This window comes from Teleopsis dalmanni, chromosome 1 (genome assembly GCF_002237135.1).
Source record: "Teleopsis dalmanni isolate 2A chromosome 1, ASM223713v2, whole genome shotgun sequence".
Lineage (NCBI taxonomy): Eukaryota > Metazoa > Arthropoda > Insecta > Diptera > Diopsidae > Teleopsis > Teleopsis dalmanni.
Window position 1 is genome coordinate 170,769,688 of NC_051846.1, and position 55,260 is coordinate 170,824,947.

General features: G+C 27.6%; 2 protein-coding genes across 2 annotated transcripts; both read left to right on the forward strand.

The window, feature by feature from the left end:
* Window positions 1-6,077: 6,077 nt before the first annotated feature.
* LOC119670108 lies at window positions 6,078-13,920 on the forward strand. Its single transcript, XM_038080226.1, has 4 exons — window positions 6,078-7,048; window positions 9,383-9,661; window positions 9,738-9,906; window positions 10,889-13,920. Exons 1-4 carry the CDS (start codon window positions 6,565-6,567, stop codon window positions 13,446-13,448), a joined length of 3,492 nt encoding a protein of 1,163 aa, XP_037936154.1. The 5' UTR covers window positions 6,078-6,564; the 3' UTR covers window positions 13,449-13,920.
* Window positions 13,921-27,037: 13,117 nt separating this feature from the next.
* LOC119670109 (putative metabolite transport protein HI_1104) lies at window positions 27,038-51,969 on the forward strand. Its single transcript, XM_038080227.1, has 5 exons — window positions 27,038-27,077; window positions 49,911-50,150; window positions 50,224-50,487; window positions 50,557-51,401; window positions 51,462-51,969. Exons 2-5 carry the CDS (start codon window positions 49,924-49,926, stop codon window positions 51,707-51,709), a joined length of 1,584 nt encoding a protein of 527 aa, XP_037936155.1. The 5' UTR covers window positions 27,038-27,077; window positions 49,911-49,923; the 3' UTR covers window positions 51,710-51,969.
* The last annotated feature ends 3,291 nt before the right edge of the window (window positions 51,970-55,260 follow it).

The following is a 55,260-nucleotide window of genomic DNA, read 5'->3' on the forward strand; positions in this document are numbered from 1 at the left end:
ACATAAGCAGAGATATTTCTGTCGTAGCAAAACGAAATTATATACAAATACATCCAAAGCATTTCACAACTACAACGGCGAGTAGCATTTTAAAATACATTTGCCCGAAGTATTTGAACGCTACAACGTTTTGCTCTTCCCCTTCGGTACAAATTTTCAACTTTACTTTACTTGTGCTTTGTGCAACGTTCTTCATTATATTTTTAGTCATACGAACGCTGCTGCTATGTACTGCCTGCCTGCCTGCTTGCCAGCCTGGTTTCACATTTACACAATGAATGCCAATCGTTCGTTCGTGTCGCTTGTTTTCTGTTGGTATCTGTTGTATTTGTTGCTGTTGTTGCTTTTGTTTTTGCCTTAACTCACCACCATATAAAAAGTATCTGACAAATACGAGTGTGTACGAACGAACGTGAGCAGAAAAACGAAATATTTCAGGTTTTTATATGTTCGCTTTTGTATTCATTAGCCACTCTCTGTTGTGTTAATGCTGTGATGTGTTGCGTTGCGTTGTTTTTGCTTTGCCTTGCCTTGCCTTGCCTCGTCGTTACGTTTCGTTTCGTTTCGCTTGTGTAGGTCGCCGAATGTTTTTAGGTTTCTTCTTCGATGCGAGAAATATCACAAATTTCTATGAAAAACAAAATTTATATTGCAAGCAGGCAGGCAGCTGTACACAATACACAATGAGTTGAAAAAATGTTAAAACAACTTGCCAGCCAAGCCAAGTGGTTTTAGTTAGGTTCACCACTCAAATTATTTGCTTTTCTTATGAAAGGTGCGAAATCGTGTACAAAAACCCTCACTTTGCATTTGTGCATACGCTAAATTGTAGGTGGTGTAATCGTCGTATGTTTTTATTGCCTCTGCCTCGTACGTACGGACTTTAATCAACGTACGTCGTCCCACATACGACCGACCACTGTACGTTCAAAGCGAGGCACATATGCATGTGTATACATGTTTGAACTCTGGCAAGCAAGTATACTACATACCATATCTAAAACGAATCATCATCCACTCAAGGCTTTATAATTTCAATAAGTAAATCAATACTTTGAATTTTTATATACTACACCACTTTAGCTGGTGTTTAGCTGCTGGTGTGGAACTTGTACGCTTTTATTGCTGCTTATAGAGTGGATTTTGTTATTTTATATTATAATTTTTCTATATACGCTGTTTTCTCGTTACATGGCAATACCTACCGGATATGAAGTGATAATTGTTAATTTCCTACGATCAAATATTATTTTTATTTATGTATGTCTATATATATTTGTTAATTTCCCATGATCAAATATTAATTTTATGTATGTATGTTTGTATATTTGATAATTCGCTATAAGCAAATATTATTCTTATATACATAATATGTTTATATGTACATATGTATATTTATTAATTTTCTATGAGCAAATATTATTTTTATATATGTATTTACATATATGTATATATTTATTAATTTTCTATGACCAAAGTAATGTATATATGTATGTATATTTAGATTTTCATATAGGTACATACATATGTATTTTTTTAAAAAAAAATTATTTTAAAAATATTTTTTAATATTTTGGATTATTAAATTTATTGTATAAACCAAGTTTATAGTCAACCAAAAATTTAATCAATTAAAAATAATAAAATTTTGTTGTTTAGGCCGTGTGGGAGTTAGAGTAAATTGAGGTAAAGTAAATTCAAATTTCTTAGGGATTTTATGCACTGCACTTATGTAAATATTTATTTATTTATTTATTGCACTTATTTTTCATTTTTGATTAAAAGTTTTCAAATTTATTTATTAAACGCCTTATAAAATTTTCAGAATGGTAACAACTTATTTAGCTAATATTTACCTAATTTACCCTACTCAAATTTCTGGTAAATACCAACATTCGCTGCCATACCAACATAATTTACTACTTCCCTCAAGTTACCGTCAATCTACTCGAACTCGCACACGGCCTTAATTAATTACTAGTCTACAGCCTCTCTATTAAAACAATAGTTTCTATTAGGAAAATAGTTTCTACCATCAAAATTAACTCTAAAATTAAATTTAGTATAAATATTTACATTTATTTATATATATTTTAATTTAATTATATATTTAATTATATATTTATTTTAATTTATATTTATATTGATTTGTTCACATTTGTTTATATTTATTTTTATTTATTTCCATTCATTTATATTTATTTATTTGTAAACATATGTTTAACAAACAAGCTCTAAAAGGATTCAAAACAAAGATTTCGAATAGAAGCAATGACTGTTCACCGATTTTTTCTAAAGATATGTTTTATATATATCTATTCTAATTTACAATTATTTCTCCAAAAAATGATAACTAGAATAACTTAAATATCAATTTTAAAGCACTTCAAAATAAAAATATACACAATCCAAAGAATCGTAAATTCGGGAGTCTAGAAACAATGGTTTCAGTATGCTAAACCTAGATCTGAAATTTCTATTAACAAAAAAGTTAAACAAAATCAAATAATCAGGCAGCCATTAAAGCTCATTGAAATTTCTTGGCAAATTATTGTGCCATAAATAAAGGTGTTAACGATTCATTATGCCAAAAAAAGAAATATTTATCAAACTTAAACTAAACATTTTATAATCTGTATCCTAATTTTAAGAAGGATGACATAAATATGTCATGTCCAAACTGTCGGCTAACTTGCCTGTGTCTATAACAGTTTGTTATATAGGATCATATTTCTCAATTCCTTCTCTATGATTTCATATACTCGTTTTCTCTAATTATAAAGTTTTATTAAATAATCGAAACTTCCTATCCTGCGATATGCAGATAGATAGATTTCTGTAAAGCCTAAGTTCTTGCGATCTAAACCTATAATAGATGTCTATAATGCGTAGAATTTGGCAAGAATCTTGTATTCAAATGCTGATACATAGCTATTATTTAAAAAATTTTTGGGGAATAAAAGTTTTGTGTATGTAGAGTGTAAAAGTTAGAATGCAAAGATCTAGTTAAAGTTTAGTCAGTGTAGACGCACGGTGATAGATAATATATAAACAGTTATAGTATAATATAGCATTATCATTTATAATTTATATTCATGTTTCACATTTTCTACTTCAGCTGGACTTTACCTATGCAGGATATATCAAATACCAAATGTAATAGATTTTTTTTTGACATCCACATCAAGAAATGCTAGAAATACAATTGTATCTAATGAAGCATAGGATGGTAATGGTTTTAATCACGGTAATATATGTTTAGGTAGTTTGTATTTTTTTAAAAATTGTTTTTAAAGTAAAAATAATAAAAATACTTAATGTAAGCCCTTTTTAAAAATGAATGATCCATGTATTCATTTCAATTACTATAAAATTTTAAAATGATGTATGTTAGAAGCCTAGAAATGGAGTCTACTAATTGCAAATTCAAAATGTAAATGTCTTTGTTAAAAGAACTCGTTAAAAAAGCTATTATTCTCCAATAAAAATAATTAGCAACAAATATTTTTTTTCCTAACTAATAGAGTTCACAAAAAAATATTTTATAATTAAAATATAACATGTTTGAATATTATATATATTAACGAATGTTCACTAAAGAGTTTACTGAGGACTTACTGTAGGGCATTTTGCTATGTTATAAATGCAGAAGAGTTGTAAGTGCGGTTTGTTATATGATAAATCTTTGACAATTGGTAGCACTACTTCTGGTAGTAAAATTTTACTAAAGCAATTTATTGTGGAATTTTAATAAAATTAGTATAAAAATTATTTTATTATTCATTTAATAGTAAAATAATTTAAATATACACTAAAAAATAATCATGTATGAAGTTAAAAGTGGAACTGTAGGATAGAAAAATACAGTTTGTTAGAATAAAAAGGCATTCTTAAGATAATCACTTGTCAAGAACTGTTGGTTATTCAAAACCTTGTTAATGGCCATTATAACAAGCAAAATAATAAAGAATAAACTAGCTTTCGATATTCAAAGAAGCAATAGAGATAATGGTTATATAAAGCATATGGTCTAGTTTTTCTATATTGAAGAAATATTTGAAGAAATAATAGAGATAATGGTTATATGAAACATATGGTAATATAGGAAATATAGAAAAACAAGTCTATAATAAAAAATTTAAAAGAAGAATTGATTCAATTCATATAAAATTAGTGTATTTCAAACATATCTTAATTTCAATATTTAATAAAAATTTTATATATTGTATATAAAATATAACTTTAAAATATGTAGATTAAAAACATAGTACACAATTTCAAATTAAAACAATACAATAGTGTCCCGTATTATTAAGACATACATAAATGTGAGATGTCTGCTTGACCAAAGACACTAAATAAACCTCATGTGATACTTAAACTAATTGATGCTTATAGTATTTAAAATACAAGTAGTCATCGAAATCTCTTCGCTACAAAACCTTTAGTGATGAAAACCCAGTATTTTAATAAAAATGGGCTTAACTGATATAACAGTTGTTAGTCTGTTATACCTCTTATAATGACAAAAAACTGTCGTTTGAGCTACGTACTCTGGACGGCCTCTTGACAAAATACCAAATCGATGATTCCAAGAGGGCTAACCGTTGGATATTGGAGTGATTTTAGTGGATTGAAGTGTCACACTGGCTTGCCTTTCGATTGTTTTACACCTCGTTACAAAAACACCCAAAAAAAGGTGTGTTATGGCTCTTAAACATATATGGTTGGACTTTATTTTTAGCATTCTAAAAAGAATGAATGAAACCCGACATCAGAAGACAGATACATACATATACATATACAGATACAACATGAAACCAACTGAAAAGCACCATTAATCCATTGACTATTCTTTAATTTCAAATCTCTAATCTTTAATTTGTTATATGGCAATGTAAACCCTCGCTAAAAGCAGAAGTGCTTTCCACTTTTAAGAAATTGTGTTATAGTGAATATGCATTATCAAACCTATTAGTACAAACTCAAATATGTTTTCAAATTTTTAATTTTCTTTGCGTTATATGCAATCTCGTTATAAGAGAGAGAGGTTGCGTATCTACTGTACACCATATTATAAGTACAGTAATCCATCCACACATTTATTTTCTTTGCTTATGACTACTTAAATTTATAATACATTTATGAGTGAAAACACACTTAAGTGTGAAGCATTTATAAGGGAAATATAAACCATTAGGACTATGAAATACTCTACAAAAGCCTGTTAAAACGACATTTGTTGTGTCGTGATTGACCTGTTATAGGTTTCTGGGTATTGATTAAGGAAATTGTATTCATTCTCACTAAAATTACCACTGTGCAGTTTTACCCGCTTAGCGATACAAAACATGGGAAAACTCGAACTCGTAGTCGCACATACAAAGAAACGAGTAAATAAGAGAAAAAGTAGAATATAAATAAAAACCAATTTCGAAATACAGGGGTTTACTCTGTGTGTGTGTGTGTGGTGTGGTGTGTGAAAATACGTGCAATGAAAGAGGGCCAAAACGCAAAATGAACTGAACGTTGTATGTTGATGGCATACGTCAAAAGATTGTCAGTGAAGGAGGACGTAAAAATATTTTCATAGGTGAAGAAAAATGATTAACGCGCCAAAAAAAGACAAATGTCACTATAAAAATACATCAGTGTAATTGTCAAAATATTCAAAGCTTAAAAATCACTTTACTTTAACGGTGTAATAAAATTGACGGTACATCCGTTTGTTTTCTCTATAATGAAATGAAATTTAATGCTTGTGGTGATTAAAGCGAAAATAAAAAAATTCTCTATACAATAAAAGTATCGTACAAATACAACAAAAGTTAAATGCTGAAAGCAATATAAATATGAGTATATCTGTACGTGCCCAGACATAAAAGTGGAATGAAGTAAAACGATAATATGTAGTAGATAGCAGAATTGTTCAAATAAAAGCAACACTTCAAGTGAACAGAAAACATTGAATCCATGACTTAATGAAAATTTTATTTATAATTTAAATTGAATGTAAAAATTATTGATGTAATTTTCTGTGTAGTTGACAAAATACTAAGAATTTAAAGAAAAAAAAAATAAAATAAAATATTTAAAAATTAAAAAAAAAACTAATTTAAAATTTTTCGGTCCGTTAAATAATATGCTAAAAGGAAAAAACTGAATCGAGGTCGATGTGATATTTAAGTGAAATAGCCATCGATAATAACATTTGAAAAACCAGTCACCGTTTATTATGTCAAATAAAAGTAAATCAAATTTAAATTTTATTTTCTCATATTTTTCGGACAAAAACGGAGCAATATCAGATGTAAAATTTGCAGTAAAATAAAATATATCTGAAAAATAAAAGAAAATCAACGTTCGGGTTTCCATCTCTCTCGCACCATATCGTAAGTAAAACGTATGTGCGAGCGTAACAACTGTCTTATTATACCAGTATACCAGCAACGAACGGGTGCAAATGTCAAGAAAAAATTTATAGTAATCAACAAATACAATTTCAAGCATTGAATTCTCAAACCCACCAAAATAGAAGTGAAGAAGAGAATACAAAACACCAAAATGATGCAACTTCAAGAACAGCAATATCAATCCCATAATATGCCATTATATTACCCTAACAGCATGTGTCATACAAATTCTGTGAATTCTGTGAAAAGCACTGAATCCCAAACTTCAAGTTTTCTATCAGATAGTGCCTCAACCTCCAATTCATCAATTAGTACAACAAATTCATCTAAAAGTACACCCACTCTTGGCGTAAACCTGCGTGTTACCGGTCAGTGTAGCCAAGGTGGACGGAAGTATATGGAAGACTACTTTTCAGTTGCATACCAACAGTCCGATAATGCAAAAGACTTAGAGTATGCATTTATAGGAATTTATGATGGGCATGGTGGTGCCGAGGCAGCTGCATTTGCTAAACAACATTTGATGATGGAAATCATAAATCAAAAACTTTTTTGGTCGGATTCTGATCAAGATGTATTACGTGCTATCCGTGAGGGCTACGTTGCTACACATTATGCAATGTGGCGAGAACAAGGTTTGTTTAATAAAATTTCAAATATAAATTATTTGGGTTATTTAGTAAATGTTAATTATAAAAACAACACTACAATATGCTATGAAAGAATTAGTTTCTTCTTAAACCAACTAACTTCCTCTACAAACAATTTCACCACTAAACAAGTAAATAGCACAACCTTAATTTTTGAATTCTCTTTCACACCGTTCTGGTTTGTGTATTTACCGAATACATTTTGACGTATATACTCGTAATACGTTCAGTGCTCGTTTAGCTATGTAGTCAGTCTGCAGCAGTGTACTGAACGTAGAGTGGAATATTCCTACCACTACATCAAAATGCAGCACGGTTCCCTGTTGATAAACACATACAGAGGAGGCTACTACAATTGTGTGGCGTATATAAAGTTTTTTTCATGAGTCAGAGTGGTTGTAAAACGCAAACTTAGGTATAGAAATGGAAATTTTTAGATTTTAAGTACTTTTGTTGTTGAATTGAATGTATAAAATATGTATTTATGTAACTAAATTATATTTAATAATATAATATTGTTATAATATAATATTATATTACTTTAAGTTATAATTGATGCATATACGCATTACATTTATTAGATAAAATTAAAATGAAATATGCAATTTTTACGTAATTACTAAATTACTAACAGCTTGCAAGAAAATGCATAGTTGCAGTTTACGTTTTAACCGCTAAATAATATGAAATGCCTCTACTCTACTCTACTGTCTATCAAATATATTGAACAACCAACAATTACCTTGGGGGAAACAACTCTGGCTGACTTAATTTTATATATTCACCTTTTACCCCATACCAACTTGACAACATTATTATTACCCCATACTTGTTTTTGTATTTTTGTTATTTTCTTTTTTTTCACAATAATCATTTGATTTTTGACAGAATTCATCCCACCTAAATTATTTGCTAATTTTTGTTTTCCGTCCTATTCTACCTTCTTATTTTTTTTCTTTTGTTGTTATCGAACTATTTGTTGTGATTACCAAATCCGCCAAATTTATATGTGCCGATTAGTGTAGTATGCGGGTGCGAAGAGAAATCAGAGGCTGTGTAAAAAGTAAACAAAAATAAGCGAATCTAAAAATTAATCATAGGCTTTTTTTATTAGCATAAATAATATTCAGCTAAAAAGTATTAGTTTATAATTTATTTTTATTATAATGATTATTAGTTAATTTTTGAACTGAGAGTGACGTGTCATACATCATAATTTAAAGTAGTTCTATAAAAAAATAAAAAAGTATTGATGTTAAATAATTATGACCACATATATCTCTACTTAATATCATATATTTATCTCCACATGATATCACAATGGATTGTACAATTATATGCATTACTTATTTATGACTGAGATATAGTATTTTTATATGCACCGATGAAAGTTTATGCAAAAAATTATAAAACATAATTGAAATGGAGCGGATTATTTTAAAAGAAAAGGTTAGCTGAGAGTGATGGCCTTGTGACCAAACCCCACTTGTGCTCAAATAATGGGCCGTTGTCATATCACAATATCGTTTTTACGCAGACTATAGGTCAGCGTACGAAAAATACCGAAAGTCACAACTCCCTCATTAAAGTTAAAGTAAACTAACCTGACACGTCTTTAAGATTGACCAAGTCTCTAATTGTGCATGATGACAGCTCTGCCAGGTTAGTAAGAAAAGCGGCCCGATTATATTTATTTCATAAGGAAGATATTCACGCAATTGGGAAAAGTCAATTATACAAATCTAATAAAAGTTAATGGAAAAATAACTATATAATATAGTTATTATATATATTATAAATTAATTATATTATATTTTATTGTGATGAGTATATTATTATTTATTATTATTATGACATGCTCCAAAAGTACAAATAATTAGAAATTGATTGCATATCTAAGAACTTATGCATTCTACAAAAAGTTTCCAGTTGTCTCTATTCCGTGTCATATATTTAAGTTCGTTAAACGATTTGAATATTTCGGTGAATACTGTTCGTCTCCGTGTTGTCTTTGGACGTCCTCTTGTTCTTGATCCACCCGGTTTCCATTCTTAGGCTGAAGAAGCTATACTGTGCGTATCTTTTCTTAGCATATACCGAATCGTATTTTCACTTTCTGATATCATTTATTATACCAATTTTTTAGACGTGGCCATTATTACATATATTAATATATAATTCACATAACCCTTAATCAATATAAAAAAAATATGTTATAGAGGGAAGTTCAAAAAAATCCAATAAATGTATTATAAGCAGTACCTACACAATATACATAATATTAAATCAATTATAATACATTTAATTTTTTTTTTCTAGAAAAATGGCCAAAAACTGCAAACGGCTTACCCAGCACAGCTGGTACTACAGCTACAATTGCATTTATACGCCGAGAGAAAATATATATTGGTCATGTCGGCGATTCTGCAATTGTACTGGGGTACCAGAATGAAAATGAAAATTTTTGGAGAGCCAAACAATTAACTACAGATCACAAACCAGAATCACAAGCGGAACGTACACGTATCAATCGATCTGGTGGTAAAGTCATTGTAAAATCTGGGGTACCTCGAGTTGTTTGGAATCGACCACGAAATGGTAAATATTACAATATAATTAATATACTGTATTTGAAAATTATTTATTTTAAATTTTTTCTTTTGTTTATATTTAGCAATGCATAAAGGACCGATACGTCGTAATACACCCGTTGATGAAATTCCATTTTTGGCAGTGGCTCGTAGTTTGGGTGACCTTTGGAGTTATAATTCAGCACGTAATGAGTTTATTGTAAGTCCAGATCCGGATGTGTCTGTAATTAGAATTGATCCAAAGTCTTTTAGGTAAGTGTACATATCTATATTTACGTTTAACAATTGTTGATATATTTTTGTATAGGACAAAGCACTAGATTCTTCTCCCCATATACCATAACTGTAGTATAATGTTATTAAATTTATTAAAATTATATAATTTATTATTGATTTATTTGTAAGTTAACACAAAAATTTATTTTAAAGTTAATTAAAGAATTAAACAACAATTTCAAACTTAAAGTGAAGTTCCGGAACGCATAACCGATTGTTGGCTTGGTTCAGTGCTAGTTAAGTTGGTATGACGATTTCACTTACGCCAAATAACCCATTGCTATAAATAATAGATATGCAGTTGTTTTGATAGCCGTGGGATATAATTAGTTGTTTTAGTTTTTATTAAAATTAGAAAATATTATAATTGGTACTAAGTATTCTGAGATCTTTGTATCGTTCAATATTACAACTATAGAAGACAATTCAAGTTTATCTTTCACTTTATTTAGTGTTAAATGGATAAACATAGCTAGATCAATTAGTATCATCAAGTTGGTCAAAAATATGTATAATATGATCTAAAAGTCAATTATGACGTAAGTAACGTCACCTAGACCCGGGCTGATTTCAATTAAATCCCACCCATCAACCATCATCCATCCACATCTCATCCAATGTATTCGTCTTATTAATTTATGTTAACTGCTTTTAGGTCCCGCGGGTTACAACAACAACAACAAAGGAAATCATTTCTCTTAATAGAAAGATCTTAATAGAAATATTTATACTTTAATGGTTTACTTATTTGTTTTATTCATTGCAGAATAATTTTTTTTTGTCATGTTTTATATGAATATCCCATGAAACTTTACCTTAAGGGTAAAAAATTCGAAATGCTATTATTTAAAGACTTATTTATTTTTGTACATGACTTCGGTATATATAATTTTATATATATTAATAATAAAAATTCGAGTTAATATATAATAACCATTTAATTTTGATTTTTTTTTAGATGTTTAATATTTGGTACTGATGGTCTGTGGAATGTCGTTACCGCAAAAGATGCAGTGGACACAGTTTATGCTAAAGAACGTATCAATCAAAAACTGAAATTACAAATGAATTCAGCCGAAGACGTACAATGGACAAATCCTAGTAAGAGTCTAGTGGAGAAAGCATTAAGAACTTGGTCTTCGAAGAAAATGCGTGCTGATAATACTTCAGTCGTAACAGTATTACTTTATCCTGCTAGTAATTCAGAAATTATTGAACCAAATAGTGTACCCAGTAGCTATGGCACAGAATATACTGAATTAGATGCAGAAATACCTTCCTTTGATGATACAACTACGTTCCATGAAATATCGGAGAAGTACTTACCTCCTGAAGAATATCGTAATTTCAATTATTACGATGATGAAGAGGATTTGAAATCAATTGAAGAAAACTTTAAGCCTGATCCAATGGTATTTAAATATAATCGCCCAGATTTAATAAATTGGCGAAACACTTATAATAAAATCGAAGAAACAAAATGTTATGCCGATGATAATAACTCATGGCAGTGGTATGCTGATTCTAATAAGAAATACGATAACCATGTTAAGAATTGTAATAATCCAAATAATGCATATGAGGATCACGAAGACATGAACAGTGATGATATGATTGAAAATGAAATTTCCGTTTCAGATTATCCAAGATATATTGCTGATACTTCAAATTCTATACGTTCAAATATTTCAGCAGAAGCACACGAAACAAATGGTTATATGAATAGTTTTGCCGAGTCTTACAATTCTCTTCTTTCAGATCAAATAACTGAAGATGCAAATACATCTAATTCAAATGCTTCATACCAAAGTGTAACAGGTACAAATATGAATGATATACTACAAGAACAACAGTTATATCAACAGCAATGTATGTCTGATGAAGATGGTTACAGTTTGACAAAATTGGAGACTCGTGGAGAACAGCAGCGTAGCGGTGATGTACAAACCTTCAAAATATTTCAACAGCATAATGCTGCTTTAAATTCAAATAATTATGAACAGCAGCCAGCACAGGAAACGAATGAAGAAACTAGTTATTGGGATATGCGATATCAATCGCTACCCAATAATGTCAACCGCTACAGTATGTATCCACAACAGACACAACAACAGAAGCTTTTAGAACTAAATTCTGTTTTGCAACAGGAGCGTGAAGAGGAGCAGCAAGTAGCTTTAGAACGTATGCAGCTCCAACGTAAAATGGATAACTCTTCATTGTCTTCAAATTCTAATAGTTATCACTGTTTACAGCCTGTTTCGCCGGAAGAAACTTTAGAAGATTCCCTGTTCGAGGAATATCTAGAGGACGATCATGAGGATAGTGTGCAAATTAATGAAATAACTTCCAGTATAGACATTTCAGACGATGAAGTAAACTCAAGGAAAGACGTAGAAGCGCTGTTAGAAATGTCAAATGAAAAAACATTTAATGCCGATTTAATGTATCCTATCTTCGAGAAGCTTGAAAAAATTGAAATACTGTGCAAAAAGCCTGATGTGATAACTGAAGCAACTTACAAACATATGACGCACAAAAATACTCACCTATCATCTAACAAACCACGCGATACTTACAACACAACTATTAAACCACTTTTACCAACACATTACAGAAATGTACCGAATGAAAATCAAAACTTGAGCATTACAGCATCCACACATCCACTTCATAAGACTAAAAGATATGTACATTCGGCGCCCGTAAAGCCTGAGCCAGTTTCGTCAACACCAGAAAAACGCCAATTACGCAGTAGTGGTATTCGAGATTATTGTAAACGTACCTTACGTACACGTAACTCACTCACAAAGGATATGAAAGCGAAGCCCACGGTATCAACATCTATAAAACGTAATTTAGGCAATACGACACCATATGTTCGTAGCACCGCAGCGAACATGCAAGAAAATGCCAAAAATTTAAATGACCGCCACCATCCTGTTAAGCCATCCACAAGCAAACCTTCAATTCATTACACTCACAGCCCACAATTTATAAACAATTGCAGTACAACTAAGGGAAGGAAACCAGATGCAAATAAGCACTCAATGCTAACAGCATCAGCAGTAAATGCAGCCATGTCACATGTGATAAACTTACGTTCCCGTGTCATCAACCAAATCGTTGGAAACACAATGATGTCGCCAAATGCTGGCTTTAGTTCAACACCATCGCCGCGACATGAGCAACGCAATTTGCGCAGCTTGAACACCAGAAATTCCACCCGAGAAAGCAGCAACTCAAGCACAACAAACTACAGCAAGTCCTCTCGTATGCAATCAACATTGAATGCCCTTGCTTCAACACCGCCAACACCCAAATTGATCAATGCAACTACTGTGGTATTAGCGGCGACTCGGGCGCGATCCATGCTCTCGCAGAAGAATGCCACGGTTTCAAATGTCTTCACGAAACGTTCCTCTTTGCGTAGCAGTACTGGAAGTTCTACCAGCTTGAATGGCGGTAATAACCAATACTTGGTGACGCGAAGCCGTGCAGCTAGAAAACTCAAACGTTGAACGCAATCCAAAATTCATATTATTATAACCAAATTAGTTCGCTTAAATAGTCTTTAACTTTTTTGTAAAAGCAACAACAAATAAACGTAATGCTGCATGCAACAACAATGCTGTGATTGCACACAATATTACGTTTATTCGTATTGTTTCGTTTAAAATTTATTTAAAGATATATTTTAAAGAAAATTATAAATAGACAAATATGAACTCATTAGTACAAAATTGCCTAAAATATGAAATAAATTTTAATAAGTATAATATATTTTAAATTTTTCTTTAGAAGCAACTGTTACATAAACTACATGCATACATGAAGAATAGGTGTATAGAGATGATCCATAGATACATGTGATCACGTGCAATGTATAAAATATATAGAAATATATGTATTTAAGAACTTAGTTGTAAGTACATGTTAGTAAATAGTTTGTACAATATATTAAGTAATTAGTTATAGGTTTAGTATATGCTAAATTTCTTCCAAAAAAAAAAAACAAAATATAAAAAGTAATTGTAAATTTTTCAAAATTAAGATATTAAGATGTCCTGTTAAAATTTAAATTTAAATTTTTAGCTGCATTAATAACAAAAACGGAAATTAATATGTAAGATTTATCCGCTAAAGTATTAAATTTTACTATATATTAGAGTTAACTGTCTGCATTATGTATTTATAATATATAAGATATATGTCACTTAAACAAGATGCTATTAATTTTAATAATAAAAAAAAAAGATATAGTTCGCTAGCTTTAGTAACGAAAATGTAAATATATAACGATTAATTCAAAATGTCGATTAAAATGCTAATTACTTCGAATAATATTTTTAAACTGAATTTATTATTATGTGAAAATCAATTTATTTAATTGTAAAAATTTAGATTTAATTATGTAAAATTTTGTATATTAGGCTAAGTTTTTGTTAAATTTTAAAAATTTATTCATGCCTTTGTGTTTTATGATTTGAGTTAATACTCTTAAGACATCAAGATAATATATAAATATATATTTTTCAAAGAATACACGTAATTGTAGTATATTATTTATTATTATATTGAGCACTTTTACTCTCTATTAACTGCGAGGTTTCTTCATAAGCCCTCTCTACCCCTTGACTGGGTTATAATTTATCACTTCATCAGACTAAGCAATAATTGACCTTAAATCTGCATACCTCCCCAAAGAACCTGTAACCGTAACCATTCTGAGATTCGATAACGCGCTGTTGGTAAGCCTGTCAGTTTTCGTAAATAATTTCAAGTCTTTATCCGTTATGTATTTTTTGATCGTATCAATCTTGAGGTCCCTGAGGATGTCATTCATCCTTATGTACCATGGTACCTTGAAAAGTCTTCTCAGAGCCTGTCTTTGTGCAATTTCTAGCTGGCGAATAGTAGTGTTTGAGGCTTTACTAAACGCTACACATCCATATAGAAGTGACGTTCGAAATGTTTGGTTATATAACAGCTGCTTGTTTTTAGCATTGAGATTTTCATTTTTGAATAGCGATTGAAGGTGATGAAGAATTTTGGCACAGCTAATACTTTTCAGTTGAATATGTTTAGGCCATGTGAATCATTTGTCCTCCGCGATGCCTAGATATTTAATGGTATCCTCCCAGTTTATTACCATATCTCCCACTCGCACTCTCGACGGGTTCTGTCTTTACTTACGCGTAATAAACAGAGCCTTAGTTTTTTCATTGTTGATTTTTATTATTTGTAGGTAACGTTAATATAACAAAATAAAATCTGTTCAAGTAACACTTACTACAATACGGTCTACCTGTCCGACTATTTTAATAAACAATACCCAATTATCGCAAGCTGTGGAAACAAAATACTTGGGAATACACGTGGATAGTAAACTAAACTGGAGTACGCATATATATTTAAAAAGCGTAAGGCCTACGGTCTTAGATTGCGAATCTTATTTTGGTTCCTCAGTCGAAATTCCCAACTGTCACTCGATAATAAGCTGCTAATATACAAAACTGTACTAAAATCTATATGGAGTTATGAAGTCCAATTTTATACCTAAACCTGGCAACTATCCAGCGGTTCCAATCTAAAATACTACGCATGATTACAAATGTACCTTGATACATAACATATGTACAGCTGCATAAACAACTACGTGTTCCGATAATTAAGGAAGAAATGTCCTGAATTATAAAGAACTATGTTCATCGCATATATATACACTTAAACCCACTGATTACACACCTGGTATCTCCTTCCAACACTTTTACAAGGCTGAGAAGAAAAATTTCGAGACACGTCTTAAATATTAATATGTAGGTCAAAAAATTTTTTTAAGTATATCGGATATGTTACTGGGCACATAATCCACACGCACCTTTTTTTTCTTAGCTCGTAGTAAATATTACTTATTGTCATTCATATTAGCAGAATGTAATAAAATAAATGAATTAAAAAAAAAAAGAAAAAATTTGTAGGTTACAACAGACGAGACGAAAGTTAAAATCAAAGTTTAAATGAAAAAATTAATTATAGGTAAAGCAATTAAATTTTTTGCAAAAGTAGATTAACTCAGAAATTCAATACTATGTATACTTGGAAATCTAGGACAAACCATAATAGATGATATGCAGATCAAAGGAGTCTTATAATAAAAAAAGACTTAAAAAGAGTATCTACTAAAATAAAACAACAGATATCAGTATTTATTCATATGAATACGCATAATCCATAACTTTTGAACGTGATATATGTTTGAATATAGTTTATTTCTTGGAAGGGAGCGAAGCACATCTAACAGTTCTGCTGTTCTTTGGGTCACAGTATCCGGTTGGAAAATGCAACTCGACATCGAATGAAAGAAAATAAATAGTCATTATACACGCGTAAGTTTGGATTATAACTACAATCACGATGCTCTTAGTGAGAGGCTAAATTCTGTTGGTCAGGAAAGACTGTGAGTTCTGACCCCCGTAATACAAACTTTCTATCTCCGGTAGGATGGTGAAAATGAAACTCACTCACTACAAGTTATACTCAAACAGTATCGGTAGGTGTCTACTGCATTTTAGTTGCCTCTTACAACAGGCATGTCTTACCTTGGAAAACCTAGCATGCGTGTCTTCCCTCCATCCCGAAGGGTGAGTAAGCCGACTCAGAGTCTAGAGTGATTAACGTGAGTACCTGCCGTTAAAGCTTACCACAACGGTGTTCTGAACACACTTATCAAGTTAAAACGCTCCATTGGTGTTCCAAGGAATTTCCGCTGGTATTAGTTGAACTTATGGTTTGGACATAACTTAACTCTTGGTAAGGAGAGAGGCGTATTTAACATCTCTGTTGAGGGTTGGGTGACAGCACCCGGTATGAATACGCAGCTTTATGCCGAAGGCATACAGAAAACAATATTAATATATGATTTTTCTGAGTAAGAAGTGTTGATAATACTTTAGTTAAAACTCAGTGCCATAAGTTAGATTCCGGATATGTGGTCATCATTCTTGCTTTTAACAATTCAAAGGCATATTTATATTGAATGTTGTGGTGTTATTTGATAAATTAAAAAATTTTTACTTTTTTAGAATATCTTCTTTGTAGGCTTATGTACATATATACATGTATATTACTTTTACTTGGGCAACAAAAAAAGAGGTGAATCTTCACAGTTACTATTGCCATAGTCATTATTATATGAATATTTACGAAGTTTTAGACGAATGCGAAACCACAAGTATCAGCAGGATACTCAAACTAGAAAACTAACCAGACAAGGTTAGTGTTGATAGTAATAGATTATATATATACATACTCTGGTGTCGCTGGGGCCTAATATGTTTATGCGACGTCTAGTCGGCTTAACCGGTACTATCAAAGCAATTTAAATTCAGTGTCAACAGTTATCTGAATATAAGTAATATAATATATATGTATAAAAATTTATACATATATGTATATACATATTTTTATATATATGTACACGCACGTAACTAAGTAAGGATAGGGGTGGTGCGTCTCTCTCTATATCCTAATGCGTTGCTATATTTTAACAAAAATTAAAGTTTAATTTTTAATTAATTTAATTATTAAACACTCCTTCCTAGTAGTCTATTATTTATTTTAAATTGCTGCTGTAGCAGTATGATTGTGACCAGAAGTTGATGTGGAGAATAAAAGAGCTCATACTAAAAATAACAACTTTTTCATTTCAGTATATTAACGCCCCCTTCAATTCGCTTCTGAGTACACACATTACGCCCATGCATATGTATATAGTTGGAATGTAAGAAATAATTAAAGTGATGTGTTACTACTCCAGAATTGCCCAATGACACATTTACGGAAGAAAGGCTGTCTGATTTAGATCTGCTAGGTTTTATTTTATTAAAAATATAAAAAAATAATAATGAAATATTTTTTGTATATAAACGAAAATTGTTTCTAACAAGTGATGATAATATTATTAACAAATTTAACGTGCTTAATTTTAACAAGCGTAAAATTTTTTTATTATTTTAATTTAATTATGTACTCGTAACTCGTATATAAAACGAGGCTCATATCATATCAGGCTCAGGTATAGGCACTCAAATATTAACATAAACAATTTATGGATAATTCAGATTAGTAATTATAATAACCAATTAAAACACATTATTTTGATCGCCATGCGATAACGTCTTGTGGAAAAAAAGGAGTGCGTTGCATTAAAAATTCAAAATTTTGGAGTTCATAGGACAAGTTCAATGTCAGTGCGAACGGCTTACGTTAAAGCAATTGGCTTATGTTTAATTACTGTTTTATTATCAAAAACAAAAACTCAAAACAAAAAACTGTTAAAATAATAATTTTATTTTATTTAATTATTTTCATTAAATTAACACTTAAAGCATTTAAGAGCATTTAAGAGCTTCCACTTCCTTACTTCAATTATAGGCATTTGTCATAGTTGCACATGTTGTTGTTGTTGTTCCCACTGCGACTTTAGTCGTATTCCTATATGATATATTGGCAGCTGTCAGTGTGAACGGTTAATCAACTGTTTATTGAAGTCGTTTTAATTTTTGACACTCGTCCGTTTTTGTTTGTTTTTATAATTGGGGTAAACCCGTTTCTTGAGAATTTAGCTTTAATGCTACGGAGTTTAACATATTAATTTCATCGGGGTAATTTTCGGAATGAATATGCGTATCTTGACTTGACTTAATTTTAATGAATCACTTCATTTAGAATAAATTAGCACAATTAATATTAATTTAAAGATTTTAATTTAAATATAGACGTTCATTTAGATATATGTATATAAACAAGTTCAAAGATAAAATAATGTTAATTTCTTTTTTTTCGTAATATTCATATAATATTTTTTAGGAAAATAATTTTAAAAATTCTAGCTATGAATAGATATTTATAAGTTAATAAATTTAAAATAATAGATAATGATAAACGTATAAACATAAACATGTGGAATGACGACAAAAAAATATGGGTAAGTAGAATATCTCGTAATAATGTTCTAAATACACATAATATATTAAACAAATAATAGCTAAAGATGTAAAGCTTGAACTGTAAACAATACACTAGAAACTAGCCTCGACATAGACGAGCGAAAAATTAAAAATGTTATATACAAAAGTAGAAGTAACTCTGAGTTACACTAATAAGTTAATTTAGATGTAAATACCGAATTTCTGAAACAATAATTTAAAATTATGATAGTCTCGAATGTTTCAAGTCCTGGGATATAGGCTTGTGGCCCTTTTATGTTATACCATTGGTGGATTTCCTCTTGAACAAATTTTATACTAAACTATTAAGCTCAAATAGCGAAATTAGTCTCGATATATGTATATACCGAATGCTTGAAACAGGAATTAAGTGGAAGGTCTTAAATCAAACCACAAAGAAATGAATGTCTGAAATATGAATTAAATGCATTGCTTTAAATCAAAACCCAAAGAAAGATGAGTTCTTAACATAATTTGATAATACATATTAGTCTACTGATATTATATTAATTACGAAATAAACTGATTCACTCCAGTTACCCAAACAGTCAGTACTTAAATTTACTTAACTATATATGTATTTAAATAAGTTAACAGCACTTAAAAGAAAAAAACTAAATCAGAAAATAATAAAAAGTAATTTATAAAAAATTTCTATAAAAAACATCGGTATAAATATTTTCAATGTTAAAAAATCTGTTAGAAAACCAAGCACCCCATTAAATAGATAATATTAAAGGAATAATTCTCAGTCTTATTTACTACAAATCTCATATCAATTACGAAAAAAAAACCATTTCCAGTAACTTACAAGCATATTTAAAACCATCGATTCTAGTATTAGGTTAGCTTAGGTGGGATTATCGCCCTAGTGTCCCGATCTCACTTGAGCTTAAATAATGGCCCGTTTTGATAGCATGGATTAGCGTTACTCAAGGGATTTTAAATCTTCTCCTAACCAATGTTAAACATAGATACATGAGGTGAAGTACAGCTGCCTGATCATCCGCAGAGCCATAACCAGGACAACCGAGATTTCAAATGAGTTTTTAACAGCTCAAGTTTGTGTTGCCATATTCATATATTTTTGTTTAAATATCGGTTGAGCCAATGCAGTTGGGATATCAATATTCAAGAAATGAATGCGAGAAAGTATAATGCCTGCTTCAGCAAGCTTGTCTGCCATACAGTTGATCGAGATGTTCCTCTGTATAGGTATGAGCGGAAAACTGAACTGAACACTGAAACACGTATCTAACTTGTTAAGAGAAGCCGTGTATTCTCGAACTGTTAAGAATGTAGCTGTAACGTATACCAGAGATTTGATAGTATTTTACCTATATGAGTAGATTAAGATATATATATCAGGAATTTTATTGCACACAATCCATTTCGCTGCCTGAAATCACCTTCTACCAGAAAGACACTGCATTGGTTCCGTAGTTAAAACGAAATGCTAAGAACCAATTTATACGTTTCGAGTCTTGAACTTATTAGCACAAATTGTCTAAGTGTAAATTATTCTCTGTCATTTTTATAAAAATATTTTTATCGTAACTAATTTTGAAATTGTGACTTTTAATACTTTCTAAGTCAAGAAAAAGTTTGTAAGCAGATAAGTGTGGTTTTGTGAGAAAATATACGCTACATAAATTTTAAATATTTAAATGTTTTCCAATACCTTGAATCTACTACAACTAAACAAGGTGTAGTTCATGACAATGGAACCATTTTTTGAATTAACAATGCTAATTTATTATGCAATTCTATTGCAAGTTAAGGCTCTCTCTACAACAGATCTATTGCAGCATACCATAATCACGTTGCAAAAAAATACAACCGTTTGGACAAGCGTGATTATTTTAAGGTGAACTCTTACTTCATTGTGACGTCACAGACAATCACGACTAAAGAAACCTATCAATAATGTTACAAATAAAAATGCATAAAATAGGAATAATTGTATGTGAAACTTAGATATTTAGATGCATATTTTATTTTTTTATAATAAAACCAGTTTTTTATGCATAATTAAATTTAAAGTTTTTAAAACTCCATTAAGAAATCAACATATAAACCGCTTTTAACACGATTTTACCCGAAAACCACAACGGAAAAATCCCCACATACCGCAAACGCATAAAGGTAGCAATTCAAAGAAAAATGTCGTAAAAGACGTCTGCAGTTTTGGCCAGCCACAACGTAAGAATCAATCCAGATCGAAAACAAACAATCGAAAAAAACCACCAATGATTTCGATGAAACCAAAAGCAATTACACTAACAAAATCAAAACAAACTTAATTGCTGAATCATCGCTGAATGCAAAGTTCGTTCGACTTCGAACATGTTTGAAGATGCTTGCATGCGACAAGTGTGATGTTATGCCGTTCTTCACATGGCTACGTACTAAGTACGTTGGCATAAAGTCGAATCTGGGTTGTTACGCAAATTAATCACTTCACTGCTGCTGCTGCGTGAATAATTTGGGATTTTTTTTAACTTTAAACGGAATTTTAATTAACTTTTTATTTTAAATATTTTGTTATTCATATTTATTTCTAAACACGATATGTATTTTGTTTTTATCCGAAATAAGCACGTGTTTACGTATTGATCTAGAGAATGTAATTAATAAAAATAATATTAGTTAGGAGTGGTTGACTAATATTTTAATTTCACTAAAAAATAAAATAAATAAATTAAATTTTTTTTTTAATTTAATGAATAATACTAAAGTAGAATTTAAAAAAAAGTTATAGGAGCAGTTGACAAATATTTTAATTTCACTAAAAAATAATATGAAATAGTAATAAAAACATATATGAAATAAATAAATGAAATAAATAAACAAATAATATGAAATAGTAATTAAAAAAAATTTTTAAATTTAATGAATAATACTAAAGTAGAATTCAAAAAAAATGTAACAATAAAAAATAAAAAGAAAATAAATAAAAAAATTGTGTTTTTAATTATAACAATTTTTCTTTTATTTTTATTAATAAATAATTTATTATTTTTTGAATATTTTTTCTTGTTTTTATGGAGATTGAGCTGTAGAAGATACAGCATACGCTATGTTCTTAAAGAAAATTTAAGAAGTGAAAAAATTAAAAAATGGGATTTCCGACAATTAAAGTATACCTATATTGTATCAAAAACAGTTAAAGATTAATGTATAAACTTATTTTAATAGCATATATGGTACATTACACATATATTTCTCTAATATAATCGCAAAAGTTTTTATAATTTCAGAATAATTGTTATACTACATTGATATATAAATTTATATAAAATTTACAAACTTAGAACTATAAATGACAAATATATGACCAAAAGAAGTATGAAATATATATTTAGAATTATGTGTATATTAATTACTGAAAATAAAGATATTCAAAAAAATAAAATTTTTGTTCTTGTTTTTTCTTTGCTATTCGACTCCTTCTAAGTTTTAAATAGTTTCTTTTCGTCATAAAAAGCGAAAAATTAAAATTATTATTCCAATATTTTGACTCAAGAAAAGTTTTATTCAAATTGAATTTATATCTTCTTCTTTGTTGCTTAACCAAATACGAAAAATCTAAAACACTTTTACTCAATAGAGTCTGTGATAATTTACATGATCCATTGTAATAAGAACTCTTCTGACAATAAATTACTCAGTTAATTTTATAGAAATATATTTTGAAGACCAACCTATCTTCCTGGAATATATATCTATAGAAATTAGTATCAATATTATTATTATTATTGCCACCTGGCAATCTTTTAGCTAGAGATGCAGCAGAAATAAAAGTAAATTTTAAAAACAGTGACATTCGAAGAATAAAGGAATTACATCAATAAATTTCTTAAAATAATCAAGCAATACGGCACAAAGACAAAAACTTAGGAACACTAAAGGATACATACAAGATTATTAGGTTTCAAATATTGAGAGATCGCTAAATGGATACCACTAGGTTTGTGAGGGAATTAGCACACATGAGTCTATATTTGATTGTACTTAATTTGGAAAATGTCAGAGCAATCCTTGTCGTCTTTCATTTTTCATGTATAGTTACCTGACACTGGATTAGTAAAGAGCTAATAGTGCGTACAGTGAGTTTTGTTCTCTGGACTTTAGGTTTGGGTTGTGTTTAGGGTTTGGCACCCGTCACGTAAAGTCAGCTGTCACTAAAGAATGTAAGAATGCCTCAGAATTGGAAGTCGAGATAATAGGTTGTTCTTAATATATTCTGACTATGTTCTGACTTATTTCTTCTTTGTATTGTATAGTTATGTAAGTTACGGTTCTATGGGTAAAACTAAAATCATCTGCTATTGTAGAATCTAGGAATGCCTCGGAATTGGAAACCGAGGTAGTATGTAGTTCTGACCGTCTATGCAATACATAAAAGCGATAAATTAATGTGAGTTACGGTTCTATGGGTAAAACTGACATCATCTGTCGTTGAAGAATGTAAAAATGCCTCGGAATTGGAAACTGAGATAGTAGTTAGTTTATAGTCTATGCAATACATATAAGCGATAAATTAATGTAAGAGCTACGATTCTATGGGTAAACCGAAATGATGTTAAAATACTGATATTACATACAGTTGAATGGAAAGTAATTTACTTATTATGGTGCTGTGTTCATTGTATAAATTTAAATGGTTCAATACAAATGATCGAAAATTTAAGACAATTATTTTTTGTTGTATACGTTGAGTATTTCTTAAAGTATTTAAGGTTAAACTTCTAAGGAATTAAATTTTTTTTTTTTTTTTATTATAAATTGTTTTATTATTATATATGATTTTAAAGAACAATAAATAAAACAAAACAAGACATAAAGCAACTAGTTATTAGATAACTAACAAGCAATTTAAATTTAAATAGATTAGGCGATTCCACGCAATAATAAATTAATTGTACTATATTTCAATGATTTAAGCCCAAAGATCGCACGGCTTTCGGCGCTTTAGACGGCGTATTGGCTCAGTTGTCGCTAGTAAATGCGCCTCAGCATTTATGTGACAACTAAGTCTATCTTGGTGTGATTTGGCTTTGGTATGAATTTCTTCCTGTACTGTTGTCACTCCAAGGTCACGATGTAAGTCAGAATTTCTCACGTACCATGGCGCGTTTGTTAGACTCCGTAGCATGAAATTTTGGAATCTTTGGATGATGGAAATTTGTGTTCTGCTTGCGCAACCCCATAGCTGTATTCCATATGTCCAGATTGGCTGGAGCATTTGTTTGTATAATACAAGTTTATTGAAAAGCGATAGTTTTGATTTTTTGCCGATTAACCATTTCAACGATTTGAATTTAAGATCTAATTCACTTCTTTTCTTTTTTATGTGCTCGCTCCATCTTAGTTTAGCGTCCAAAGTCATACCCAAGTATTTAGAAGTATTCGCGTGAGGGATTTGTGCTTCATCGATGTAGACAGGTATATGACTGATGTTTCGATTTGTGAAATTTACATGCACTGATTTTTCTTTATTCAGATTAATTTTCCATTTTTTTGTCCAAGCAATTATACTGTCCATACTATTTTGCAAATTATTAGCTGCTATTACTGCGCTTTCTCCAACTGCAAGGACTGCAGTATCATCAGCAAAAGTTGCTGTGAACGTTGTTGCACTCGTTGGCAAGTCGTGTGTATAAATCAGATATAAGAGAGGACCCAAGACACTACCTTGCGGAACTCCAGCGTTAATTTTATGCAGTTTACTATAAGTATCACCGTGCTTTACTCGAAAGTAACGATCAGATAAGTAAGAGGAGATTATGTCATAATACTCCGTTGGGAGAATATTTTTTACTTTGGTAAGCAATCCGGAGTGCCAGACTTTATCGAAAGCCTGCGACACATCTAAAAACACAGCTGAGCAGATTTTTTTTTCCTCAAGAGCTTTTTCTACTACATTGGTAATCCTATGGACTTGATCTATGGTGGAGTGATTGCACCTAAAACCAAACTGATGTAAAGGTATTATGTTTTGACTTTCAATCAGAGGAAGGATTCTTTTCAGTAAGACTTTTTCAAATATTTTTGAAAGTACAGGCAGAAGTGCTATTGGTCTGTAACCACTTACGTCATTAATATCCTTTCCTGGCTTATGTACCATGATAATTTCAGATACTTTCCACAGGGATGGAAGGGTTCGCATCTGTATTATAGCGTTAAATATATTCGTAATTTTAACTAGGCATTTTGGAGGAATTTCTTTTAAAACTTCAGCACTTATCAATTCATAACCTGGGGTTTTTTTTAGCTTAAGTTCATTTTTAATAATCATCATTACCTCAAGCTCGGTGGTTGGTGGAATACATGATGAATGTGCTGTCCTAGGAGGGCAGATTACTGCATTGTTAACGTTTTCGTCTATGGAAAACACTTTTGACAGGTGTTTGGAAAAGACCTCCACTTTTTCCTCATCGCTTTTAGCCCATTGATTAGCGTGATTTTTAATTGGAGCTTTGTGTACTAAAGGTCGCTTAAGGTTTCGTGTGCATTTCCAGAGAGAATAGTTGGTAGCACGATCATTACTTAAGTTAGATAGGTAGTAGTTGAATTGATTATTTTTAAATTGCTTGATTTTTAGGCTGAGTTCTTTTGCAAGTCTGTTAAGAATGGCTTTGTCTGCTGGAAATCTGGATTGCTGCCACTTTTTCCGCATCTTTCTTTTTTCCCGCATAAGATCCACAATGACTTTTGGGTATTTATGAGGATAGGTTGCATTCCTTAATGTGGGCGTGCTGCACCAAGCCGCATGTTGTAGTAAATTTGTAAGGTTCAAAATTTCGCTTTCAAGATCATTTTCTTCACAAATTTCTTTTGAAGCAATGGTGTTTTCATTAAGGATTCTTCTGAAGTAACTCCAATCTGTATATTTATTTTCAAGTTTTAGACATTTTTTATTTATTAAGGCAGATTCGAAGAGGGTTATGTAGAGAGGGGAATGGTCGGAGCTTAGTTCTACTCCATCTGTTATTTTTAAATTAAATGATGTTTTTTTTTATATTATATTTTGTAATTTTTTATTTAAAAATAATTTCGTGTATCTTGTCTTATCAATAAAAATACCTATTAAAAAAATTGAAAATATTGTTCCCTTCCAATTTTTTAATTTACAAAAGCAATTAAAAATTATTTTTAAATCCTTTTTCCTTCTTATCTTCCTAAGAACGTTTCATATTATTTTAAAAATAATTTCTTGTGACAAATACTTTCATTGGTTACAATCTGTGATTAAAAAAAAAAGGCATAAATTAATTATTTTCTTTCTTCTTTTTTTTTTGTTTGTCTTGCGGAACGAAAATAAAAATTCACATTTAATTATTTGCTTCATATAAATCAAATCTGTTTTCTTTGTCTGCTGCTGCGCTTAGGACGAGTTTGTGTCAAACAAGTTTGAAAGCAACTTTAAAATAAGTTCTATATTAATTTATGGTAAAAAGAATCACTTAGTTACAACAACAACACTAACAACAACAACATCGCTAACAACTACAACAACAACGAGAGCATTGATAACGTTTATTGTTACTTAACAAAAAAAATAAATAAAAAAATAAAAAACAACAACAAAAGGTTTCATCGTCTTACCAAGTTTCATTTAAAGCCAGCATACAAGAAGAAATAAATTTCAGTTCGCGAGTTGATCAACGTCGTACGTAGTTCAAGCTCGCCGCTGTTGACTTGAATGGTTGCCTACGTCACAGTCACAGTCACAGAACGCTTACGATATTTCTCTTTAAAATTTGAATTAATTCGCATAAAATTCAAGCTAACAATTTCATTGCTTACAATATAGAATATATAAATTCAATATTAAAAGAATTCAAATTAATTAAGCACAGTCAATTGAGTTGCACAAGTGAAGCTGAGTGGAAGTCGTTTGTGAAAGCTTAATAAAAAAATCTATATCAAATATTGATTCAATATAAATATTAAAAATATAAATAATATTGGAAAAATATTTCAAGTAAATAATTGTTATAAAATACTTTATTTAAAATAATTTTTTTATCTAAAAAAAACATTTATAATAAAAAAATAATATTTTTTATTAAATTTTAAAAAGTGTTACAAATAAATTAACGAAAATTTCTAAAAGGATATATAGTTTTAAAGGTGAGTTGAAAACTATGTTACTTTTTACGATATTTGCAGTAATTACGATAAAGAAAATTTTTTAAAAAGTTTTATTAATTAAAAGTTTAAAACAGAGCAAAAAGAAAAAATGTGTATTTTTAAATATTATAAAAAAAAACAAATGTGCTCAAAAACTTTATTGAGAATTATAGGCATTTATTGATAGCATATTGTGCTTTTCTGTTTATTAGAAAAATCTCTTATTATTATATTAAAATCGTTGTTATAAATTAAAAAAAAAAAATTAAAATTTGTTGTGTATTGCACAAAAAATGTTCAAAAAAAACATTTTTTATGCTGTAAAAATGTTTTTATTTTTTTTTTAACTAATAAAACTCGTACTATATGTTATTTACAATATATTAGTAATAGAAAGTTTTTGATGAGTTAAAAAAAATGTATACAGCTAAAATATTGACTGTAGTATTTAGTTGGGTGAAATTATATAGAATAATTTTAAAGCCAAAAAATTCAAAAATTATATAATACTGATATCAAAAAAAAATTAAAAAAAATATAAGAAAATAAATAAAAAAAAAATTTTGAAAATAAACAAAAAGTTAAAAAAAAATTAAAAGAATAATTAAAAAAAAATTTTTTTTCAAAAAAAAACTTTAACTCTATAATTAATTACTAAATCGTTGTACATATACGATATAAACGTAATCAATTCATATCCCTTTTAAATTGACAAGTTTTATAAAATTAAATTTGTTTTTTGTTATTATTTGGAACAACTTAATTCCTTCTGAGCAGACACCTACATGAACGAGCAACAATTGGCTAACTTCCAATGACCACTTTACTTACCCACTGCCGTCCTTCTCTTCTAGTGAAGCATAGGGCCTAAATCACTTTAGGTAGATTTTACTGTTCAGTAGTAAAAAGTTTTTTATATGAAAAAAGTAAAAGCTTTTACGGGTGTGAAACTGTCTATAATTTTATATACAGACAGTATATAAAATATATATTATATATTTTAAATTCAAATACAAAAAACATATTTTTTTATAGGAATTAATCGAACTGTAATAATTCGAAACAAAATAAAATTTATTTTTATTTGTTTAAATATTTCAATTACCCAAACAGCTTTTTAAGCATTGTTAAATACTTATTATTTGAAAATATTTGTTAGTTTTATTATTTCCTATATAATTGTTCGACTCCTAGTACCAAGACAAGAACTTCGAACTTTGTTCATTTCTATTTGTTTTAAACTATAATAAAGTTATTTGAAGCTTAAAAATTCATAAAGTATTATTTTAAATAATATAATAGTGATAAGTAATGTCTAATATTTCTAAAGAGAAATATTATAAATAAATATTAAGAATGATAAAATCTTCATCTTAATCTTTTTCGTTTAAAAAACTAATTTCTACAATTTTTAAAAAATAAGAGATAATAACTAGATTGCAAAAATAATAGAAAACTATTAGTGAATGTGTATAGAATTTTCCAAAATATCAGTGTACTCAGACGTTGATATAATCCGTTTTTTGTTTAAGAAAATTTAATTTTCAAATAATTAGGATTCAAAGACAGGTACTAATACAAGTATTCATATCACAGGTATGTTTTTTTTATCATTTTAAATTAACTAAATTATTTCTACAGAAAGGTCAACATATTACAATAAAATTTTCAGAAAGGAAAAATAATATCCAAAGATGTTTAATAAAGGTTAAAAAAAAGGTTATGCTTTGTTTAAGATTTATAAATTCCAGAAACTATTTTAAATAATATTTAATGCATTATACGTAAAGTATTTGTAATTTAAAAATTTTCTTAATTAGTTTAACTTAATTAGTTCAACTTAATTAATTTGTCACGTAAAGTCCCTATTTAAAGTAAAGCACCTAATAATTAATTAAGATTAATTTCACAATATTAGTGACAACATCATTTTATAATTAGTTGATTTTGTTGTATAATGTCATTATTACTAGTAAATAGATAATATATACAAATATTAATGTTATTCATCATTACATAGGAAAACAATATTCTTCATTAATTACTTTTTAGTAAACAAAATAAATTAGCGAGAATTAATGAAAGTAAAAGTAGTATTCAAATGGTCTATATAATAAATATTTGAGTTTTAACTAAACTACAAATAGAACGAAATTCAAAATTTAAACTTAATAAGGACGCAAGGACTCACATTACACACTTAACTTTGTTGAAGAATTTATTAATATTATTTAATTTAATTGAAAATAAATTATATACCTTTTTTTTAATTTGAAATCACTTGTTTGTTGATTGATCTAAGATCTGCGTACCGCCCCGTGCGGTTAGTGATTACTCTGAGATTAGATAGTGCTAGGTAGGGCATCCTGTCGGTTTATATTGTGGGATTTTTATTTTATTTATTTATTTAATCTATTATTATAATTAAAAATTTACATTTTGTACTTTTTATTTAGTTACATTCAAAGTTTTAAAATTTTGTTTTAATAGTTTTAAACTTCCTTGAGAAACTTAAAATTTTTTTTAATTAAGTTCTTTTATGTTAATTTCAATAATACATAAGTATACTGTAGGTGTATTATATATCAGCAATTATTTTTTATTAACTGCTCTATATGCAAAATAAAAATCTTCCTATTTAAGCTGTTTTAAAAAATATCTGTATATATAAAAATTATTTTATACAATATTTTCCATGCTTAATTACTAAATTCACCCAAACTATATGTACATAAGATAATTGAAATATACAGCATTGTTTATTTTTAACAATACTTGAAGCTTAACAATTTCTATAAGACCTCCTCCATTATTGTTAATTGTAAATAAATATACAAAAGTATGTTTAATATGTGAAGATACATAAATTGCATATGCATAGAACTTGAATTCGTGACTAAAGATATTAATCTAAAATAAATGTACATTTCCAATAAAAAATTTTTATGGCATAAAGAAATCGAATATTAAATACAATTAGAAGATAGTTAATAAAATGTGCAAAATGTTAAATAATTAAAAGAATATATAAATGTTAAAGTAATTGAAGTGAAATAAAACGTATATACTACATATGTAATTACATTTTGAGTAATTTACGTTTGTTATTAAAATCCATTAATGCTTACAAATTATTATAAATATAAGATACACTTATTGTATCTTAATGTGAACATCTGTAAAATATTGGATTCAAGAATTTGTATTTGCATTAGGGAAAGCATGAGGCAGGGTATGCATATTTTTAATGAATTAATTAATTTAGAAAATAAAATTTATTTTGTCTTTCTTTTCTTGAGGTGTTGATTAGTGATCAATATGCCAATTTTTATGCCTTTATTTTATTATATATAGTATTATATTATTATTATATGTTACAGTATTACTAAAATATATATTGTTGTATAATTGTTTTGTGTTGAAATTTTACAATGATGTATATTTTTAGACTTGTTTGTATATAATATGGTAATTTCATTAATTATAGTTTCTAGTTTCTTCTTTCCTACACTTTCATTAAGAACTGATTAATTGCTTATAACATGATATTATCTTATTAAGCAATAGTTTTTATACTTGTATTATATTATTATTAAAATTGTCTACTATTTTTGTTTTTTTTTTTTTGAGTAGAAAACATAGTTAAATATATGAGTAAAGTATTATATATAAGAAAATATTTTTCCACCATATTTAATCGATAATATTATATTTAAATTTTATGTAGCGATTCGATAAAGATTGTAATACGTGGTCCGTCACCAAACTTTTTGGGTGACATATTTCTATATTCTAATGATAGCATGCTGTGCATAACATAATTTTATTTAAAACCAATCCATTCTTTCAAAATAATATTTGGTGCTCTTCAAGGAACCTATTATCTCATTTTAATAAATATCAGTGATCTATATTTATTGCTTTAAGTTTATTTTTAATATTCCTAACACAGATATGTCCCTAATATTAGATATATAAAATATCTCTACATAGTTATTAATTTTTTATAGAGTGTTTTAGCTGGTAATGAAAGTCAAAGTCAAAACCAAAAATTACATGTCATTTACGATAAACACAATTTTGCTATTAATAAAAATCTTGACATTTTTTGGCGCTAAATGTATATACTTTTATATACTAAATACTTAATTACAGTTTATGATTGCTTTGAATTTGAACAATAAAATATGTATGTATATAAAAACTATAAATACAGTTTGGGTTTGGTTCTTTTACTTGCAACCTTGAGTGTAAAGTTGCCATACTAGTTAGCAAAAAGTTACTTTGGAATTCTTTATGCAAAACTAAAAATAAAATCGATATTTGTAGGTGTAAATTACTTAAATATTAAAATATATATAATAATAATGTATACCGGTTTTCAGCTCATCAAAGTTCAAATTTTATATTATTTCAATTATTGTTAAATAAAAATGATTTTAAAACTTTTTAAGCCGAACTACTTCATTTAGATAAAAAATTGTATTTATATATTGTATTCAAACAATCAGAGATTGTATATAAATTTTAAATTTTTTTTCAAATTTAAAATTTTCTTATTATAAAATATAATGATAAATCGCAACTTATGAGATCCATTGTACCCTTTCTGGAAAATGTCTTCTAAACTAACCCGAACTGTATTATAGCTATTAATAAACTTAAAATAAACCTTAATACAAGTTGGCAAGACACTTCCGGAGAACACTAAAGATTGGATTCGTTTTGTGACAATCGTCATCGTAGCTCACATTCTATTTTGATACTAAGCTTTATTAACAAAATCCGTCAATCCTTTTTCTTTGCTCTCCATTTGCTAATATTCAACTCTTTAAGATCTTGCCAAACACTGTCACCGCATAATATTTTTAGATATTCACGTTTTCTTTCTAAATTCGGCTTCCAATATTCGTGATATTACTCTCTCTTTCGTTATATATATAACATATAGGTATGTATATCTATCTACTCCAAGAGTTGTTGCTTTATATACCTGATAAATGTATCGCCTTATTATAGTTGATTAATTTATCTTTCAAATACTGCTAGCTTCTTCACTTATGTATCTAATAGACTCCAGTTTTTATATATATATCACATTTTATATGGGTCTCTTGACATATTTTTAGATAACATAAAATCCTTCACAATAGCAACACATAGCCAAAAAAATGATTAAATGTGTCACTTTTTGTTCTTACTTTTTTAGTGCGTTTACACTATCGCAATTAAATCGATAAGTGTGTACCAGCAAACACTATTTCTGTATAAATAACTTTCTATATTATGCTATTATCGATAATTATGAATGTAAATATATAGTAATAGTACTAACTTACAAATCCATCTAAGAATTTCATTAAGGTTTTATATATTTTATTTTGAATTCAAATATATTGGTAATTACTAATAATAACATTGAAATATTTAATTTATAAGTTGAAAAGCAAGTAACCCTTAGCTTAGAATAACCTAATCAAATGTAACAATATATAATATATAAAAACTTATAATATTTTAATAAATTAATAAAATTTTATTTAAAACCGATGCATTCTATAAAAATAATATTTCAAAAAATTTGTTTTTAATTACTAAAACATTAACTACATTTTATAAATCAATTAAATCCATGTTGCAACTATTAATTTCCCTGGATTTATTTATTTAATTTTTTCAATCAATTAAAAAAATGTTTGAACTGTTGAATCTGATATATATAGTTATTATATACATCATTTTTAAACAAAAACAATAGCAAAATATAAAATTATCTGCTTACTATTAACTATTAATGACTTTAATTGTTTTAAATAGTACAAATCGTTTTCTATTTTTAAAAATTTAACATTGCTATTTTTTATCACAATTTAATCATAATGAATTTAAACAATAGATTATTAGTTTATTAGAAAAAACCCTTTAATTTAAAATGATTAATTTATTGCTAATTTATTTTCGACTCGTGTGAAAAAATTGCACTGCCTAGAAAGTTGAATGACTTTTCAACTCAATCGTTTTCGGATCCAATGAATATTTAAGATAAATGAGATTAAATATTAATTTATCAATTTCAATTAAATGCTTACATTAACTATTAACTGAACATATATAATTAGTAATGATATATTAGAAAACAATTTAATCAATCATTACTAGAGAGGTTTCGAACGGTACTGAATTGTTACAACAAAAAATAAATAAAAAATTTTGTTGTTGCAATTCAATACTGTTCGAAACCTCTCTATTAGATACAATAGTTTTTATATGAAGTAAAATTGTCACTGCCTTATAACTGACGTTCAAAAGCAAATTAAATATTAAACATTACTGTAAATGTATTTTTGCTATAATTCTTTACATTAACTTTTACTAATGAGATACTTGTTCATAATAGTCCCTTTATTGACAACACAAATACTTCACTATTCATTTACAATAGTGCAAAACAGTTCAAACGTAACAGTTTTTACTAATACTATATACATTCATACATATTTACAATATATGTACTATATCTTTAGCAAATATTGACAAAACTTACGACCGACAAAACAAATCAGTTAAGTGAAAAATTTGCATTAATGAAAAAGTGTAAATATTATCTTTAAACATTTACTTACGTTAAAGTAGTTTTAAACTGAATATGACTTGAAGAAAAGATATCAATTAATATTGTTAGAAATGCGTTTGATTAAGATGTTACCAAAAAAGATATAAAGTTGAACATACTAGAAATTGTTCAAATATAGCTATTCCAGACGGTTTGTAAAATACAAGAGTATTTAATTATTTTGAGATTCGGAAGAGATATACCTTAAAATGTATTGTACCCGTTATTTAGAATAATAAAACTGCAAGTTGAATATCTTATTATTTAGAATATTTTTGAGTGTTTTTTATATGATATGGATAAAACAATGTTTTATATATACATATATTTAGAATATAACACTGCAACTTTAAAATATGTTGTGTCCATTATTTACAATAGTAAGTGTACCATATAAGCCATTGTTCAGTACAACAATCCTTAAACCCTACTTTTTGATGCCTTAAATTCATATGTAAACAAAATAAAATTTTATAAAATAAAATTTAATTTCAAATAAATTCTTAAATAAATAAATTCTTAAATAAAACATTATAAATTGAAGTGATATATTTATAGATCTGTTTTTTAAAGATCTCTCCTAGGTTTTGTTAGTTATAGGAGTCTTTCAAGAACAAATGATAATTTATTATTCAATTCGAATGGTTTTAAACCTTTGGAGTTTTACATGGTAACACAATAACCTTTAATGGATCCATAGAATCACAATTATAATCTCTTCAACTAAACCTATACAAGAAACAGTCTAATAAGTAAATACTTCTAGCTACTGAAAGTTCCTTAAATTTTTTATTGAAAGTGCTAGGCGGAAATATCCAAATATACATGGAAAAGCCTTCGATCGTATTTACTATTTCTCTTAATATTTACAACAATAAAATATTGATTTCTTTGATTTTTTGAATAGCTTACAGAAATATTAAAATATAAATTTGAGATAAATCAAATAAATTAAAAGTAGTTCATTAAAGAAATCAATATTCAATTTATATTCATTCATAAATTATTTTTAGTGGATGTTAGTGGCCCAAAGTTTGTATTTTAAGTGATAAAAACGTTATCTTCAAAAAATTTTAAATTTCTTAAGAAAATAATATATAGTTTAACAAACATTAAAAATTTTTCGAATGATTGTAAAAATGCTGTTTAATTAATTTCTTCGAATTGAAATGATGACATCTTAAAGTTAATTAATATAACCATTCAATAGAAATATGTGTAATAAAAAACGATAGATAGTTTAAGCTCCCATTTCTATATAATCATTGACTAATGGACTTTTAATTTTAATTTCGCTCTCCAATAAATTTTTGGTTCATTAATATATAGAAAGGGTCATGCCGATATATTGAGTTCTAACAGTAGGTGACGACTTTCAGTTGTGTCAAAGTGTATTTAATATAATAACTAGCGATTGTTGGTCTACACAGTGATACTGAAATATATATGATCCAATATATTTTTGACATTTCTAGTTAAAGTACTCAACGACTAAGGGTTTATAGTGCGTTGTGCATATATTACTTTCAATACCAGTGTTGTTAAATGATATTTAAAATATTGATTTGACAAAGGTGTCAGAAGTTTATTATTCGACACTGAAGTCTACATCATTCTTTGTTGAAAATCTATTTGTTCTTATTTAAAATATCGTTTAATAATCTCTTAAGTGACTTAATTACTTTGACTAACTAAATAATGTATTCTATTTAATAACCGCAAATTTGTTGCTTTTTTTAATGTTCGATCAGCGGTCAACTTTATAATTGCTTTTCACTACAGTCCATTAATAAAAATTTTATTTAGCTTTTAATTTTAACAACATTTACATTAAAATAAACAATTTACTACTTCAATATTTAGAAGCATATTCTCACTTAGCATTATATATCTTTAGGTTTGAAAAAATTAGACAAGGTAGAAAAAAATATGTCTTCTAAGTCATAAAATATTTAATAGTTTATTTTATTATATATAATAAATTTTATATTTTATGGTATAATTATACATAAATGTATAATTTCTAATGTAAAAAAAACAAATGTTAAACTATTGTAGTATTGAAAAATATATATTTGATTATACAAATTATTCATTGAAGTAGTTGAAAATAATTACGTGAATTAAAATACTTAAATGAAGAATATAATATTTGTTAATTAATGTACTCATTAATAAGTATTGAACTATATGATAATAGTTAAATAAATATATACGCCCTTTATTTTACTTTATTTCTCACAGCAGAACATTTCTGCTCTAAAGCAACTTCTTACAATACGACGGACAGATTCCAGAAATTAATAAATCAATTTAATTTTATTATTTTATTTTTAATAATAAACCCAAAAAATAAAACAAGTATCTATTCTTTCTCTTCAAAAAGTTTCGACAGTTTTTTTTATGAAAATACCTATATATAGTATGACACTTTTGTTTAGAAAGCAAATATCACTGATCGCCTTGGTCAGTAAGTTGAGTCACTTTATAAATATTATCTTTTCGTTGAAAATAAATTTTTCAGTAAAGAACTGAAGAAATCTTTAATAAATTCGATTTTGTTTTTAATTCTTAATTTTTTCGAAGAAAAAATTATTATACAAACTATTTTAAATTGTCGTTTTAATTTTTAAAAAAATAATTTCTTTCTTAATTATTATTTTATAATATGCTATAAAAGTACCTTGTACTCTTGTGTATACATTGTTTATTATATATGCAATTTTGTTATAATTAAAACAATTATTTATTTATTCTGCAGTAATTATTTTCATTACATAGTTATATTTTTATTATACAATATGTAGTCATAAGTGCTATGCAAAATCTGTAAGGTTAAATTGAAATTCTTGACTTTAATCGCGTTAAAGTAATTTCTGTTAGCAATAGGTTGACTTTTTTGTTGCTAATTGCAATTTGCAACCAACAATTTTGTTAAATATTCTATTAGTATATATTTCATTAATTTAATTTGATTATTTACATAAAATAGTTGATTATTCATTTACACAGTGGCTAAGACATCTGTTCTGTTTGTACGAATTATGCAAAATCATTTGATATTTATATATTTTTCTAACATTTAAATATATATATATTAATAATTATTTAATAGTATTTTATAATATTAAAATATATATGTTAATTTGGTGATTTAACAAAGTAATTTTTAAATTTATTGTTTATATGCAAATAATAAATTAATGATTTTGTCTAGTCATTCCACAGGCGGTACGATTCCTTATTGGATAGTTATTAATAATTAAATAATAATAAATTATTTCAACTTAACATTGTGATTTTATTCCTTCCTTTTAATTATTCAATTTCTGAAAAAAAATTTTAATTAATTAAAATTTAATTAGTTAATTGATTATAGAATTCAAAATTTATGAAGACGGTTTATTTCAACAAGTAGAATCCATTAATCAATTTCTATATATCTGTCCAGGACTATGAATGCAGCGACTTCAATATCTAAAACATCGTTTTTTTATAGGGCAGACAAAGATAGTGAAACTGAATTTATCGGATACCCTTAATTTTATTTAGAATACCAAATGATTTTTTTAACTCCTTGTGTAATGGAAACAATGGCTAGTGTAGTTTGTAATTTTATCTTATCTATCTGAAAGCGAATAAAGATAAAAGATAAATCTTCCTATAGCCAATAATATTATAATAAAAATAAAAATCGGTAAATTTCGATACAGTGAACACTAAACCTGCATGAGCAAATAATGATCCTGAGAGTCCTGAGTGACATAATTTATGTTAGTTGACAATGAGGTAGAACTTACTTGCGTTGAGAAAATGACACAGATCAGAAACGTTAGGGTGTCCCACTGATAACAGCTCCCAAATTAAGATCAGTGGAAAGTGAAGATTTTTTGATAAAGATCGAAACTGGACACAGGTTAAAAATGCCAATAATGGTGACAGTAAATTGTTGATGAAAAAACTCTATGCCACATTCGGTTAGGTTAGGTCATAGATTTTGAAAGGTTTGAGAGCTATGTCACCACGTCACTGCCAGGATATGCTAGCGGGCCAAAAAGGCGACGCGTAGACCATAAAGGTTCATTGTGATATCAGATCAAAATCTTATTTCTAGCAATAGTATGTGATCACTCAGACGTGTTATTAGCGAATTGTATTAAAAGTTTAAATTCAACCTTAAGCTTGTGTTCCAGTCCTGTAAAACTGACAGCCCACAATTATTTTTGTCCAGTTTTTGGGAGAACCAGGCAGTGACATAGCAGATGTCACATCAGAAATGAAATAAAAAATATTATATATAAATAGAGAACCTTTGAATAAAGAAAAAGTGTTCTGTATATAAAAATATGGATTTTTCATTCGAACCTTACAATTACTGAAATCTTACAATTGAATGAGTAATTGAATATTTATAGTTTATTCGGATAATAATTAATAATTTGCATAATTGCAATATACTAATGTTGAACTTATACTAGCATTTGTCATTTCAGATAAATGAAAAATGTATACGAGTATGTCCATAAATATTTACAGAGCTATAAGCATTGCACATGTTGAAGTTAATTTATTTTTGCTTAGCTTATTTAATAATAAATGTATGTATATATTAATACAAAAATATATAAATGTATAATTATATAGCACATATGTAACACCTGTTACAAAAATTATTACAAGTCATAAATATGCATTAGAATTTTAAAGAAAGTCATAGTTGTAATAATCTAGATTAAAAGCTAAGCTGGAAGTAATAGTAATAAATTTTTAAGTATACATTATACAATTTTAATGGTTTCAGTATTATGGTTAGTTTAAATGAATTCATAATAAGTTTAATTAAACTATAGAAGTTGCGCTATTTTACACTTAATAATTTAAATAAATATATATATGATATAACATATAGTATTACTCCTACTTGTTGGTATATTAATTATAGCAAATATTTGTTATTTGTTGTAATAAATTTTATGCATTCATTATTAGATGTAAATTTATATATAATAAAATCAGTTGTTATCCTTGATTGTGATTGAAAATTGACAATTTCAAGAGATAAGCAGCACTATATTGTTTACTAACATTATGATTATAATAACAATTATTTTTAATAAACAACAACAAAGTTTGTATCGGAATTTTTGTTGTGATAAATAATACAAATATGCAAAAATTGTAGCTTTTCAGTGCAATACCATAAGATGTATCTGACCAATATATCTTGTAGGCTGTTGGCTTCGTTAGTAGTTATTGGCCATGGCTAACTGCTAAGACAAGCAGATGTATTCTTAACACTTGAAAATAATTTTTATAATTATAAAGTTTTTTTTTTATACTTATTTAATATCAATACAATTTGTTATATTATTTTTACATTTACTCGTTCAAAAGAAAAATTCTTATAAGTAAATCTCTTAACATTTTAGATACTTGTTCACATACAATATTTTGATTGAAATATGTTTCTAATAGTTTTCATATTCCAAAGTACATAATATATATGAAAACAAAAATTTTTTTTCTCAAATTAATAATTTTTTAATTACTTTAATTGAGTCGTTTCTTGTTTGAGTCGTTGTATGCACTTATTCTCAGACAATTTTAAATAGATTTCAATTGTCGAAGCGGATATTTCACACTTTTAACGCATATGGCAATGTTCAAAGCAATTACAATATGAACCAACAGAACAATAGAGAAATATTTAAAGCTCAATAATGTCTACTTATGGAATGGATTAATAGACACATTAATAGTTTATTTATGTCGGACAGGTTGTTAATTGAACCCTCGTCATATGCCAACAAATCAATTTAATTGCCGCCAATAATATATTCCGTGCACTATCAATAATTAAAACTGTTAAGATCAGTTGACATTGATTACTTTATAGAATTATCTTTTTTTTTTAGTAATATTGGAATGATGTTACTAAATACATACAAATTTTTGGGTTGTGTCATATTATGCTGATGTTTCGTAGGACATCAGTATTAAAAAGTATATAGTTAATTTTTTATTATACATTTTATTATATAGAATCACATAGAAAGCATAGAAATTATACTTTTTGTTTTCCACGATACAATCTTTTTTTTGAAACTATCAGTACCGGTCCTTCTAAAACATAATGAATAATTTTGAATGCTCTGCGGAAATTAGGAGAACATTCAAAATCTTTGAGGTTCCTATCCTAACTGATAAATTTTTCAAGTTGGTCCCCTTCTAGAACATTCAAAATCTTTAAAGCCCCTTTCCTAACTGATCTCTTTAAACTGATAAACTTTTCAGGTTAGGCCTCTTCTACTTAAAAGGGGAGGCTACTCAAGCCTTCTCAAAAGAAAGTCGTTTGTGCGTTAGATTTTTGAGACTTCTACCCTAAAAATGATTCGTAAGATCTGAAGTATGTACAGTGTATCATCCGTAAAAACACTACGTAGTATTATTTGTGCTAAAGTTAGTTTTAGTGTACAAGTTGGAATGTACTCTAACTCAAACTAAAGTAGTACATTTTTGGTTAAGAAATACTGACATTCACCATCATCCATAGCTTTGTATTGTTTAGTTTTCTTCTAAATTTTTTTTTTTTTAAATAAAAATTCGTCGTTATTATTCCATATTTCTAACGAGGAAATAACTTTTTTTAAGAATTTTTAAATTTTTAAAATAGTGCCATTAAATTCAGATTAAATGAAATTAGCAAAATGTGGTAATTATTTTTTTACATATTTTTCTTACGGTTTTGACAGGTTTTCATAAATTCTTTCATCCTTGGCTCAACTTTCATATATTATTTTCTATATTTAAGGGATTTGATTGTTCTGTGCCGCTTTTAAAATGATCATTATCTTTACAACGTTAAAGTATAAATTGGGTTTGTGTGCATTTTTGAACTGGTTTTAGGTAACCAGTTCGAAACAATTCTTTCGTTTGCTAAATACTTTTAAATCTTTTTTTTTTACATTAACTATTACAGCACAACCAGATACTTTAAGGAGTTGACTCTTGTCTTTACGGTTTCGTGACTTTGTTGATATAATTTATAGTTTACTTAATGCTTAAAATGAAGTTTGTTTAAATAATAAAATTTTCTGCGAACCAAGTTAATGATATTTAAAGCAATAAATGAAGGTAAAAATGCGACTTGAGGAAATGTATCTGAGATATTAAACCGCAAATTTAAAAATATTCTAAATACAAGGTTCAGAACTTGTACAAGGTTGGTATTGATATTGTTAAGAAAAAAAAAGGTTGTATGTATAGTCAGTTTAAACTTGCATTTGCTTATATGACTAAATGTTGACAATCTTCACATTAAAAATTCTGTTGAAAAGTCATACTTTTAAATGACCAAATAAAATAAAAAAGTTTAATAATAATTGAAATTTTTATTTATTTTTATTTAAATTTTTTTTATATTTTTTAAGTTTTAAAACATTGAAAACGTTATTTTTTTCTTAATTATTTGGTACTCTTAAAAGCAATTGTCATCATAGACGGTTCTCTTGTATAAATTTATAAGATACATCATTAATTTATTGTCTTTATATAATATTTTGGGCACGTAAACTATATTTTATACAACAACAATTAACATTTTTTTATTATAGTTTAAATTTTTATTAAAATCAGTGATTCTTGATTTATGTATAAGGAAATTAAATTTAAACATTTTTTGCAAATTATTTGTTTAATTTTTTTTTTTAAATAAATATGCCTTTGTTATAATTTATATAGGTTAAATCTTTAGATATGCAGTATAATGATAAGTTGATCAAATTTTATATGAGAAATAGTAGTTCTAAATATAATTTTATAGTATTTGGAATGAACTTGACTATAAAATCAAGCTTAAAATCTTTAAAGTTGAGTTTAGTTTAAATCTAAACTGTATTTCCTAATACTAAAGAAGTCGTATTCTATAATTTTATTGTGATTTAAATTAAAACTATTTTATTTGCACAACAATAGATTTTGTTATAAATAATGATGATAATGATGAAGAAGGCATACCGGAAATATACGTATGTAAATATGTATTTATAACAAACTTAAAAACACTAAAAGCTTCTTACCATATTTATATCATTAGCCATTGTCAATGGATTATGTCCAAAATTTCAAATCGAATACAGCATAAAGTATCCAACTAAAGACAATTACATTATATTAAATTGAGTTTAAGTTTCTTTTTTTAATTAAAAAAAATTTTTTTTTGAATTTTAAAACCTAAAAATTAGCAACATCCGCATGCCAATAAAATCACAGAGACGCATTGTTAGGTGAAGAATTGCGATGTGAGTTGAGAATGGGTTAAGTTGTTGAGTTGTTCGCCACATGTCCGTACAACCAACAAACCGCATTTCTAATGGAAGTTTTAAGAAAAATTAATTCTATTGATCGGTGTTTTTTTATTCTCAATTTTGCATAAAGAATTTTTTTATTTAATAATTTTATAAACATTATGGTTTATGGTTAGAAACAACATTAACCTTGACTGTCAAAAATTCGACTTGAAAATTGTAATTGATGAATTCTAAAAAAAATTTATGAACACATATTAGATACAGGTGTGTGACCCCCTACATCCAAGTTCAAGGTAGTTTATGTTTGTAAGAAGAGAATATTAGTCAAAGACATAAAATTTAATGTAATTTCAAACAAGATATGCCTAACATTTTTTAAACTACCCACATATTTGTATATTGCAATTAAATTAAAATAATGTCAACATTAGCACTGACAAGTGTAAAGAATGTGGTCATATAAATTTTTAAACGGTGATATACTGGTATATGGCAATATGATTTATGATATTTTTCCATACAAAATTCAGTTTTGAGGTTATAACGAAATTAAGGAAAATGACCTTAATTTCGTTGAAATGTAGGCTGAAATTAAGGGACATTTCAAATGCAACTATGCGTAAGATAAATTTTAAGCAAAAGATAAAGTTGAGATAACGAAAACGTACATTTTTTTTAAATAAATGTTAATAACAGTTCATTTTAATAAAACTAAGAAATATTTTGAAAGTAGTGAATATATAATATAACTATTATCAATTTAAAATACAATGAAAATAATAATTCATATACCTGAAATCCACTAACGCTAATAAAACTACTGCATGCCACCCATTATAGTTATATTAATCAACTTTTAAAATTTCCCAGATACAAATGGTGTTTGTAGCAAAAAAAAATATGATTTCCTTAATTTGGGGCAGTATGAACACTTTCGAAATTAACTTAATTTCCTTTTTACGAAATTAAGAAAATTTAACTGACTGAACATAGTATAACAACTATTGATTGTAATTTTTAATTTTATATATATATTTATTTGTATTATTTGAAGTAAAAAATTTAATTTGCAGTTATTAGATTTAAGTCATTGCCACAAAAAAAAAACTTCTTGTGAATATAGTGGTCTCTTTAGTGCTCTAATCTTTCTCTGCTATAAAGGTTTAAGAGTACTTCATATCTTTCCATATAGGTACTACATTTTTGAAGTTACTTGTGGATTTTGCTTGTTGACAGATCTACCAATCAAAAAATAAGCTTCATTACTGAAAAAAATTTTACCTACTAAAAATCAATAATTCTTAATGTATATTAAGATTGCAGTGATATGACGTTCATATTGTGAAACTGTATATCTTAAACAGAACATATGGTATCTTGTAAAAGGATTGTGTTTGATATATGTCACTGCAAAAGTGCGGCCAAATCAGGAACACGAAATTGAAAATCCTTTATATAATGATATATAATATTATTATATAATAATAAATAAATAATAACAAATATATAATATTTACACTGCAGCTAAAACTACTTATGTTAATGATATTAAGATTTGGTCGTTTCCATTGGCATAAGCTGATTTATGCATATGCAATAGCTTGTTTGTTTACATTTTACATTTAAAACGTGAAAAATATTTTAAATTTTGGTAATTTTCTTGTGGAAAATTCATTTTTAAGGGATGCGTTTGACATTTTTCACAATAAATCTGTTGATTTATTTATATATAATGAGCTCATTAATATGAAAGTTATGGTAAATTATCCGCATTACCGACCTTAATGAGCAAAACTGCCTAAATGAGATAAGTGGAGACATAGTCATATGATATAATTACTTTTAATTTTATAAAAAATTCAAGTAAATACTAAGAAAATAAGTTAGGTTAGACTTTACTGAAGTCTAAGTTCTCTACACATCGAATGTTTAGTAATTTATTCAAATTTTATGTTAGAAATGTACTAATGAGATATATTAGCATATAATTTCATCGGTTTTTAAAATGATGATAATCAACATACTTTTGTAACAGTGGTCTCTACTCCAGGGTGTTGCATATTTGTAATTAAAAAATTTAATTTATAAATGGTTACTACCAAGCAATCATAATCGTTCTGACATATATTAAAACATTAATTATTTAAAATTTTTTTTGTTTTAATTATTACACTTCAGTGTTATAATTCACAGTTCGTACATAACCTCATTTCAAAAATGTTGTCTCCATTACTTAGTCGCACCTATTAATTATAACATTTAATATAATTACACTAAATGTTCTAATTAACACTCCATTCCCAACATTTTGAAATATTTCTTTAATTACTCTTTATAATTACTTTAATCTCTGGGTTTTGAAATTGTATTTATGAAAAAAATTTAAAGTGAAATATATTAACGAAAAAAAAGTGATGAAATCATTTGATGCACATGTTAACTTTCACATTCTAGTCACGGTTTGTCAACAGATCACGACATATGTAGATCAAATTGATATCCATTATAAGTTAGAAGCAAACTAAATAAGTTATATTTTATCATTGTCATTGTCAACAGATACTTGCGAACAATTATCTATTAATGTACAACAAAAAACAAAAAACAGAAAACAATTAACAAGATGTTCTTGGAAATAAAATTATGCAAGCGAATTGGAGAGGAGAAGTAAATTAATTGTTATTGACTTTTACTTTATTTTAATTTATTTAAAAGTAAAAAACTGTGGTTTCTATTCTTTAAAATTATTTTACTGCCTATTTGCATTTATTTTAAGGGTTTTCAATTAATCTACTAGATATTGCGGAAATATATTGTAGAATTAGAATACTACAATAATTTACACAATTATTTGTGTAAAAGATATATCAATAAGGAAGTAGGTCCAATTAGTAATTAGAACTTTTACAATGTTTGACTTAATTTCTTTAAGTTAGTTAAGGTTACTATGGAAGTCATCTTAAATCATCAGCTCACTTTGCCTTACGAGTGATACCACAACTGATGGGATATTCACTATTTTTGCTAATTATCGAAAGGTGGTAGGACACCTTTACTGAGTAGCTCACTTAGAATCTACGGGTCTATTGTGATACGACAACTAATGGGACCTTTACTATAAGATAATTTTAGAATTAATTTACGTCACTATGGCCGTCACCATAAATTATCAGCTCACTTAGAACTTACAGGTCCACTGTGATACCACTACTAAGAAAACTTTTACTATTAAATAATTATCGAACGAATTTACTTTAATATAACAGTCAATTTAAATGATTAGTCCACTTTGTACTCCCGGGTTCACTGTGATACCATTACCAATGGGAGCTTTACTATTTTTATGAAACCTACAGGTACATTGTGATAGCATTACTAATAGGACCTGTACTATTATAAATAGGTAATTATCAAATTAATTTACTTTATTGTAGCAAATGATCACCTAAATGATCAACTCACTTAGATCCTATAGGATCATTGTAATACGACTACTTATAGGACCTTTACTATTAGTTAATTTTCGAAAAAACTTACTTTACTGCGACAATCACCCAATAGGATCATTATGATATCACTATTAATGCCGCCTATACTGTTAGTTAATTATCGAATTAATTTACTTTTGTAAATGTTGTTGAGAATTTTTTAAAGAATCCTATAGGATCATTATGATGCTACTAATGGGGCCTTGACTATCAGTTAATTATCGATATAATTTACTTTCGTCAATATTGTTGAGAATTTTTAAAGAATCCTATAGAATCATTGTGTTATCACTACTAATGGGAACTTTACTGTCAGTTAATTATCGAATTAATTTACTTTCGTAAATGTTGTTGAGAATTTTTTAAAGAATATATAATTGTTTTTTTTTCTTTTTCTTATACTGAATATATCTTATATGTATTTAAACAATAGATCTCAACATCAATCGCAAATAAATTAGAAAGTACAATAATGATTGACAACACTTCATAAAATTAGTTGAATATATTTCCTATATCCGTTACGGAACTAATTTTAATATTTTTAGCAATATATTATAAATATATGTCTTTTTAATTAAAATATATTGCAAAATAAGATAAACTAGCCAACTTATTTTAAAGTTACATTTATTTGTTTATAAAATTTACTCGTTTAAATATTGTAATGGGTAATTATTAACATAAAAAATTACTTCGTATGTAAAGGCGTTCCAAAACTACCGACAAAATTATCTGATTCTAACGCATAACCGCATAAGTCATTTGCGTAAACAAACCCACAATTTTTGCTGCATAGATATTCGTAGGTTCAGTGCCAGTGCTTCGACAAATTCACATGATTTCTATCTATACGAGTATCTTGTTTTATGCGTGCTTCGAGCATGAAATAATTACAATAATTTTTTACTTTAATAGACCTTGACATTGTAAATTTCATAATGGAATAAAATTTATTTATACCCATTTATAATACCCATGTATAATTTCTTTGCATAATTGCATTATTTGTTTTGATTATGATAAATGTGGAGTTGTTTTTAAAAAAAAATTTTATTTTACTTTAATATTAAATTAAAAAACATGAATAAAATTGTAATAAATTGAAAAAATAATAGATAATATTTTTAGGTAGAAAAACAACAATTGTTAGTTATATAAAGTTTTCATAATTAATAAATTTATTTGTTAATTTTTCCATACCATAAACTTTTTTATTTGTTACTAAAATAATGCCTTCTTTACAAAGTGAACTTATTCTAGAACTTTTAAAAGTATAATTAACACAGAAAACACTCCCTAAATGAATTTAATTTCAGTTCAGCACATTTCAATTACCAATTCACTCAGGCATACAGTCAATGCTCAATTTAACTTAACTTACACATTAAAGTAACAAACCAAAATGCCAATTGCTTGTACTAAACACAAAAAATAGTGATTGAAAAACCACCAAAGTCCATGCTGACAGCAATATAAAATTGATAAAATTAGAAAAAAAAATAAGACAAAAGTGCAAGCAAACAGCACTAAGACAGCAAAAGAATAATTCAAGCATTTTCGAAATATCACTAAATATTTTGGTCTAAAATTATTGCAAAGATTTGGGTAAGCTTTTTCAATATTAAAAAAAACTCTTTTACTTTTATTGACTAAAGTTATAGAGGGGTTATCACTCTTCACCTACATTTATAGATTTTATTAGCAACAGTAGATTTTAGCAGCAATGAACTCTTTATGTGCAAGTTTGTGGAATAAAAACTATTTTGTTTATGTATGTAATTAGTGAATATGTGATAATTAATAGATACATCTGTCATACGTTGATTTTGAAAGTAAAAGTTATTGCTGATTCATAGACATACAGTTAAAAAAGTCTTTAGAATTATTAAATTAAATAAACAATTTTTATTAGTTCATCAGCATTGATTTGTAGCCTCCAAAAATCCCCAAATTATGTATCAGCAGTAGTCTTAGAAGCACTTCTATAGGTAATTTCTTCTTCTTTCAGGAATTTTAGTATGAATATTCAATCGTGTCAATTAATTTGGATTTAAGCAGCAATGTTATTGTAACAATTTATTTATATAATTGCTACAGTGGGTTTATTGCTCTCTAAAATTCATCTCTTTGATAATGATATTCATCTTGCAATTGTGTACCTGGGGGTTGCAATAAAAAGCTGGGTACTTAAAGTACTTTCTGTCAAGAAACAAATTTCCTAAGGGAGTTGTGACCCATGTCACTGTTGATAATTATAAGGTCGAAGTTGTTAAAGACAAAATAAGATATAGATTTTAGTAAGATAAGAAGACTCGCCTGGTAAAAAATTGTATTAAACTGACAAGCCTCTGTTCACTAGTAAAACAGACAATTCGAGTAGGGCTTGAAAATTAGGAAAAAATATATAGACTTAAAATTTTGAAATCCTAAACAAAGGACCTTAAAATTATTATATACTTTGAACATCTGGAACAGCTTCTCTAATTAATTAGTAATTAACGTTATTATATTTTAATGTAAATAATAAAAACAGAGTTCTTAAAACTTTCCTAATACAAGTATATAATTAAATTATTAATAAGCGCAGAATTACCCGGTAATAGATCAATAGACTTTCCCTTTTTTAAACAACGTTTAGTCATACAAATATGCTAAATCATTTATAATTACAAATATAATAGGATTTAAGTTTTCGCTTTGGTATACAAATCTAATTTCATTAATAAAACTAATACAGCTAATTAAACACTTAACCACAATTACAGTATAACAAATATTAAAATTATTTTTTTGTTTTACCTTAGTAATTAAATTAGACACGACAATTACTATATACTATATAGTATATTAAAATAAATGATTTTTTTTTTATTTTTCATGGATGACTGTGTCTTGTGGTTGAGAATATTATGTGCGAAAACTAATAAAATTTCCATAAAAATGTAGTTTAGTAGTTTAATAAGTAAATAAAAAAAATTAATAACTTATTACTTATCAAATAATTATTAATAAAAAAAATGTAAAGTAATTGTTTTTAATTCGAGTGTTTTATTGTCAAAATCCAACATAATTTTTTATTTCAGAAATGCATGCAAGCATGTAATAAATTAATTAATTTCGTGCGATAATACAATATTATATAAATAAAAGCATAAGCTATATAAATTTGTTTATAAAAATATATAGCGAAAAAAAAATGCAATAAAAAATATGGTAAAAAATGTAATATTAATTTTATTGATGATACAAGTACAGTGTCTGTTGGGTGTCTTATCTTCATTGCATGAGACACATAATTGCTTGTCAACGATAATTCATAGAGAGTTTCAATAAATTATTGTAGAAGGCTGTTTGAGTTTATTATTTATTATTTTTAAATAATAAATTTTTTTTAATTTAACTATAATAATATATATAACACTTTCTGAGAATCATTTAATTTAATTAAACGAATAAGAAAAATTCCACCGCTATGCTAAGACCAATAAACTTAAGAAGTTTCTTATTTTCAACGACTGATCCCTGATATCTTTTGAGAAATATCGTGGTTTCTTTTATAAGAGGTTATTTATTTGGTATGTCCGATTTACAGCAATGTTTAATAACATATGTCAAACAGAACTGTCATCCAGCGCATATCATGTTTAATTTAAGGTTTGTCATTTTGCAATATAAATCGTTCAACAACCGCTGAACATGTTAAAATGCAAAAAACTTAGTACAAAAATCATCATTTTGTAGTAGTTACATATTCCATAGAATTTTTACAGTAATAAGGCTCATTTTTTGCTAAGTGTATATATCAATAAACAAAGTTGTCGCATCAGAGGCAGTCCATTCACAAAAAGTTGCTATATGATGTAGTATTTAGTCTGAGAGTGTGTTAAGTCTGTGTTATGATCATTAATTTTCTCGAACTTTGTCATTTACATTACAAAAATATACAAATAGTTATAAAATATATGTACATGAATTCAAAAGTAACTCCTGCTGGACTAAAGGGCAGTTAGAAACACTCTCCAGCTTTGACGATTTTGAGCTAAACTCTTGTTCGCCACCCAAGGGCCGCTTTCCTGACTTTTCCCTCACTCTGAGTGGATCCAAGTGGTAGATGGATGTATTTTTCTTTTTGCATCTTGTGGGTTCCATTCAAGTGACATCCTCGCGATGTCATTAAGCGGCTTTCTTAGTGAGTGGGTAATCCAATTCCATTCCCATCTCTTGGTTTCGTTCACTACAGATGTAGTGTTTTTTAACAGATAGAGACCTGCATTAGACAACAGAACACTAGGGATTATATAGTATATTTTGTCACTAATACTCAGAAAATATTAATTTTATAAACATGTCTATAATGTAAACACATATTCAAGTTTAAATAACGTGCTATAACAATATTTTCCATTTTTATTCATTTCAGAAAAGTTGCAGAAATGATTTCGATATTCAAAAAACTTAGCTCGTTTTATAACGTTTATGTGTTGGCAATTCTGACCATCGGTTATATATTGGGTGAATTGGGTCATTACTTGATAGGTGTCACATCAAAGCAGACTGCTATCGAATTGGACTATGGTGACCATGCTTGTCAACAAAATAATACAAATTTTCAAAGACGAGAATTACCACAGCAGTGTTCCACAGTAAAGGATGAAGACAGGTAAAAAAAATTTTATACACTTTTAAAATGCATTTTATTAGAACCTTTTCCCATTTTCTTTTTATTTTTATAGTTGCACAGCTTTAGACCTAAACGGTACCGCCTATTGCGAATGGAATTACAATGGTTTGGGTATTGAATATCAAATACTGGCTGGTCCAACCTTTATATTGGTATTTACGATTTGTGGTGTTTTTATGGGTTTTGCAGCTGATAAATATAATCGCGTTAAACTTTTAACGGTTTGTACATTGGTCTTTGCAGTGGCTATAATTTTGCAAGGCACTGTGAAGGAATATTGGCAATTGGCATTATTAAGAATGATAATGGCAGCAGGGTATGTACACATATGATTATTTCATTGTCAACTTTTTAATTAAAATTATATATATTATTGTTATTACAGTGAATCTGGTTGTAATCCGTTGGCTACTGGCATTATGTCTGACATATTTCCTGAACATAAACGTGCACTGGTTATGGCTATTTTCAATTGGGGAATTTACGGTGGTTATGGTATCGCTTTTCCCGTGGGTCGTTACATAACTAAATTGAACTTTTTCGATCTTGGTTGGCGTATATGTTATTTTGGCGTTGGTATATTGGCAGTGATTATTGCCGTACTCACAGGCACCACACTTAAAGAACCAGAAAGAAAAGCAATTGGTGACGCAAATGGTCAGATGAAAAATGGCGAAAAAGTCAATCTATGGAAGGTTTTAGTTAATCCAGCTATGATTATGCTTATGTTGGCTGCTTCTATTCGTCATTGTGGTGGCATGACTTTCGCCTATAATGCCGATTTATACTATAATACATACTTTCCTGAAGTAGACTTGGGTTGGTGGTTGTTCATGGTCACTATTTGTATTGGCAGTGTTGGTGTTGTAGTTGGTGGCGTAGTTTCGGATAAAATTGTTGCAAAAATGGGTGTACGTTCTCGTGCATTTGTTTTAGCTATTAGTCAATTGATTGCCACATTACCAGCATTTGGTTCAGTGTATTATGAACCATTTTGGGCAATGGTTACTTTAGGATCCAGTTACTTCTTCGCAGAAATGTGGTTTGGTATTGTATTCGCAATTGTTGTAGAAATCGTACCTCTTCAAGTGCGTTCATCTACTATCGGAGTATTCCTGTTTGTTATGAATAATATCGGTGGTAATCTTCCCATCTTAGTAGATCCAATTGCCAAGGTTATTGGTTATCGTGGTTCTATTATGATTTTCTATGCTGGTCTTTATGGAACAAGTAAGTAAAGAGCATTTGTTGATATTGTTTATATATATTAATATAACCATTTTATTAAAGGTTCTATACTCTTCTTCATAACCTGTTTCTTACTCGAGGGTAAACCAAGTACCGAGGAAAAGGATAAAAATAACACTGAGACACATACTCGCAATTTGCATGGCCATGATAATTCAGTCTTCGCCGTTGATGAGACATTACCACATAATGGTCGTCTTGCTGTTATGCCACAGAGTTTACAAATGAAAAATATTGAAAAGTCACAGCCTCAAAATGGACTTTCAGCGCGTGAGAGTAGCAGACTGTAGAAATGTGTTTTCTTACTAGGGTTAAAAGCCCGCATATGTATGAAATTATGAATTGTGTATGATTATAAAAGTGTGATTTTTTTTTTACCGTTTAGATTTTAGTTATTTAAGGATACAGTAAAAAAGCCAAACAATTGTTTAAGATTGTTTTTAGTGGATAGTTTTTTTTACTGACAAATATATATATTTTTATTTTTGTAATGAATTGAAATTATTGTATTTTTAGATAAAGTACTTCTAAAACGTGCTAACATTGTGAATTGAATTGAATTTATTTGTTTTATATTGTTGTTGTTAATAATAAACAAATGAAATTGTATGAAAACTAAACATTTTGACTTTTTTTTAAAGGAAATAAAAGATTTCCTGTAGTAAATCATTATATATCATTATATGTATCCTATTGTACCGGCTGCAATATGTGGCGTGACCATTTAACCAAAACAATTGAATAATCACACTGATGTGTATGATGTGTAAACTTACGATTTCTGGACTGACTGCAAACTGAATCGACACACAAGATATATCAACAATTGAGATTTCTTGGTGAAAATCTGCCTAAGTAGTTTTTAATACTAGAAATAATATTATTTTCTAATAAGCAGTGAAGCAAAAAGCCAAAAAAGAACGTCTTAAAGACATACAGTATTCTTTTGAAAATGTGTAATAGTATAATATCTTTTCTTGGGTATTAAAAAGTAATATATGCCGGAGAAATTAAATTTACACCACATTAAGTAATAAAAAGGACAGTGTGTTCCGTTTAACATGTTTTTAAAAAACTTCTGTCTCAATTATTATTATTGTTGGAATTGAAGTTACGTTTTATTAATATAGTCAGAATTGGACAAACCCTTTAGATCCATCCCTTGAAACGTGGATAAAACAAGTTTTTTTCCAAATTCTCCATCAAGAATGTAGAAAAGGTTAGGATTTCATCTCTTCTCAGTACTAAAGAGTTAAAAAAAGTATTACAGATCAGCGAAAAAAAATTTACAATTCCTTTGATGAAAAATTATTAGTAGTTTTATTTTAACACCTTTTTCAACTTCCCAATTCATTTAAAAGTAATCTTTAAATTCATAAAATAATATATATATAAAATATATTTTCTTATTTGTTAGATTGTACTAATATAAATATATTTTATTCCACTTTGCCTAAACTTTTTCCAATTTGCACTAACATCATCGTCTCCTATGGTTAATACTTTGACAAAAAATTTCTTTGTTTAAGACTTCTTTAAGTTTTTTTTTACAATTAATTTCTAATCTTTGTTGCTAAGATGAGGACTACGTCATAAACCCACATAAGTAAAGACATTGTAGTTACAATAAAAACACTGACAAGCAAACATTCTTAAGGAATCAATAAAAACTTAATAATTTAATATTAATTAATAACTTCTATATTATTGTTTGAAGACAATATTTTATTTGTGACAGTCTTATTTACAGTCAAACTGTGATATATTAAAAAGACTGTCAGAAAGAAAATTTTATCGCCATACGATTATATAAAAATTATTAATTAATATTAAATTATTAAATTTTAAATCACATACACAAAAAATTGCAAATAGTTAACTTTAATCACAGACAAATAATTATTAATTAATTATTAATTATTATTTGTCTGTGCTTTAGTTTAGTAACAAATAAACACAATTATTTTGAGTATTAAACATAAACTTAACATAAAAATAACTTAATAAGAAAGCTTAAACATGTTATTTACATTTTATCTATAGAGCATTCACCATAATCTGTCTTTGCAGAGACTTTCTTAATAACATCATTGTCCCAACACATACCGTAATATTACGTTATTTGTAGATTCTGTAATGTAAATAACATAACATACTTAACTTTTGTATGAAAATTTAACAGAAATACTTAAGCTTTTTCATCGAAAATATTGTTTTGTACTATAATAAATGTTATTTCTCTGTTGTGCCATATAAGCTTTTAGAACTTTGATAAAAATAACTTTAACAAATGTTGTAATAAATAATATAAGTACTTATTAAATTATTATTATTATTAGTAATAAGAAATAATATCTTTAATGATTTAATTTACATAAAATATGGTTGAAAAGATATGTATATGACTTGTATATAATATGGTTGTTATTTGAGTACACAACATATGGTTTCAATTGATCGTTGCTTACTTTATCGCAGCTAAAAAAACACCTAAATCATTACTGAAATGCACTACGTACTAGATCGTAGATTAGATATATATTTGGTTGTCTGATGTTGGTACACCACATTATGTGCTAAAAAAATTAAATAAATGCAGTGAAAATAGCTCCACAACAAATGTTTTTATACCAACCCTGGTATGAGATAGAAAGCTTTGAAATAAGTTTTGTCTCAATTTTTTACATGATTTATTTATGACTGAATAAAATCGCCGATACAGACAAAATATAAATCATAAACAAAAATTGTTTGTCGTTTGTTAATAATAGTAAAAACTATGTGCATTGAAATGTGTTGTGTATTAAAGAAAGAAGTACAGTTGAAATAAAATACATATGTACATGCAATAGCATAAATTTTTTCTGGTTTTAAACTTAAATTATTACTCTATTTTTTACGTTTTTATAAGCCTTCACACATCATTTTCGTTATGTGGCGAATACGGTTTCTTATTTTATTTTTTCATTCTCATTTATTGTATTATCTTTTAATCATATATTACGTGTAATTCAGGGTGTGTTTATGTATACTTCTATAATTGAGAAATTAAAAAGAAAACCAAAAAGTTGAAGATACTTTGCTCACAGTCTATGGGCAGTCGCTCAAGTCGACAGATGTTAAAAAATGGACTGGAGAAGACTCACAAAAAGAAAATAAAAATTTATAAAAACAAGTTAACTTAAAACAGAAAAATTAGAGCCAGATGTGAAAACTGCAAAAGAAACCCGCTGTGTAGTTCATATTTAAAAAAAAAAAATATCTGTGAACATTTGCTATAAGACTATGCAAGACGGACGTACCATATGTGACGTACTTAAAAAAATTGGAATTATTGAGCAAATATGTAAGCCTGTACATTGTTAGAATCAATATTTAATAATTTAAAAATTTTAAAGTATAATTATACATATAAGATATTGAAAGGAGATTATATACAAAAAATTTTTTTATGTTTATTAATAGTTCCCATATAATGATGAAATAGTAATTTCCCATTTCCTTCATTAAAGCAATTTATTTGATTTAGGTCTCACTAATGAAGTTGATTTCCCGTATAAAGAACTTTTGTGCAAATCAAGTAAGAATAATTAGGTTGAAATTATATATTGCAAAAAATATATTGCAATATATAATATATAACAAAACATATATAAAAATATATAATATAAAAACTTTCTCACATGTGCAAATCAACTTATGCCAATGGGAACGACCAAATTGTAATTTAATTCATTAAAGGTAATTAGCTGCAGTGGGAACTTGATATTATACAATATTACTTATTCATCCTTCTAGCACATTTATTATAGTATATTCACACTGTCTCATTTAGGCACTT

Coding starts and splice junctions, on each gene's coding strand:
- LOC119670108 (XM_038080226.1), top strand. CDS start 6,565: ATGATGCAACTTCAAGAACAGCAATATCAATCCCATAATATGCCATTA. Junction 7,049..9,382: donor TGCAATGTGGCGAGAACAAG/GTTTGTTTAATA, acceptor TTTTTTTTCTAG/AAAAATGGCCAAAAACTGCA. Junction 9,907..10,888: donor ATTGATCCAAAGTCTTTTAG/GTAAGTGTACAT, acceptor ATTTTTTTTTAG/ATGTTTAATATTTGGTACTG.
- LOC119670109 (XM_038080227.1), top strand. CDS start 49,924: ATGATTTCGATATTCAAAAAACTTAGCTCGTTTTATAACGTTTATGTG. Junction 50,151..50,223: donor ACAGTAAAGGATGAAGACAG/GTAAAAAAAATT, acceptor TTATTTTTATAG/TTGCACAGCTTTAGACCTAA. Junction 50,488..50,556: donor AGAATGATAATGGCAGCAGG/GTATGTACACAT, acceptor TTGTTATTACAG/TGAATCTGGTTGTAATCCGT.